The sequence below is a fragment of the Triticum dicoccoides genome, chromosome 6A, assembly GCF_002162155.2.
Source record: "Triticum dicoccoides isolate Atlit2015 ecotype Zavitan chromosome 6A, WEW_v2.0, whole genome shotgun sequence".
Lineage (NCBI taxonomy): Eukaryota > Viridiplantae > Streptophyta > Magnoliopsida > Poales > Poaceae > Triticum > Triticum dicoccoides.
The window spans coordinates 462,028,777-462,093,340 of NC_041390.1; the positions used below are offsets into that span (position 1 = coordinate 462,028,777).

The 64,564-nt window shown below is 42.2% G+C and overlaps 1 long non-coding RNA gene across 2 annotated transcripts; it reads left to right on the forward strand.

Moving 5' to 3' along the window:
* Window positions 1-12,809: 12,809 nt before the first annotated feature.
* On the forward strand, window positions 12,810-15,870 carry LOC119317283. 2 transcript variants are annotated; one of them, XR_005153577.1, is made up of 4 exons: window positions 12,810-13,374; window positions 14,512-15,059; window positions 15,241-15,318; window positions 15,431-15,870. It is a non-coding gene; the product is annotated as an uncharacterized LOC119317283 (long non-coding RNA). The 2 variants fall into 2 exon arrangements; XR_005153576.1 differs by having other exon boundaries at window positions 12,811-15,059.
* The last annotated feature ends 48,694 nt before the right edge of the window (window positions 15,871-64,564 follow it).

A 64,564-nucleotide genomic window follows, 5' to 3' on the forward strand; every position in this document is an offset into this window, starting at 1 on the left:
GGGCGGATCGCAAGGTGTCGTGCGTGGGGGCGGGACGTCGAACACAACTGGCGGCGGGAGAGATATGGGATCAGGGGACTCGGGAGTTAGGGAGAGAGACATGATCGGTGATCGGAGGCGATGGGGTGGGGAGAGTGGGACGTGGGATGTGTGTGCGTCTATGACGATGTTTTCTTTTCTTCTCCAAGCAGGGACAGGAGGACGTGAGTATTAGTGACAAGATCAGGTCATAATCCATACTTATTCCAAGTAAACCACTATAATTGTAATTCCAAAAGCGTTACCATTGATATATGAAACAGCAAGCGCGAATGGCAAATGAGTCTATGGCTCCACGCTAACTACAAACATGTACTTACGTAATAGTATTCAAAATGAATCCTTGTTCATGCCAAAAGTAAAAAATAGAAGAGGCTCAACAATACTGGAATACATTTAGAAAAGGTCCTCTTGCCTTAAGAGTGACAATAAGCAGAGGTGACAGAACATGATTGAACGACTTGCAAAACCATGTTGATGAACAATTTACATAACCGATGCTTGTTCTGAGTGCATTATCCTCCTGCTGTTGTACGCCTGCTTCTCACCCACCAGGATGGTGATGCGTACACTCGGGCTCGCCATCTCAACCACCTTTGCTAGCGAGGGCATCAAGCGCTTTTCATTGCTAGGTAATTTCCATAGTTGTAAGAGGGTGAATTGTAAATATTCTCCAACTCAAAGGATGCACCTCTGTACATTATCTACCTTGAATAATGCTTAATTTCACATAAGAGTCTCCCTATTCACCATTTGCTCTGTCAGAAGGAGAGATAATCTTATGAGTAAATCAACATGCTATGACAAATTAGATGTGAACAGATTCCATATTATTGGAACTTACTAAACATTATGAATGATATAGAAATTTCACCCAAGCACCAAATTTTTTGCCCCCTTCACAAAAATTCATGAGCAGCGCTACTGCCGTGTACGCTTGCTTCTCATCCACTAGGATGGTGATGCGTACACTCAGGCACACCGTCGCAACCACCTCTGCTGGCGATGGCATCAAACCCTTTTCACTTCTAGGCCAAGGCCATACCTACAAGTGGGTGAATTGTAAATATTCTCCAACTCAAAAGGATGCACCTCCGTACATTCTCTACCCTGAATAATGCTTTATTTCAAAAAAAAAAGATTCTCCCTTTTCACCATTAGCTCATTAGGAAGGAGAGATGATCTTATGAGTAAAGCAACCTGCTAAGACAAATTAGATGTGATCGGGTTCTATATTATTCAAACTTACTAAACATTATGGAGTATATAGAAATGCCATCCAATATCAAACACAATTAATTGCACAATCAAACTAAAACTTTGCGGATGGAGACTCTGGCATGCATGGTCAGTATGGAAACAATAACAAATAGGTGAAGATGGCACACAGTAACTTCGCCTAAGTGCTCATGGTGTGCATTATGTGATCCAAAACAATTTAGCAGAAAAATAAAGGTGGGCCAATGTTCACGGAGTACCTTATGAGTTATGTTTCTAAACTGCAATATGATACATGTTGTGAGGCCGATCGGACTGGCGGGAGCAACAAAGTAAGATGGAGGAGTCAATGACCTCGATGGACACCAGTTGTGAGGACGATCAACCAGCTGGCGACGGCTGCCACGAACAGCCAAACAATCCTTCATGTCTACACAATTAGCATTACCATGGAGCACTGATAATCATGAGCTACTCATGTAGAAAATGTATGGCCAGTATGGATGATTTCTTAATATGGTAACAGGTCAATATGAAACAATTTGAATCAAAATGAAACAATTTACTGATTTATAGGAAATTATCTGGACAAAATATTGGTAGAAAAGAATTGCACATAACCTTTAAGAAACAAAGTTCTAGGGACTGGTAGACCCCTGTAAAGCTATTTTAAGTAATCATGTACCGAACCATAATACTAAATGGGAGATGTTGGATATTAAGATAATACCTTCTAATCAAGAACAAGGCACTAATCACTGGAATCATCTATTACAGTACCACCTATGACCATATTTATTGAAATTTCCTTCGACAGACAAAGGAGTTTTGTCACGGCAGAGATGCTGTCCTTATGGCCCCAATGCAACTAAAGGATACACGGTTTCATCAAGTCAAGGTTCTAAACAAAACTCAGTCACAAATCGCATGGAGCACAAACACGACCTCGCTACTCTATTTCTCCGATTTTCATTGACGCAGCAGTAAAAGATTTAAGTCCGATGCTTTCCCTATTTGCCCAAAGTAACTAACTCCTCAAGATAACGTACTAAGCACAACACACTCACCAATCGCATGGACTAAAGAAACTATAGACACTGATTTCCACACGAAAATCACAGGCACTAGTAAACCATTTACCTCTTCATCCATCCCGATGTGTTCTTCCTTGGCCTCGCCTCATCCCTAGTCGATGTCCATCGAAGGAGGCTCTACCCATGATGGTTGGGATGCTAGGCTGCTGGGTAGGTATAGGGTGCAAGGCAGAGCCTTCCAGAGAAGTCCCTCACCATGTCATCCCTACCGACCTTCGTTTTGTCGGGGAAATTGAGGAGAGCGGAGGACAGGGGCGCTAAACTGCATACATCGATGGTGGCCGCGTCCGCTTTTCCTAAGGATTCGGATCCAGTTGAACGGGATCGGCCAACACCGCCGCTGTACTCCGCCTCCTCCCCCTCTCTCTACGGGCGAAAGGCCCCAACACCGCCACTGCGCTCCTGCTCCTCCTCCCTCCCTCCCCCTCTCTCTCTGCGGGCGAAAGGGCCCCAACACTGCTGCTGCTCTCCCTCTCTCTCCCTTTGTGTGTGTGTGCGGGAAGATCGCGAGGTGTCGTGCGTGGGGGCGGGACGTCGAGCACAACCGGCGGTGGGAGAGATATGGGATCGGGGGACTCGGAAGTCAGGGAGAGAGACGTGATCGGTGATCGGGGGCAAGGGGGTGGGGAGAGTGGGACGTGGGATGTGTGTGCGTCTGTGACGATGTTTTTTTCTTCTCCAAGTAGGGATAGGAGGACGTGGCATTTTTTTTCTGTTTCGAGCGGGGACAGGAGCACATGGCGTGGGTGGAAGACATATCGATAGCTTTAGGGGGAGGTTGAACCATCACGACGTTTGATTCTGCTTTAATAGTAGAGATACTTCATGTCGCATCAACTAGGTGACATTCTCACAACCAAGCGTACTCTGTACTATTTGTTGTTTGAGTTGAAAGTTTGGGTAAAAATAAACCGAAGTATCATCCAAAACTTTGATGGACCTTGAACATGCCATTTGATCAATTTCAGATGGGAGAAAGATGAAAACCTGAACGGTGTCTTGGTTAGTCCCTACAAATAGGTGGGTGCCACGCTACGCCCAACTCAGTGAACAAATAGTGTGGTTCACCCCCAAATCGCAGAGCTTGGTGACCTTGTGGAGTTAAAAATTTGTTTAGGATCCCTCTTAGAGTTTCAAAATAGAAATCGGATAACATTGGTTGCGCACACCTTGCTGCTGCATTCCACGGGTAGACGCAATTCTCCAATCTGACCGAGAGGACATTGTGCGAAGACCAATCCACGTAGTTGAGGTAGAAGTCATCCTACAATGCAGGCGCATACAAAACACCCAGGAGGAGAATTCCATTGCCGTGATATTTTTGATTTGAGCATGAATTTGAATATAATAACATATACTCTTGGAATACCAATGGGCATGAAAAACAAACAATAACCATAAGAGATTCACCTGCAGGAATATGCAATTAGCACATCAATGTGTAACAGCAACAACAGAGTATTCATGGCATGGAAACAAGCACAAACACATGTGTGTTTTGCCCCTAAATTCAAAAAACCCTCGTTTCTGCCCGAGCTCGTTTGCTCATCTTATGCTTTTGCCCTTTGACCGTTTGACCGTAACTTTGAAAACTTCATAACGAATTCATACTAACTCAGAAAAATGCATATAAGATATCAAAATGTTCCGAAAACCTTCACCTGTATGTGCATGTCATTTGCATTCATGACAAAAGTGCCAAAAGGTCCTCATCTCAGTTTGAGCTCATATGACGTCGGCATTAATAGTAAAATCCAAAAAATAGAAAACAATTCAAAAAAAAATCTGAATTATTTTTGTGGAAAACATTGACTAATATTTTGATCGCTTATAAAGTTTCACCAGGGAATGACATTCATGGAAGTCATGGCAAAAATAACAAAATTAGCACTCCAAAATGCTTTTTTTGGAGCATCAACTTTCCCTTGTTTCCACGGCTTCCAGGAATGTCATTTCCTCATGAAACTTTGCAATCTCTCAAAACATTTGTCAATGTTTGCCACAGAAAAATTTAGAATTTTTTGAATTTGTTTTCAATTTTTTCATCATTTACTATTCATGCTGACATCATATGAGCTCAAACTGAGATAGGGACTTTTCAGTACTTTTGTCATGAATGCAAATGACATGCACATATAGGTGATGTTTTTTCGATCATTTTGATATCTTATTTGCATTTTTCTGAGTTAGTATGAATTCATTATGAAGTTTTCAAAGTTGCGGTCAAAGGGCAAAAACATAAGAGGAGTAAACGAGCTTGGACAGAAATGAGGGTTTTTTGAATTTAGGGGCAAAACACACGGGTGTGACACAACTAGGGGCTCAAATGTAACCTACTATATATCCCCAAGATTTAGAATGCACAAATCTATTCCCTGAAGAAGCACAACCAGGACACAAGATCCAACTGAAACTAAATCTGGTCTATCATCCATATCTTGTTCAACCATGCATAAGAAATCATTCTCAGCTTGCTCAACAGCAGAAGTGAGGCAATTCAGCACACGAGCTCGAAAACTTTTAGAAAGTTTTACATCTTCATTCTGTGCAATTTCCATGGCTAATGTGAATTAACTTTTAACCCCATTAAGGGAGTCCTTTGATGAGCTATATAGGCCATCTTGTTGCTTGATACGACTCTAACAAGTACAGGTAATATACTATGTTATCATATAGAGTTACTGCCAGAATATCAGCTATATCTCATTCATTAAACCTATCATAAATTCCGCATATCAACCATCCAACTTTCTTAGAGCACACAGCTTGGACTCTGTCCTCTCCAGCTGCTCCACTAGCCATCTTTACCTCGCTACCAGTCAGAAAATTGGATGATACAGTTGTTGGAGCACTGGACCTCTAAAGATTTTTATTGATTTCAAGTATGGAGCTCTCAGTTAATGCAAGGCTGCCTTGTGAGGTGGATAGAAAATCCAACCTTGACATAGATGGAGAAGAGACGATTTGGGGGCTTACCTCGAGTTGATTTCCTTGTCGGTCTATGCAGAAGTGCCCTAGATGTCGCCATATCATGGGTCCTGTCGGTCGTTGGAGGTGGACGCGAATCACGATGGAAGCGATTTGGGCGTGGTCCTCTTCCTCGTCCGCCAATCGACGATCGTACTTGGGGTCGCTACTAGTAGCAGTAGAGGAAGAAGGGGAGGTCCTGAATCACACCCCGATCAACGCCTAAGAGAGCACAAACAAGAGGAGAAGGGTGGGGCTGCGGGGCAAATCGGCGGCGAGGAGCCGAGGATGCAGGCGCCGGTGAAGTCCTCCTCTGGGCGTAGCTGTCGAAGGCGAGGAAGGAGAGAGAGAGAGAGAGAGAGAGAGAGAGAGAGAGAGAGAGAGAGAGAGAGAAGGTTTTGTGAGGGAAGGGGAGAGGAGGTGGCGGCTCGACAGAGGAGTTGCCTTCCTAGGGAAGGAATCGATGGTGTGTTTATCTGCTGTGTTATCTTTTTTTTCTGCTCACAATGTGGAATATGACGTGGCATAGCCCAGCTAGTGCCCTTTGTGCAACGGTTAATGGGTTTGATAGAGTGTGATTTGTACAAAACGTGCACCGCTATCGGTAATGGCCCAGCCTAGTATGATGTTCCTAGCCGTTTTTGAAGGAAATATGCCCTAGAGGAAATAATAAAGTTGTTATTTATATTTCCTTATATCATGATAAATGTTTATTATTCATGCTAGAATTGTATTAAACGGAAACTTGATACATGTGTGGATACATAGACAAAACAAAGTGTCCCTAGTATGCCTCTACTTGACTAGCTTGTTAATCAAAGATGGTTAAGTTTCCTGACCATAGACATGTGTTGTCATTTGATGAACGGGATCACATCATTAGGAGAATGATGTGATGGACAAGACCCATCCATTAGCTTAGCATAATTATCGTGAAGTTTTATTGCTATTGCTTTCTTCATGACTTATACATATTCCTCTAATTATGAGATTATGCAACTCCCGAATACCAGAGGAACACTTTGTGTGCTATCAAACATCACAATGTAACTGGGTGATTATAAAGATTCTCTATAGGTGTCTCCGATGGTGTTTGTTGAGTTGGCATAGATCAAGATTAGGATTTGTCACTCCGAGTATCGGAGAGGTATCTCTGGGCCCTCTCAGTAATGCCCATCACTATAAGCCTTGCAAGCAATGTGACTAATGAGTTAGTTATGGGATGATGCATTAAGGAACGAGTAAAGAGACTTGCCGGTAACGAGATTGAACTAGGTATGATGATACCGATGATCGAATCTCGGGCAAGTAACATATCGATGACAAAGGGAATGACGTATATTGTTATGCGGTTTGACAGATAGATATCTTTGTAGAATATGTAGGAGCCAATATGAGCATCCAGGTTCCGCTATTGGTTATTGACCAGAGATGTGTCTCGGTCATGTCTACATAGTTCTCGAACCAGTAGGGTCCGCACGCTTAACGTTCGATGACGATTTGTATTATGAATTATGTGATTTGATGACCGGAGTTTGTTCGGAGTCCTGGATGAGATCACGGACATGATGAGGAGTCTCGAAATGGTCAAGAGGTAAAGATTCATATATTGGAAGGTTATATTCGGACATCGGAATGGTTTCGAGTGGTTCGGATATTTTACCAGAGTATCGAGGTGTTACCGGAACCCTCCGGGGGAAGTATTGGGCCATATTGGAGGAGAGGAGAAAGGCCACATGAGGAGGCGCGCGCCCCCTTGCCCAAACCTAATTGTACTAGGGGAGGGGGCGGCCCCCCTCTTTCCTTCTCCCTCTCTCTCCCTTCCCCTTTTCCTCTTCGGCGGAAGGAAGGAAGGGGGCCGAATCCTACTTAGACTAGGAGTCCAAGTAGGACTCCTCCCCATGGCGCGCCCCCCTTGGTCGGTGATACGTCTTCGTCGTATCTAATTTTCCAAACACTTTTGTCCTTGTTTTGGACTCTAACTTGCATGATTTGAATGGAACTAACCCAGACTGACGCTGTTTTCAGTAGAATTGCCATGGTGTTATTTTTGTGCGGAAATAAAAATTCTCGGAATAACCTGAAAATCAATGGAGATTGTTTTTGGAATATATAAAAAATACTAGCGAAAAGATCCACGTTAGGGGGCCCACACCCTATCCACGAGGGTGGGGGGCGCGCCTACCCCCTGGGCGCGCCCCTGCCTCGTGGGCCCCCTAATGCTCCACCGACGTCCATCCTGACTCCATATATTCACGTTCGGGGAGAAAAAAATCAGAGAGAATGATTCATTGCGTTTTACGATATGGAGCCGCCGCCAAGCCCTATACTCTCTCGGGAGGGCTGATCTGGAGTCCGTTCGGGGCTCCGGAGAGGGGAATCCGTCGCCATCGTCATCATCAACCTTCCTCCATCACCAATTTCATTATTCTCAACACCATGCATGAGTAATTCCATCATAGGCTTGCTGGACGGTGATGGGTTGGATGAGATTTATCATGTAATCAAGTTAGTTTTGTTAGGGTTTGATCCCTAGTATCCACTATGTTCTGAGATTGATGTTGCTATGACTTTGTTATGCTTAATGCTTGTCACTAGGGCCCGAGTGCCATGATTTCAGATATGAACCTATTATGTTTTCATGAATATATGCGAGTTCTTCATCCTATCTTGCAAGTCTATAGTCACCTATTATGTGTTATGATCCGTTAACCCCGAAGTTACAATAATCGGGATACTTACCGGTGATGAACGTAGTTTGAGGAGTTCATGTATTCACTATGTGTTAATGCTTTGGTCCGGTACTCTATTAAAAGGAGGCCTTAATATCCCTTAGTCTCCAATAGGACCCCGCTGCCACGGGAGGGTAGGACAAAAGATGGCATGCAAGTTCTTTTCCATAAGCACGTATGACTATATTCGGAATACATGCCTACATTACATTGATGAACTGGAGCTAGTTCTGTGTCACCCTATGTTATAACTATTGCACGAGGAATCGCATCCGACGTAATTATCCATCAATGATCCATTGCCTACGAGCTTTTCCTATATTGTTCTTTGCTTATTTACTTTTCCGTGGCTACCGTTACAATCACTATAAAACCGAAAGTATTACTTTTGCTACCGTTACCACCACTATCATATTACTTTTCTATTAAATACCTTGCTGCAGATATTACGTTTCTAGGTGTGGTTGAATTGACAACTCAACTGCTAATACTTGAGAATATTCTTTGGCTCCCCTTGTGTCGAATCAATTAATTTGGGTTGAATACTCTACCCTCGAAAACTATTGCGATCCCCTATACTTGTGGGTTATCAAGACTATTTCCTGGCACCATTGTTAGGGAGCTTAGCTCTATTCTTTGAGTCACTTGGGATTTATATCTGCTTATCACTATGAAGTATGAAGAACTTGAAAGATCAAAGAACCAAGATTTTTTCCTCAACTACGAGGGGAGGTAAGGAACTGCCATCTAGCTCTGCACTTGATTCACCTTCTGTTTTGAGTAAACTTGTGACACCTACACCTGCTATTCATTCTGATATGTCGCATGTTATTGATGATGCCACTTTTGCTTTGCATGATACTTATGATGAAACTACTTCTATGCTTGATAATACTGTGCCATTAGGTGAATTTCTTGATGAACAACTTGTTAGGGTAAGAGAGAATGAGATTATTGAAACTGATAATATTGATGAAAGTGATGATGAAGATTCTCCCCCTAGATATGAATTGCCTGTTGTGCCTGAGGGTTATGTTATGGATGAAGAAACTGCTAGAGATTTCTTAGCTTGCAATGATAGATCTGATCTTAAGAAATTACTAGCTAAGCTTAAAGAAAAGTCTTTGAATGCTAGAATGAAATATGACCCTGCTTTTGCTACTTCACCTATCTTTATTACTGATAAGGATTATGATTTCTCTGTCAATCCTAAGTTAATTACTTTGTTTGAATCTGATCCTTTTTATGGCTATGAATCTGAAACCGTTGTGGCACATCTTACTAAATTAAATGATATAGCCACCATGTTTACTCGTGATGAGAAAACTCGCTATTACTTTATTCTTAAGTTATTTCCGTTCTCATTAAAGGGTGATGCTAAAACATGGTTTAATTTTATTGATCCTGGTTGTGTGTGTAGTCCCCAGGATATGATTTATTACTTCTCTGCTAAATATTTCCCCGCTCATAAGAAATAACCTGCCTTAAGGGAAATATATAATTTTGTGCAAATTGAAGAAGAGAGTCTCCCACAAGCTTGGGGGAGGCTTTTCCGATTGCTTAATGCTTTGTCTGATCATCCTCTCAAGAAAAATGAAATATTTGATATCTTTTATAATGGACTAACCGATGCTTCCAGAGACTACCTGGATAGTTGTGCAGGTTGTGTTTTCAGGGAAAGAACTGTTGATCAAGCTGATTTGCTATTGAATAATATGTTGACTAATGAAAATAATTGGACAGTTCCTGAACCAACTCCTAAGCCAACTCCGAAGAAAGGGGTATTCTATTTCTTAGTCCTGAAGATATGCAAGAGGCAAAGAAATCTATGAAAGAAAAAGGTATTAAAGCTGAAGATGTTAATAATTTACCGCCTATTGAAGAGATACATGGTCTTGATAACCCGACACAGGTAGTAAAGGTAAATTCTCTCTATAGATTTGATGAAGGTGATATTCCTCGTTATAAGTCTGCTAGCCAATGCTTAGATGAGTTTGATAATTTTATTGTTAAGCAAGAAAACTTCAATGCTTATGTTGATAGAAAATTGAAACACAATGCTGGTATGTTTGAACACTTGAGTGATTATATGTCTAGAGTTAGGTGAACTTAAACTTATTAGTAAACATGCTTTTATGGTTACCACTCAAGTAGAACAAGTTCTTAAGGCTCAGAATGATTTGCTCAATGAATTAAATAATAAGAAGAATGATAATGTTGTTAGAGTTATGACTAGAGGAGGTAAAATGACTCAGGAACCTTTGTATCCTGAGGGCCACCCCAAGAGAATTGAGCAAGATTCTCAGAGAACTAATGTCGATGCACCTAGTTCTTCTAAGAAGAAGAAAAAGAAAAATGACAGGACTTTGCATGCTTCTAGTGAACCCGTTGTTGACACACCTAAGAATCCTAATGATATTTCTATTTCTGATGCTGAAACACAATCTGGTAATGAACATGAACCTAGTGATAATGTTAATGATTATGTTCATGTTGATGCTCAACCTTGCAATGATAATGATGTAGAGATTGAACCTGTTGTTGATCTTGATAACCCATAATCAAAGAACCCATGCCTTTTCCTCCTAAACCATCCAAGAAAAAGGATGATGAGGATTTTGAGCGTTTTGCTGAAAGGATTAGACCTATCCTTTTGCGTATGCGTTTAACTGACATGCTTAAAATAAATCCTTATGCTAAGTACATGAAGGATATTGTTACTAATAAAAGAAAGATACCAGAAGCTGAAATTTCCACCATGCTTGCTAATTAAACTTTTAAGGGTGGAATACCAATGAAACTTGGAGATCCAGGAGTACCAACTATACCATGCTCCATTAAAAGAAACTATGTTAAAACTGCTTTATGTGATCTTGGAGCCAGTGTTAGTGTTATGCATCTCTCTTTATATCGTAGACTTGATTTGAATAAGTTGACACCTACTGAAATATCTCTACAAATGGCTGATAAATCAATTGCTATACCTGTCGGTATTTGTGAGCATGTGTCTGTTGTGGTTGCAAACGATATTATTTTAACGGATTTTGTTATTCTTGATATTCCTAAGGACGACAATATGCCAATTATTCTTGGTAGACCCTTTTTGAATACTGCAGGGGCTGTTATTGATTGCGACAAAGGCAATGTCACTTTTCATGTTAATGGTAATGAGTATACGGTACACTTTCCGAGGAAACAATCTCAAGTCCACAGTATCAATTTTATTGGAAAGTTTTCAACAATTACTATTGGAGGTTTTGAATTTCCTCTTCCTACTGTCAAGAAGAAATATGATATTCTTATTGTTGGGGACATGCATATCCCCATTGAGGTAACCTAGTGTTATTCAAAAATTCTCCGGTTTTATGTTATTCGAAAAGAGTTTGTTAACAAGACTTGATCAACCTTGTTAGTGGATTCCTTTTGATGAGTATGAGATGGATGAATTTAGAAAACACAACTTTTTGTACCCTCTTTTTACTTTCTATTATTCGTTTCCCTAATCTATACCTACTAATAAAGCAGATATTGCTTCTGCCCGTACGTCACAAAAATCGCCCCTCGAAGTTGCTAGAAATTACCCGCTATGCCACCCGTAAGTGAAGAAAACGATTCGATTTTTCTTTTCAAAGTCGCCGTCGTTTCCAGAGTTTGTATACAGTTAATATCCAACAAATAGCAGTGACACAGTAGTAGCGCGGTGGCTCGATGCATTGTCTTCTGCCCTGTAGACCAGGGTTCGAACCCCAGCTTCTACCAATATTTTCCTCCACCTTTTTCTCATGACTTATTCCCACCTACATGGGCCAGCCAGCAGACTTAATGCCCTTTTTTTTTTCTTTTTTCTGGTCTTCTCTTTTCTCACTTCTGTTTTTGTTTTCTCCTTCTTTAAATCAATTTGAGATTTTCAAGTATTAAAAAGTTGCGAGTTTGAAAAAGCTGTTTGAGAAATTATAAAATGTGTGTGAATTCAAAAAAGTTCAGGAAATCATAAAATTTTCGTGGTTTCAAAAAATGTTACTGATTTTACAAAAATATTTGCAAATTATAAAAATAATTTGGAAAGAAATGTCGTTAAATAAAATCAAGTTCATGATCTTGATAAAATGATCGTGTATTCAAAACATATTTGTGAATCTGAGTCATCATGAAATCAAAAACTATTCATGCATTTCAATAAATGTTCGTCTAAAAAACAAATGTTTGTGAATTTAAAAAAAATGTCTAAATTTAAAAAGAATGTTTGTCGATTCAAAAAACTCTTCCTATTCAGATGTATTTTATATCTAGGATTTGATTAATTTTGGAAATTCTTTATATGTCTTGGGGTTGGCGAGTAGTCCATGGTCGATGAGATTTGTTTTCAAAGTTCAAAACATTCCCTTGCGCGAGAAAATGACAAGTGTGTCGTACAGTGACAAGCCCATTTTTTACCACGTTGAATGCATTGCGATCACGTGGATATTGCATCCATCATCAACGAGAGTGAGAAGAAAGATAATTGGCAACATGGTGAGCCATCGTGTTAAAATAGAGGACATTCATATGTCGGATATTGACCAACGTGTAATTTTTTCTTCCGTTGCAACGCACGGGCATATTTGCTAGTAATAATAAACCACGGATTGCTTCTGGTCGTACGTCACGGCAGTTTTGCAGAAAAGCCCTTGTGTTTTTAGATATTCAAGCCGCAGTCCTGACGAGAAGTCCCGAACCGGTACGAGCGAGAGAGAAAAAAACGTACCCGCACAACCCACAACCCAACCTCCCAATCCCATCTCCACCTCCAGCGCTCCTCCACCCCCGCCGCCGCCGCCGCCGGCCCCTGCCGCGCGCCGCCGACCCCCTCCTTGCGGCCAACTCCGCCGGGGCGCTACCCCTACCCCAAGTGCCCCACCCCGCGGCCTTCCACCGCCGACGACACACGACGCCGCGCTGTTGCCGGCTCCCCCTCCCCTGCTACCACGGTGCTGCTGGGACTCCTCCCCGTTGCTTCGACCTCGGCGTTGGTTCCCCCAAACCCGCCGGTTTCGCCACCGGCCACAACTTCCTGGCGCACTCCACCAACCGACAGACCAGTTCGCCCGCCTCCCATGGCTAACATCGCTGCTACCCCAGTGTCGCTTCCCACCCCAGGGGCTCATCTCCTCCACCTGCGCGCCACTCCCCGACCTTCCCTTTTCGCGCCGTATGCTTCCTCCCGCTTCACTGCCTGGCATGTGCCAGGTCCAATCTGGACGAACAGGACAACATAGCCAGCCATATGCGCCCCTCCAATCTGAACGGCTTGCTCTGCATGATGCCGCTTGCTTGCTGTGTGTGGGGTATATTTTTGTTGTACTCTTAATTTGCTGTTGATGTCATATGCTACAGATTCATGTTTTTTATGAGATACTTGGAATACGTAAGAGTACTGATATAGTAGAAACAAAGCACGTACAGTTAGCAATACAGAAGCCGCAGAATGTTTAAGGGGAGTTGAATGTCAAAAACCACAACCCTGCTACTCTGATAGTTTTCAGGCTCACATTTTATGGGAAATTATTCAGTTTGTCACTTTGTTATGGGATATAATGTCTAACATATCATAATGTTTTGGTGGAAACGGTGGTAGTTTCTGACCTCTTTCAGAGTTTAAACTATTTTCCTGATGACTGAATGAAGTTGAAACTTTGACAACGGATGTAGCAGGGTTAACAGAAAACATGATGCACGATTGAATTAAACATGCAGGGTTCAATACGCATCTCTAATTATTCTTATGTTTATTATTTTTAATAATCTACCACTTCTGGCATCCTGTCGGTGAGTCTTCTTTTGGCCTGCGAACCATAGTCATTGTAGCTTTGCTCCAGTTTGCCAATGTATAGCTGAATATGAGCCATCTACTTGCTGGAAGTGGTCACATATGGGGTAACTTTTAGTGGCAGGGTGAAGTAATGGTACTGGCATTTGTATTACTGAAAGTACAGTACATACTTTGTGTTATTTTGCATGCTCTCTATGTGTTCTCGTCTTGGCAGGGGATGCGTGGTGATGACTCCTTAAATGCTCTGAGTAATAATTGAGAATACATAGACAATGTCAAATTGAAGTGTGATATTTGTATGTCATATTTACTCCACAATAACTTTTTATGTGTTTTTCTCATTCTTTTTACATAGACGTAATGATTTCTTTATGCCGCAATGTTACTTATGTCATTTGGATTTGGACATGCCGCAGTGTTACTTCGATCTCTGGATGGTTGGTGGCCACCTTAATTAGAATCATTAGGGGTAATGTAGTTGCAATGCAGTATCTATGTGTGGGCTACCGGATGGAGTTGCAACAGCTGTGGTCAAAAGCCGGATGTTTTGGAGATGCCATGTTTGATTAATTAATTAATCATCTTTTGTGGTGCCATTAGTTCTGATCCTGGGCTAGGAGGATTTAATATTCTTAATCATGCTTTCATGCAGATTGACCCAGTTCGTCCGTTGATTGATTACTGGACTCCGAGTTGCATTGCTTATTTTGGTAAGTGAGAACGTATGACTGTAATTCTGCATACATCATCATGCTATTTCCTCCTAATTTATATATGAAGATTAAGTGTCCTTTTTTACCTAAAATTTACTTGAATATTTAACTGAGAATTACTTCATTGTGTGTCATGCCTATCTTATTCCATCCACATGATCTATGGACCACAGATATAGTTCTCAATCCAAGGAGAGTCCGAAAACTAATAATTTGTGCCTTGAATAACGAATGTAATTTTTTTGTTCTAATCTTGAAACTTTGGCTAATGTGATAATATTGGTGTCACGGTGGTCTTCATAGTTGTAGTGAGTACAATCTAACAGAAGCAAAAGTCTCTATTGATTGTTGTAGGAGATCCAGAAAGCGGAGCATTGGGGCACTCTGATTTTTAAGAAGCTCCATGCACGTATTAAGGCCAGTAAATTCAATTTGTTTCTCATCTGCTTCTCTATGGTCTGTTGTCCTTATTCGATCTGTTATTCAGGTATGTGTTGTTAACGCTCCTAATTTTGGGAGAATCAGAAAAAAAATAAGTTTTGCAAGTTACGTCATATTTCCATGTTTTAGTATGAGATTTAGATATATTGTTTCTCCGGTTCCATATTCATTATATGTTTTTCTCCTATAATTGGCCTGCTTGTTTACACAAGTCTGAATTCCTAAAGGTTCAAGAGTATTTCAATGTTGCTAAAGAAAGATACAAGGATCAGTGCCGTAACATTGTTGAAAGACAATCAGACACAGTATGCTTTTAACTTGCCATTTCCTTACTGACTAAACCTGAGTACATGACTATTTTCAGTTTTCTAATTCATTGGAGCTGTGCTAATCTCCTCACTCCTTGCCCTGATGTAGGACACCATGCAGCAGCACTGCACCCTGCAGTTCATGCTCTGCTCACCATGACCTGCCTCCTCATCATCAGACATACTCATGTGTACTAGGATCTCCTCACCATCAAAGTTCATGTGTCCTCTAGATCAAGCCTATGCATGTGAGCTGAAGAATTGTTTGCCTGTTCACAATTGGTGATTGAAGGGTGGCCGGTGACTTCCATAATTTTCTTGTAGTTGTTTGTTGGATAATCTTTAAAATTAGGATTGTAGAGAACTTTACATTACTGTAAAACTTCGTCTTCTTGGTGTTGATGCTTACTATTCCATTATGCTAACTCAGCAACACTTTTAGCAGAAATTGGTTGTTTATGCAGACACGCGGTGTAGTAAAATTGAAGATTTAGCTCCCGCATTGCATACTTATGCTATGTTGTAGTAATGTTCTATCCATGAATTATATACAGCAGACTGTATGTTCAGCCTCCACGTTCATTTCTTTGATCTCCTCAGGTTTCGCAGAGGATTTAGTTGTACATATGTGCCAATATACCTATGTGAGCCTCCCTGAATTATGTCGATATCTATGAAACTTTGTTGTTCTTCCTCGCCAAGATGTCTATTATAATTTTGGTATATACTTCATATATACGGTGTGATCTATGCTTGGAAATAAGGGTAAAAGGTCAACAGATCAAAGCCTAAGTCCAAATTATGCTACTCCCTCTAATCTATATTACTTGTGTTCTCTAATAAAGGAATTCTGCAATGCATTCCGCTGGAGTTAATAAGCTAATAAAAGGCAATCAACCCCATTTAGTACTGATATTTCATGTCGCATGAACTTTTTAGCTTCTCATTATTTTTGTGCAATTTTTCCTTCAAAAAATGTTCGCGATTTTGTACAAAATATTTTCTTACTCAAAAAATGTTCACATTTTTGAAACCAAATGTTTGGGAAATCAAAAAATGTTCATGATTCTTTAAAAAGTTTGTGTATTAAAAAATGTTCATGAAATTGAACAAAAATTTGCCAACTAAAAAAATGTTCATGAATGTAAAAATATCCTACAAATGAAAAAACTGTTCATGACTTACAAAATAGTTTATTCATTCGTAAAATGTTCGCGGATTCAAAAAATAATCATGCATTTAAAAAAATGTTCATTAAATCAAAAAAATGTTCGTAAATTTAAAAAAATCGTCCACCAATTGGGCCAAAAATGTTCGTCGGTTCTAGAAATGTGCGCCGATTCAAGTAAAATCTATAAAAAGATGTTCACCATTTTTTAAAAATGTTTGCAAATAGTATAAACTGTTCATGAATTCAAAAAATGTTCAAAAATTTGAAAAAAAATCATGAATTTAAAAAATGTCCACAATTTCAAATATATGCACAAGTTTTAAAAAAGGTTCATGATTTTGAAAATTGTTCATAATTTCATGAAATTGAGAGTGATAGTATATCACGGTGATGTCGCAAAATGTGGTCACGGCCGTTGAATATTATGATTTTTTTCTTCCCGTTGCAACGCACGGGCCCTTTTGCTAGTTATATTAAATAAAGTAAAAATAGTATTTTTTGCCTGTTTTCTGAATTATCCTTGTAATAAAAAATACCCCGAAAATAAAAGTTCTCCAAATGCCCTGAAAATGAAATATGATTCTTTCCAGAATATTTAAGGATTTTAGGCACTGAGAACAAAGCAGGGGGAGCAGCCACGTGCCCACGAGGGTGGAGGGTGCGCCCACCCCCTGGGCATGCCCCCCTGCCTCGTGAACCCCACGTGGGTCCCCTCCACTTATCATTGCACCCACACACTTCGTCTTGCTCCAGAAAAAATCATCCACCAGCTCAAACCCGAGTTCTTGCTCATCTTACTGCCATTTTTGATCTCCTTACTCAAAGCTCCATTCACAAAACTGCTTTGGGGGATTGTTCTTTGGTATGTGACTCCTCCAATGGTCCATTTAGTTTTTGTTCTAGTGCTTTATTTATTGCAAATTTTTGTTGCTTAGGTGAACCTGTTCTTGAGCTTGCATGTCAAATTTATGTGGTCAAAAGTAGTTTTAATGCATGATATGGCTTCTAGGCACTTGTAGGAGTAGTTGCTATCAATCTTGTTGAGTTTGGTTCACTTTTATTTTTGAGTTACTAAAAATTTCAGAAATTTGCAGAAAAAGATGAAGAGATTTTTGAGGGGCTCATCGAGCCGAAGCTCGAAGGATAAGCAAAGTGAAGAGAATAAGAAGCCCGAGTATAATCTCCCTCGTACTGCGGAGGTTTGGCCGTGTGAATGGCCTTGTGATGAGTTCTTGAGAGAAGCCGGGATTTATGAAGATTTTTATTATTTGGCTGAGAATGCAGGCCTCACCGCCTTCCTCCACGACCAGCGTGAACAATATCTCTTACTCACCAATATTTTTTTTGCAAAACTTTCATTTCCATGCTAGAAGATCGCCACCTTCAGTGGATTTTTATTTATATGATGAGTTTGAGGAGATGTCACTATTTGATTTCTACTGGGTTTGTAAGATACCCTTTGAGGGCAGCATAGAGGAACCACATCGTAATGATGTGGAGGGATTTATTGATATGATTGTTGTAGGGGAAATGAGGAAAGTTTCTGATGCGAGAATCACTAGCATATTTTCCTGTTCTACGTTACTTTGCAATATTTGCTAGTAGATGCTTAATTGGTCGCAGGAACTATGGAAACCTTAGTGTTCCTGATACTGTTATTTTGCGCCATGCCTTGTTTCATGATACTACTTTCAGCTTAGGCGCTATTGTTGCTAAACGGTTAAATCTGAACCATACTAAGGGCCTCGTCCTCGGAGGCATCTTTGCCTCGCGCCTTGCTGCACACTTTAACATACCTATCAGGCATTATGAGAAAGAGGAAAAGTTGCTGCCTCCTATTGTTCTAGGTTATAAGAGTATGGTAGCACATTGATGACCCACAAGTATAGGGGACCTATCGTAGTCCTTTCGATAAGTAAGAGTGTCGAACCCAACGAGGAGCAGAAGGAAATGATAAGCGGTTTTCAGCATGGTATTCTCTGCAAGTACTGAAATAAGTGGTAACAGATAGTTTTGTGATAAGATAAATTGTAACGAGCAACAAGTAACAAAAGTAAATAAAGTGCAGCAAGGTGGCCCAATCCTTTTTGTAGCAAAGGACAAGCCGGAACAAACTTTTATAATAGGAAAAGCGCTCCCGAGGACACATGGGAATATCGTCAAGCTAGTTTTCACCACGTTCATATGATTCACGTTCGATACTTTGATAACTTGATATGTGGGTGGACCGGTGCTTGGGTGCTGTTCTTACTTGAACAAGCATCCCACTTATGATGAACCTCTATTGCAAGCATCCGCAACTACAACAAAAGTATTAAGGTAAACCTAACCATAGCATGAAACATGTGGATCCAAATCAGCCCCTTACGAAGCAACACATAAACTAGGGTTTAAGATTCTGTCACTCTAGCAACCCATCATCTACTTATTACTTCTCAATGCCTTCCTCTAGGCCCAAATAATGGTGAAGTGTTATGTAGTCGACGTTCACATAACACCACTAGAGGCTAGACAACATACATCTTATCAAAATATCAAACGAATACCAAATTCACATGACTACTAATAGCAAGACTTCTCCCTTGTCCTCAGGAACAAACGTAATTACTCACAAAGCATATTCATGTTCATAATCAGAGGGGTAATAACATGCATATAGGATCTGAACATATGATCTTCCACCAAATAAACCAATTAGCATCAACTACAAGGAGTAATCAACACTACTAGCAACCTACTAGCACCAATCCCGGACTTCGAGACAAGAATTGGATACAAGAGATGAACTAGGGTTTGGAGATGAGATGGTGCTGGTGAAGATGTTGATGGAGATTGCCCTCTCTCGATGAGAGGAGCGTTGTTGATGATGATGGTGATGATTTCCCCCTCCTGAAGGGAAGTATCCCCGGCAGAACAGCTCTGCTGGAGCTCTAGATTGGTTCCGCCAAGGTTCCGCCTCGTGGCGGCGGAGTCTTGTCCCGAAAAGTTCCTTCTGATTTTTTTCTCATCGAAAGACTTCATATAGAAGAAGATGGACGTCGGAGAACCACCAGGGGGCCCATGAGGTAGGGGGCGCACCCTAGGGGGGGGGGCGCCCCCACCCTCGTGAGCAGGGTGTGGGCCCCCTGGCCTTCATCTTTGGCGAGGATTTTTCTTTATTTATTTTAAGATGTTCCATGGAGTTTCAGGACTTTTGGAGTTGCGCAGAATAGGTCTCTAATATTTGCTCCTTTTCCAGCCCAGAATTCCAACTCCCGGCATTCTCCCTCCTTATGTAAACCTTGTAAAATAAGAGAGAATATCCATAAGTATTGTGACATAAAGTGAAATAATAGTCCATAATGCAATAAATATCGATATAAAAGCATGATGCAAAATGGACATATCAACTCCCCGAAGCTTAGACCTCGCTTGTCCTCAAGCGAAAAGCCGATAACAATAAATATGTCCTCATGTTTAGAGGTAGAGGCGTCGATAAAAATAAAATACGGACATGAAGGCATCATGATTATTCTCATAATAGCGACATATATAGATTTGTCATATGATTACTTATGTTCAAGTGATGATCTATTCACAATGCAAAAGTATAAATCATAAACCTTATTGGGCTCCGACAAACTATAATCTCAGTCATTGAAGCAATTGCAATTTATCATAACATCGGAAAGAGTCTATGTCAGAGCTAAAAAGCAAGTCCACATACTCAACTATCATTTAGTCCTTCATAATTGCTAACACTCACACAATACTCGTGGTTATGAAGTTTTAATCGGACACAGAGAAAGATAGGGGCTTATAGTTTTGCCCCACAACCTTTTACCTCAAGGGTAATGTCAACAATAATGGTTCATGCTCCCCTACATCCAATTATATATATATATATATATATATATATATATATATATATATATATATATATATATATATATATGTATATATATATATCATGTTCTTTCCAACATGCTGAGCTTGCCAAAGGATAAAATGAAAAAGAAATGGTGAAGATCACCGTGACTCTTGCATAAGGTATAAGATAATAATAAAGGATAGGCCCTTCCCAGAGGGAAGCAGAGGTTGCCATGCGCTTTTATGGTTGGATGCACAAAATCTCAATGCGAAAGAACGCCACTTTATATTGCCCCTTGTGATATGGACCTTTATTATGCAGTCCGTCGCTTTTATTACTTCCATATCACAAGATCGTATAAAGCTTATTTCTCCCACACCAATCAATCATACATATTTAGAGCAATTTTTATTGCTTTGCACCGATGACAACTTACTTGAAGGATCTTACTCAATCCATAGGTAGATATGGTGGACTCTCATGGCAAAACTGGTTTAAGGGTATTTGGAAGCACAAGTAGTATTTCTACTTGGTGCTGAGAATTTGGCTAGCATGAGGGGGAAAGGCAAGCTCAACAAGTTAGAGGATCCATGACAACATACTTCATCTCAGATATAAGAAAGACATAACTCATTACGTTGTCTTCCTTGTCCAACATCAACCCTTTAGCATGTCATATTTTAATGAGTGCTCCCAATCATAAAAGATGTCAATGATAATATATCTATATGTGAAAACCTCTCTTTCCTTATTACTTCCTATTAATTGCAACAATGACCAAAGCTATGTCTGCCAACTCCCAACAACTTTTAATCATCATACTCTTTCTATGTGAAGTCATTACTCTCAATAAGATCAATATGAACTCTTTGTTTCTTTTTATTCTTTTCTCTTTTCTTTTATTCACCCAAGAACATGGCAAAATAATCAAGCCCTTGACTCAACACTAATCTTTATTATATATAGCTCACGGACTCGATTACAAAGAGAGATCATAAAGCAAACTCAAAACTAGATCATGCCATAAACTTTATTCTACTAGATCAAGATACTACTAATAGGATCGAACTAAGAAAAACGGTAAAGATAGGAGTTGTGATTGTGATACGATACCTGGGCACCTCCCCCAAGCTTGGCAGTTGCCAAGGGGAGTGCCCATATCCATGTGATTATGTCTCCTTCTTTGTTGTTGGTGTAATATTCTTGGCGATTATTCCCCTCAGGATGCGGTTCTCCTCCTCGAGCTTATTGACTTGCTGCTTGAGGTCCATTATTTCCTTACGAAGTTTTCCTGTGACAGCTAAAGCTCCTTGCACCCAAGGGTGTTGCATAGCTGCGGGAGAACAAGTGACACTCCTCTTCATATTTTCATAAGAAAGAAATCTAACATTGGAAGGGATAACCGAGTTTGGAATAGCTGAGCTTTGTAGTTCCCCCATCGTGAATCCAGCTCGGAAGCGAGAGGTGACTTCTTGATCCTCCATGGCATCTACCCTCATCAAGTCGGCCTCCATCTCCTCCTCCGTTGCTGGCCCCAAGTGGTCAGCATCGCTATTTGCCCTTGGTTCCGGTGCCGGATTAGATACCTGTCTCCCCCCGATTGACTCTTGAGAAGACATCTTGCTCTAATCTGCAGCAGCAACAGCTCGAAACTAAAACAGAGGATATTTGCGTGATACGGGAGTCAAAACCTTCGGGAGGTTATATAATGAATTTTTACCGACCAAAATACGTATCGTGCAAGAAAACGGAGTCCGGAAGGCACACGAGGTGCTCATGAGGTAGGGGGCGCGCCCAGAGGGGTAGGGCACGCCCACCACCCTCGTGGGGCCCTCGTGTCCTTCCCGGACTGCTACTTATTTTTCTATTTTTTTAAATATTCCAAAATGGAGAAATATTGCCTTAAAATTGTCTTGGAGTCGGTTTACTTACCGTACCACATACATATTCCTTTTCAGAGCCTGAAACGTTCCGGAAAGTGTCCCTTATGTATTCCTCCGGGGTTACGGTTTCGATAATATTGGTTTCAACATTTATGGGATTACCTGAGATATAATGTTTGATTCTTTGACCGTTTACCACCTTAGGATTTGTGCCTTTGAAGTTGTTGATCTTTATGGCACCGGAACGATAGACCTCTTCGATAACATAGGTCCCTTCCCATTTAGAGAGAAGTTTGCCTGCAAAAAATCTTAAACGAGAGTTGTATAGCAATACATAATCACCTACATTAAACTCACGCTTTTGTATCCTTTTGTCATGCCATCTTTTAACTTTTTCTTTAAACAACTTGGCATTTTCATAAGCTTGGGTTCTCCATTCATCAAGTGAGCTAATATCAAATAACCTCTTTTCACCGGCAAGTTTGAAATCATAGATGAGCTCTTTAATAGCCCAATATGCCTTATGTTCTAGTTCGAGATGTAAGTGACATGCTTTTCCATAAACCATTTTATACGGAGACATATCCATAGGATTTTTATATGCAGTTCTATAAGCCCATAATGCATCATCAAGTTTCTTGGACCAATTCTTTCTAGACCTATTAACAGTCTTTTGCAAAATTAATTTGAGCTCTCTATTGCTCAACTCTACTTGACCACTAGACTGTGCGTGATAAGGAGATGCAATTCTATGATTAACATCATATTTAGCAAGCATTTTACGGAAAGCACCATGAATAAAGTGTGAACCACCATCAGTCATTAAATATCTAGGGACTCCAAACCTCGGAAAAATAACTTCTTTAAGCATTTTAATAGAAGTGTTATGATCAGCACTACTAGTTGGAATAGCTTCTACCCACTTAGTAACGTAATCAACAGCAACTAAAATATGTGTATATCCATTAGAGGCAGGAAAAGGTCCCATATAAACAAAGCCCCAAACATCAAATGGTTCAATAACAAGAGAATAATTCATAGGCATTTCTTGACGTCTACTAATATTACCAATTCTTTGACATTCATCACAAGACAAGACAAACTTACGGGCATCCTTGAAGAGAGTAGGCCAATAAAAACCAGATTGCAATACCTTATGTGCAGTTCTATCTCCAGCGTGGTGTCCTCCATAAGCTTCGGAATGACACTTGCGTAGGATCTGTTCCTGTTCATACTCAGGTACACAACGTCTAATAACACCATCTACTCCTTCTTTATAAAGATGTGGGTCATCCCAAAAGTAATGTCTTAAATCATAGAAAAACTTTTTCTTTTGCTGGTATGTGAAGCTAGGTGGTATAAACTTAGCAACAATATAATTAGCATAATCAGCATACCATGGAGTACTACGAGAAGTACTTATAACATTTAATTGTTCATCAGGAAAGCTATCATTAATAGGTAGTGGGCCCTCAAGAACATTATCTAACCTAGACAAGTTGTCTGCAATGGGGTTCTGAGCTCCTTTCCTATCAACAATATGCAAATCAAATTCTTGTAGCAAGAGAACCCATCTAATAAGTCTAGGTTTAGCATATTTCTTTTCCATAAGATATTTAATAGCAGCATGATCAGTATGAATAGTTACTTTAGAATCAACAATATAAGGTCTGAACTTATCACAATCAAATACAACTGCTAAAAGCTCTTTTTCAGTAGTAGCATAATTTCTTTGAGCATTGTCTAGAGTCTTACTAGCATAATAAATAACATTAATTTCTTATCAACTCTTTTCCCTAGAATAGCACCTACAGCATAATCACTAGCATCACACATAATTTCAAAGGGTAAATTCCAATCAGGTGGCTGAACAACAGGTGCAGAGACTAATGCTTTCTTAAGTATTTCAAATATTTCTACACAATCATCATCAAAGACAAATGGTATATCTTTTTGCAATAAATTAGTCAGAGACCAAGAAATTTTTGAGAAGTCCTTAATGAACCTCCTGTAAAATCCGGCGTGACCAAGGAAACTTCTTACACCTTTGATGTCCTTGGGACATGGCATCTTTTCAATAGCATCGACCTTGGCTTTATCAACTTCAATACCTCTTTCAGAAACTTTGTGCCCCAAGACAATACCTTCATTAACCATAAAGTGTCACTTTTCCCAATTCAAGACAAGATTAGTTTCTTTACATCTCTGCAAAACTCGATCAAGATTGCTCAAGCAATCATCAAAAGAGGAGCCATAGACGGAAAAATCGTCCATGAAAACCTCACAAATCTTTTCACAAAAGTCAGAGAATATAGCCATCATGCATCTTTGAAAGGTAGCAGGTGCATTATATAGACCAAAAGGCATACGTCTATAAGCAAAAGTACCAAAAGGGCATGTAAAAGTAGTCTTTGATTGATCTCTAGCCGACACAAGTATTTGAGAGAAATCAGAATAACCATCTAGAAAGCAATAGTGTGTATGTTTGCATAATCTTTGTAGCATTTGATCAATAAAAGGTAAGGGGTAATGATCTTTCTTAGTAGCTTTATTTAATTTGCGGAAATCAATTACCATCCTATAACTTGTGATAATTCTTTGTGTAATCAATTCATCTTTATCATTAGGTACAACAGTAATACCTCCCTTCTTAGGGACACAATGGACAGGACTTACCCACTGACTATCAGCAACGGGATAGATTATACCTTCCTCCAGAAGCTTGAGTATTTCTTTTCTTACCACTTCTTTCATTTTAGGATTCAGACATTGTTGAGGATCACGAACTGGTTTGGCATCTGCTTCCAAATTTATTTTATGTTGACATAGAGTGGGACTAATGCCCTTAAGATCATCAAGGGTATATCCAATAGCAGCACGATGCTTCTTCAGAGTTTTCAATAATCTTTCTTCTTCATGCTCTAAAAGGTTAGCACTAATAATAACATGATATATCTTCTTTTCATCAACATAAGCATATTTAAGATTATCATGCAAAGGTTTAAGCTCAAACAATGGATCACCCTTGGGTGGAGGAGGATCCCCTAAAATTTCAATAGGCAAATTGTGTTGCAGAATAGGTTCCTGTTTAAAGAATACTTCATCTATTTCCCTTCTTTCATTCATGAACATATCATTTTCATGGTCTAGCAAATAGTGTTCTAAAGGATCACTAGGAGGTACGGCAATATAAGCAAGACCAATAATTTCATCCTTACTAGGTAATTCTTCCTCACGGTGTTGTTTACTAAATTTAGAGAAATTAAACTCATGAACCATATCATCCAAGCCAATAGTAACAACATTCTTTTTGCAATCTATCCTAGCATTAACAGTGTTCAAGAAGGGTCTACCAAATATAATGGGACAAAAGCTATCTTGCGGAGAAGTAAGAACAAGAAAATTAGAAGGATATTTAGTTTTCCCACACAAGACTTTAGCATCTCTAACAATTCCCATCGCTGAAATAGTATCTCTATTGGCAAGTTTAATTGTGACATCAATATCTTCTAACTCAGCAGGTGCAATTTCATGCTTGATTTCTTTATACAAGTCATAAGGTATAAAACTAGCACTAGCACCCATATCACATAAGCCATGATAACAACGATCTCCTAGTTTAACAGAAATAACAGGCACACCTACCAAAGGTCTATCTTTATCTTTATCACAAGGTTTAGCAATTCTAGCAGTTTCACCTTCGAACTGAATAACATGCCCATCAATATTATCAGACAAGAGATCTTTAACAATAGCAATATTAGGTTCTACTTTAACTTGCTCAGGAGGTGTATAAGTTCTAATATTGCTTTTACAAACAACAAATGAAGCTTTAGCATGATCCTTTATTCTAACAGGGAAAGGTGGTTTCTCAACATAAGAAGTAGGAACAATAGGATCATTATAAGTGACAGTATTTTCTTCAACTTTAGTAGGTGCAGCTACTTTTACTTCTATGGGAGGATGATATTTAAACCACTTCTCCTTAGGGAGATCAACATAAGTAGCAAAAGATTCATAGAAAGAAGCTACTATCTCAGAGTCAAGTCCATATTTAGTGCTAAACTTACGGAAAATATCGGTGTCCATAAAAGATTTAACACAATCAAACTTAGGTGTCATACCTGACTCTTTACCTTCATCGAGGTCCCAATCTTCAGAGTTGTGTTTAATTCTATCCAATAAATTCCATCTGAATTCAACAGTCTTCATCATAAAAGAGCCAACACGAGAAGTATCGACCATGGTTTGATTATTATGAGAAAGCTGAGCATAAAAACTTTGCATAATGATTTATCTCGAGAGCTCATGATTGGGGCATGAATATAACATTGATTTAAGCCTCCCCCAAGATTGAGCGATGCTTTCTCCTTCGCGAGGCCAGAAATTATATATATAATTGCGATCACGATGAACAAGATGCATCGGGTAATACTTTTGATGAAATTCCAATTTCAATCTTTTATAGTTCCATGATCTCATATCATCACATAGCCTATACCATATCAATGCGTCTCCCTTCAAAGATAAAGGGAAGACCTTCTTCTTAGCAACATCATCGGGTATACCTGCAAGCTTAAATAATCCACAAACTTCATCCACATATATTAAGTGCTCATCAGGATGCTTTGTTCCATCTCCTGTAAAAGGGTTAGCTAGCAGTTTTTCCATCATACCCGAAGGAAATTCAAAAGGAGTTTCATTTTCAATAGGTTCAGTAGGTTGAGGAGCAACTCTTTGCTCTACTGGACGGGGTGAAGATACCCCGAACAAGCCCCTCAGAGAATTACTTTCCATAGTAGCAAGTGACAGTAAATTTCAGCACACCATATAAATTTTTCCTTATCAAATTCCACCTACCAAAGGCGCTACACTCCCCGGCAACGGCGCCAGAAAAGAGTCTTGATGACCCACAAGTATAGGGGATCTATCGTAGTCCTTTCAATAAGTAAGAGTGTCGAACCCAACGAGGAGCAGAAGGAAATGATAAGCGGTTTTCAGCAAGGTATTCTCTACAAGTACTGAAATAAGTGGTAACAGATAGTTTTGTGATAAGATAAATTGTAACGAGCAACAAGTAACAAAAGTAAATAAAGTGCAGCAAGGTGGCCCAATCCTTTTTTAGCAAAGGACAAGCCGTAACAAACTCTTATAATAGGAAGAGCGCTCCCGAGGACACATGGGAATATCGTCAAGCTAGTTTTCATCACGTTCATATGATTCGTGTTCGATACTTTGATAATTTGATATGTGGGTGGACCGGTGCTTGGGTGCTGTTCTTACTTGAACAAGCATCCCACTTATGATTAACCTCTATTGCAAGCATCCGCAACTACAACAAAAGTATTAAGGTAAACCTAACCATAGCATGAAACATGTGGATCCAAATCAGCCCCTTACGAAGCAACGCATAAACTAGGGTTTAAGCTTCTGTCACTCTAGCAACCCATCATCTACTTATTACTTCCCAATGCCTTCCTCTAGGCCCAAATAATGGTGAAGTGTTATGTAGTCGACGTTCACATAACACCACTAGAGGCTAGACAACATACATCTTATCAAAATATCAAACGAATACCAAATTCACATGACTACTAATAGCAAGACTTCTCCCTTGTCCTCAGGAACAAACGTAATTACTCACAAAGCATATTCATGTTCATAATCAGAGGGGTAATAACATGCATATAGGATCTGAACATATGATCTTCCACCAAATAAACCAATTAGCATCAACTACAAGGAGTAATCAACACTACTAGCAACCTACTAGCACCAATCCCGGACTTCGAGACAAGAATTGGATACAAGAGATGAACTAGGGTTTGGAGATGAGATGGTGCCGGTGAAGATGTTGATGGAGATTGCCCTCTCTCGATGAGAGGAGCGTTGTTGATGACGATGGTTATGATTTCCCCCTCCAGGAGGGAAGTATCCCCGGCAGAACAGCTCTGCTGGAGCTCTAGATTGGTTCCGCCAAGGTTCCGCCTCGTGGCGGCAGAGTCTTGTCCCGAAAAGTTCCTTCTGATTTTTTTCTCATCGAAAGACTTCACATAGAAGAAGATGGACATCGGAGAACCACCAGGGGGCCCATGAGGTAGGGGGCGCACCCTAGGGGGGGGCACCCTCGTGAGCAGGGTGTGGGCCCTCTGGCTTCATCTTTGGCGAGGATTTTTCTTTATTTATTTTAAGATGTTCCGTGGAGTTTCAGGACTTTTGGAGTTGCGCAGAATAGGTCTCTAATATTTGCTCCTTTTCCAGCCCAGAATTCCAGCTGCTAGCATTCTCCCTCCTTATGTAAACCTTGTAAAATAAGAGATAATAGCCATAAGTATTGTGACATAAAGTGAAATAATAGTCCATAATGCAATAAATATTGATATAAAAGCATGATGCAAAATGGACGTATCACACATGAGTTTATTGTTAATGATAAGAATAAGATACTTAAGTACAAATTAATATTTGGTAAAAATTATTGTGAGATTATTACCTTGCCTGCGCCCTCTTTGTTTAATATATTTTCAGGCACGCTCCTCATTTTGCCTCAGGCCATTCATGCGTACCGGGGCCAGATGTCAGCTGCAGAGCTGGAGCCACCATCTGATCCTCACCGCTAGTATGTTTATCAGTGGAATCCGGAGGAGATCGCCAACCAGTGGCAACCTGAGTACCCTTCTCAGTATGACCCCAGCTACAGTTTTGATCCATGGGCATAGACCAACTTAGGCCAAAAGCCTAAGCTTGGGGAGTACATATTTCTCACCGACATTACATTCATGTTCACACACTCATGCCAATTGTCAGTGCTCATACTTTTTCATTATATCATCCATGCTAGTTTAATTTATTTTTAAGCATTCTTCTTGTGTGTTTGAAAAACCTTAATAAAAACCAAAAAAATTAGTTGTAGCTTTTAGTTAGTTTACTTTCCATGCTTGTAGTAGTAGTAATTAAAAAGAAAACCCAAAAAAGATTTCTTGTTCTTCTTTGGCTTGTTGGGAGATTTCCCGTGTAAATAGTTTTGTTTCTTTTCTTTGGGGGTCGAGAGGAGAAGACCATGATGAAATTGTTGAGCGGCTCTTATATGCATTATTGTTGATCTAACAAAGAGCCCATATTACCTTGTCTTCTCCCTTGAATTGAATGCTTGCAGATTCCAACTTCCAATGCACGTGCACTATTATTATTATCCACACTATTCGGTCATGCAAGTGAAAGGCAATAATGATGATATATGATGAACTGATTGAGATGAGAAAAGATGGTATGAACTCGACCTCTCTTGTTTCTGTAAATATGATTAGTCCATCGTTCCCGATTCAGCCTATTATGAATGAAACATGTTTGCAATGACAATTAGAGATTATAGTTGCTTATTCCATGCTTAATTAGCTAGGAGTCTATAATCGTTTACCTTGCGTGCCAAAATGCTATTAAAATGGTTGTGATGTGGTATGATGGGGTGGTATCCTATTTTGAACGATTTGAGTGGCTTGACTTGGCACATGTTCACGCATGTAGTTGAAACAAATCAACATAGCCTCTACGATATTTATGTTCATGGTGAATTATATCCTACCCATGCTTGTATTTTAATGCATGTTCATGACTGTTGTCACGCTCTAGCTGGTCGCTTCCCAGTCTCTTTCTAGCCTTCGCTTGTACTAAGCGGGAATACTGCTTGTGCATCCAATTCCATAAACCCCAAAGTTATTCCACATGAGTCCACCATACCTTCCTATATATGGTATCTACCTGCCGTTCCAAGTAAATTTGTATGTGCCAAACTCTAAACCTTCAAATAAACATTATGTTTTGTATGCTCGAATAGCTCATGTATCAACTAGGGCTTTCTATATCCTCCATGCTAGGCGGGTTATTCTCAAGAGGAGTGGACTCCGCTCCTCACTCACGAGAAAATGGCTGGTCACCGGGATGCCCAGTCCCAGTCCCATGCTCAAATCAAATCAAAATAATTGCAAACAAAACTTCCCCAGGATTGTTGTTAGTTGGAGGCACCCGTTGTTTCAAGAAAGCCATGGATTGATGCTTGTTGGCGGTGGGGGGTATAAACTATACCATTCTGCTTGGGAACCGCCTATAATGTGTGTAGCATGGAAGATATCGAGATCTCTCGGTTGTTAAGTTGACAATGAAAGTATACCGCTCAAAATATTATCCATCTCTATTTCAAAATCGAGCTCTGGCACGTCTACAAATCCCTGCTTCCCTCTGTGAAGGGCCTATATATTTACTTTTATGTTGAGTCATCATCCTCTTATTAAAAAGCACCAGTTGGAGAGCACCGCTGTCATTTGCATGTATTATTGTTAGTTTACATTGAGTATGACTTGACTGGATCTCTTTTACCATGAATTACAATGTCTAGTCAGTCCTTGATCTTTAAAGGTGCTCTGCATTTATGTTTTGCGGTCTCAGAAAGGGCTAGCGAGATACCATCTTGTTATGTCATATTATGATTGTTTTGAGGAAGTGTTGTCATTCGAGATTTATTATTATTGCTCGCTAGTTGATTATGCCATTGATATGAGTAAACATGAGACCTAAATGTTATTGTGAATATGGTTAGTTCATAATCTTTGCTGAAAACTTGAATGTTGGCTTTACATATTTGCAACAACAAGAGCAAACAGAGTTTGTAAAAGTTTTTCTTTATCACTTTCAGATTATCAACTGAATTGCTTGAGGACAAGCAAAGGTTTAAGCTTGGGGGAGTTGATACGTCTCCATCATATCTACTTTTCCAAACACTTTTGCCCTTATTTTGGACTCTAACTTGCATGATTTGAATGGAACTAACCCGGACTGACGCTATTTTCAGCAGAATTGCCATGGTGTTATTTTTGTGCAGACATAAAAGTTCTCGGAATGACCTGAAAATCAACGGAGATTATTTTTGGAATATATAAAAAATACTGGCAAAAAGATCCACGTCAGGGGGCCCACACCCTGTCCACGAGGGTGGGGGGCGCGCCCCCTGCCTCGTGGGCCCCCTGATGCTCCATCGACGTCCATCCTGACTCCATATATTCACGTTCGGGGAGAAAAAAAACAGAGAGAAGGATTCATCGCATTTTACGATACGAAGCCGCCGCCAAGCCCTAAACTCTCTCGGGAGGGCTGATTTGGAGTCCGTTCGGGGCTCCGGAGAGGCGAATCCGTCGCCATCGTCATCATCAACCTTCCTCCATCACCAATTTCATTATTCTCAGCACCGTGTGTGAGTAATTCCATCATAGGCTTGCTGGACGGTGATGGGTTGGATGAGATTTATCATGTAATCGAGTTAGTTTTGTTAGGGTTTGATCCCTAGTATCCACTATGTTCTGAGATTGATGTTGCTATGACTTTGTTATGCTTAATGCTTGTCACTAGGGCCCGAGTGCCATGATTTCAGATATGAACCTATTATGTTTTCATGAATATATGTGAGTTCTTCATCCTATCTTGCAAGTCTATAGTCACCTATTATGTGTTATGATCCGTTAACCCCGAAGTGACAATAATCGGGATACTTACCGGTGATGACCGTAGTTTGAGGAGTTCATGTATTCACTATGTGTTAATGCTTTGGTCCGGTACTCTATTAAAAGGAGGCCTTAATATCCCTTAGTCTCCAATAGGACCCCGCTGCCACGGGAGGGTAGGACAAAAGATGTCATGCAAGTTCTTTTCCATAAGCACGTATGACTATATTCGGAAGACATGCCTACATTACATTGATGAAGTGGAGCTAGTTCTGTGTCACCCTATGTTATAACTATTGCATGAGGAATCGCATCCGACGTAATTATCCATCAATGATCCATTGCCTACGAGCTTTTCCTATATTGTTCTTCGCTTATTTACTTTTCCGTTGCTACCGTTACAATCACTATAAAACCGAAAATATTACTTTTGCTACCGTTACCACCACTATCATATTACTTTTCTACTAAATACCTTGCTGCAGATATTAAGTTTCCAGGTGTGGTTGAATTGACAACTCAGCTGCTAATACTTGAGAATATTCTTTGGCTCCCCTTGTGTCGAATCAATAAATTTGGGTTGAATACTCTACCCTCGAAAACTATTGCGATCCCCTATACTTGTGGGTTATCAGTCGGCCACCTCCTCCTCCCCCCTTTATATACGAAGGCCGGGGGCACCCCAAAGGCACAACAAACAATCTCTTAGCCGTGTGCGATGCCCCCCTCCATAGTTCAACACTTCGGTCATATCATCGTAGTGCTTAGGTGAAGCCCTGCGCCGGTAACTTCATCATCACCGTCGCGACGCCATCATGCTGACGGAACTCTCCATCGTCCTCAACTAGATCTAGAGCTCGAGGGGCGTCATCATGCTGAACGTGTGCTGAACACGGAGGTGCCTTATGTTTGGTACTTGGATCGGTTGGATCGTGAAGATGTTCGACTACATCAACCGCGTTACTAAACACTTCCGCTTTCGGCCTATGAGGGTACGTGGACACACTCTCCCCTCCCGTTTATATGCATCTCCTAGTTTGATCTTGCATGATCATAGGAAATTTTTTGAATTACTATGTTCCCCAACAGAGGCATCCGAGCCAGGTCTATGCGTAGATGATATATGCACAAATAGAACACAATGAGTTGTGGGCGATAATAGTCATACTTCTTACCACCAACGTCTTACTTTGATTCGGATGTATTGTTGGATGAAGCGGCCCGGACCGACATTACATGACTGCGTTCATGAGACTGGTTCTACCGACGTGCTTCGCACACAGGTGGCTGGTGGGTGTCTGTTTCTCCAACTTCAGTTGAATCAAGTTTTACTATGCCGGTCCTTGTTGAAGGTTAAAACAGCACACTTGACAAAAAAATGTTGTGGTTTTGATGCGTAGGTAAGAACGGTTCTTGCTAGAAGCCCGTAGCAGCCATGTAAAACTTGCAACAACAAAGTAGAGGACGTCTAACTTGTTTTTGCAAGGCATGTTGTGATGTGATATGGTCAAGACATGAAGAGATATAAATTGTTGTATGAGATGATCATGTTTTGTTAAAGTTATCGGCAATTGGCAGGAGCCTTATGGTTGTCTCTTTATTGCATAAGATGCAAGCGCCATATAATTGCTTTACTTTATCGCTATGCGATAGCAATAGTTGCAAAAGCAATAGTTGGCGAGACGACCATGTGATGACACGTTGATAGGGATCAAGATGATGGAGATCATGGTGTCATGCCGGTGATGATGTAGATCATGACGGTGCTTTGGAGATGGAGATCAAAGGCACAAGATGATGATGGCCGTATCATGTCACATATTTTGATTGCATGTGATGTTTATCATTTATGCATCTTATTTTGCTTAGTACGGCGGTACCATTATAAGATGATCCCTCACAAAATTTCAAGGTATAAGTGTTCTCTCTGAGTATGCACCGTTGCTACAGTTCGTCGTGCCGAGACACCATGTGATGATCGGGTGTGATAAGCTCTACGTTCACATACAACGGTGTTGGGGAACATAGTAATTTTAAAAAAAAAATCCTACGCACACACAGGATCATGGTGATGCATAGCAACGAGAGGGGAGAGTGTGTCCACGTACCCTCATAGACCGAAAGCGGAAGCGTTAGTACAACGCGATTGATGTCGTCGTACGTCTTCACGATCCGACCGATCCAAGTGCCGAACGCACGGCACCTCCGAGTTCAGCACACGTTCAGCTCGATGACGTCCCACGAACTCCGATCCAGCAGAGCTTCACGGGAGAGTTTTGTCAGCACGATGGCGTGATGACGGTGATGATGATGCTTACGACGCAGGGCTTCGCCTAAGCACCGCTACGATATGATCGAGGTGGATTATGGTGAAGGGGGGCACCGCACACGGCTGGGAGAGATCAATAGATCAACTTGTGTGTCTAGAGGTGCCCCCTGCCCCCATATGTAAAGGAGCAAGGGGGGAGGTTGGCCGACCCCTGTAGGCGCGCCAGGAGGAGGAGTCCTCCTACTCCTACTAGGAGGGGGAAAGGAAGGGGGAGAGGGTGAAGGAAAGGGGGGCGCCGCCCCCCTCTCCTAGTCCAATTCGGACTAGAGGGGGAGGGGCGCGCGGCCTACCCTAGGCCAACCCTCTCTCTCTCCACTAAGTCCCATAAGGCCCACTATTTCTCCCGGGGGGTTCCCGTAACCCTCCGGCACTCCGGTTTTCTCCGAAACCACCCGAAACACTTCTGGTGTCCGAATATAGTCGTCCAATATATCGATATTTACGTCTCGACCATTTTGAGACTCCTCGTCATGTTCGTGATCATATCCGGGACTACGAACTACATTCGATACATCAAAACACCAAAACTCATAATACCAATCGTCACTGAACTTTAAGCGTGCGGACCCTACGGGTTTGAGAACTATGTAGACATGACCGAGACACGTCTCCGGTCAATAACCAATAGCGGAACCTGGATGCTCATATTGGCTCCCACATATTCTACGAAGATCTTTATCGGTTAAACCGCATAACAACATACGTTGTTCCCTTTGTCATCTGTATGTTACTTGCCCGAGATTCGATCGTCGGTATCTCAATACCTAGTTCAATCTCATTACGGCGAGTCTCTTTACTCTTTCTGTAATACATCATCTCGCAACTAACTCATTAGTTACAATGCTTGGAAGGCTTATAGTGATGTGCATTACCGAGTGGGCCCAGAGATACCTTTCTGACAATCAGAGTGACAAATCCTAATCTTGATCTATGCCAACTCAACAAGTACCATCGGAGACACCTATAGAGCACCTTTATAATCACCCAGTTATGTTGTGATGTTTGGTAGCACACAAAGTGTTCCTCCGGTAATCGGGAGTTGCATAACCTCATAGTCATAGGAACATGTATGAGTCATGAAGAAAGCAATAGTAGTAAACTAAATGATCAAGTGCTAAGATAACGGAATGGGTCAAGTCAATCACATCATTCTCCTAATGATGTGATCCCGTTAATCAAATGGCAACTCATGTATATGGTTAGGAAACTTAACCATCTTTGATTAATGAGCTAGTCAAGTAGAGGGATACTAGTGACACTCTGTTTGTCTATGTATTCACACATGTACTAAGTTTCCGGTTAATACAATTCTAGCATGAATGATAAACATTTATCATGATATGAGGAAATAAATAATAACTTTATTATTGCCTCTAGGGCATATTTTGTTCAGTCTCCCACTTGCACTAGAGTCAATAATCTACATTACACAGTAATGATTCTAACACCCATGGAGCCTTGGTGATGATCATGTTTTGCTTGTGAGAGAGGCTTAGTCAACGGTTCTGCAACATTCAGATCCATATGTATCTTGCAAATCTCTATGTCTCCCACCTGGACTTGATCGCGGATGGAATTGAAGCATCTCCTGATGTGCTTGGTTCTCTTGTGAAATCTGGATTCCTTTGCCAAGGCAATTGCACCAGTATTGTCACAAAAGATTTTCATTGGACCCGATGCACTGGGTATGACACCTAGATCGGATATGAACTCCTTCATCCAGACTCCTTCATTTTCTGCTTCCGAAGTAGCAAGTGTACTCCGCTTCACACGTAGATCCCACCACGACTCTTTGTTTAGAACTGCTCCAACTGACAGCTCCACCGTTCAATATAAACACGTATCCGGTTTGCGATTTAGAATCGTCCGGATCAGTGTCAAAGCTTGCATCAATGTAACCACTTACGATGAGCTCTTTGTCACCTCCATAAACGAGAAACATATCCTTAGTCCTTTTCAGGTATTTCAGGATGTTCTTGACCGTTGTCCAGTGATCCACTCCAGGATTACTTTGGTACCTCCCTGCAAAACTAATAGAAAGGCACACATCAGGTCTGGTACACAGCATTGCATACATGATAGATCCTATGGCTGAAGCATAGGGAACATCTTTCATTTTCTCTCTATCTTCTGCAGTGGTCGGGCATTGAGTCTTACTCAACTTCACACCTTGTAACACAGGCAAGAACCCTTTCTTTGCCTGATCCATTTTGAACTTCCTCACAACTTTGTCAATGTATGTGCTTTGTGAAAGTCCAATTAAGCGTCTTGATCTATCTCTATAGATCTTGATGCCCAATATGTAAGCAGCTTCACCGAGGTCTTTCATTGAAAAACTCTTATTCAAATATCCTTTTATGCTATCCAGAAATTCTATATCATTTCCAATCAACAATATGTCATCCACATATAATATTAGAAATGCTACAGAGCTCCCACTCACTTTCTTGTAAATACAGGCTTCTCCAAAAGTCTGTATCAAACCATATGCTTTGACACACTATCAAAATGTTTATTCCAACTCCGAGAGGCTTGCACCAGTCCATAAATGGATCACTGGAGCTTGCATACTTTGTTAGCATCCTTTGGATCAATAAAACCTTTAGGTTGCATCATATACAACTCTTCTTCCATAAATCCATTCAGGAATGCAATCTTTACATCCACTTGCCAAATTTCATAATCGTAAAATGTGGCAATAGCTAACATGATTCGGACGGACTTAGGCATCACTACGGGTGAGAAGGTCTCATCATAGTCAACTCCTTGAACTTGTCGAAAACCTGTTGCAACAAGTCAAGCTTTGTAGACAGTAACATTACCATCAGCATATGTCTTCTTCTTGAAGATCCATTTATTCTCGATGGCTTGCCGATCATCGGGCAAGTCAACCAAAGTCCACACTTTGTTCTCATACATGGATCCCATCTCAGATTTCATGGCTTTTAGCCATTTTGCGGAATCTGGGCTCATCATCGCTTCCTCATAGTTCGTAGGTTCGTCACGGTCTAGTAACATGACCTCCAAAACAGGATTACCGTACCACTCTGGTGCGGATCTTACTCTGATTGACCTACGAGGTTTGGTAGTAATTTGATCTAAAGTTTCATGATCATCATCATTAGCTTCCTCACTAATTGGTGTAGGTGTCACAGGAACCGGTTTCTGTGATGAACTACTTTCCAATAAGGGAGTAGGTACATTTACCTCATCAAGTTCTACTTTCCTCCCACTAACTTATTTCGAGAGAAACTCATTCTCTAGAAAGGATCTATTCTTAGCAACATAAGTCTTGCCTTTGGATCTATGATAGAAGGTGTACCCAACTGTTTCTTTTGGGTATCCTATGATGACACATTTCTCCAATTTGGGTTCGAGCTTATCGGGTTGAAGCTTTTTCACATAAGCGTCGCAGCCCCAAACTTTAAGAAATGACAACTTTGGTTTCTTGCCAAACCACAGTTCGTACGAAGTCGTCTCAACAGATTTAGATGGTGCCCTATTTAACGTGAATGCAGCCGTCTCTAAAGCATAACCCCAAAATGATAGTGGTAAATCAGTAAGAGACATCATAGATCGCATCATATCTAGTAAAGTATGATTACGACATTCGGACACACCATTACGCTGTGGTGTTCCGGGTGGCGTGAGTTGCAAAACTATTCCGCATTGTTTCAAATGAAGACTAAACTCGTAACTCAAATATTCTCCTCCACGATGAGGTCATAGAAACTTTATTTTCTTGTTATGATGATTTTCCACTTCACTCTGAAATTCTTTGAACTTTTCAAATGTTTCAGACTTATGTTTCATCAAGTAGATATACCCATATCTGCTCAAATCATTTGTGAAGGTGAGAAAATAACGATATCCGCCACGAGCCTCAACATTCATCGGACAACATACATCAGTATGTATGATTTCCAACAAATCTGTTGCTCGCTCCATTCTTTTGGAGAACGGTGTTTTAGTCATCTTGCCCATGAGGCATGGTTCGCAAGTACCAAGTGATTCATAATCAAGTGATTCCAAAAGTCCATCAGAATGGATTTTCTTCATGCGCTTTACACCAATATGACCCAAACGGCAGTGCCACAAATAAGTTGCACTATCATTATCAACTCTGCATATTTTAGCTTCAATACTATGAATATGTGTATCTTCACTATTGAGATTCAAAAAGAATAGACCACTCTTTAAGGGTGCATGACCATAAAAGATATTACTCATATAAATAGAACAACCATTATTCTCTGATTTAAATGAATAACCATCTCGCATTAAACAAGATCTAGATATAATATTCCTGCTCAATGTTGGCACCAAATAACAATTATTTAGGTCTAAAACTAATCCCAAAGGTAGATGTAGAGGTAGCGTGCTGACCGTGATCACATTGACTTTGGAACCATTTCCCACGCGCATCGTCACCTTGTCCTTTGCTAATCTTTGCTTAATCCGTAGTCCTTGTTTCGAGTTGCAAACATTAGCAACAAAACCAATATCAAATACCCAGGCAGTACTGTGAGAATTAGTAAGGTACACATCAATAACATGTATATCACATATACCTCTGTTCACCTTGCCATCCTTCTTATCCGCCAAATACTTAGGGCAGTTCCGCTTCCACTGACCAGTCTGTTTGTAGTAGAAGCACTCAGTCTCAGGCTTAGGTCCAGACTTGGGTTTCTTCTCCTAAAAACAAAAACTTGTTTGCCGTTCTTCTTGAAGTTCTCCTTCTTCTTCCCTTTGCCCTTTTTCTTGAAACTGGTGGTCTTGTTGACCATCAACACTTGATGCTCCTTCTTGATTTCTACCTCCGCAGCCTTTAGCATTGTGAAGAGCTCAGGAATCGTCTTATCCATCCCTTGCATGTTATAGTTCATCACGAAGCTCATGTAGCTTGGTGGCAGTGATTGAAGAATTCTGTCAATAACACTATCATCCGGAAGATCAACTCCCAGTTGAATCAAGTGATTGTTATACCCAGACATTCTGAGTATATGCTCACTGACAGAACTATTCTCCTCCATCTTGTAGCTGTAGAACTTATTGGAGACTTCATATCTCTAAATCCGGGCATTTGCATGAAATATTAACTTCAACTCCTGGAACATCTCATATGCTCCATGACGTTCAAAATGTCATTGAAGTCCCGGTTCTAAGCTGTAAAGCATGGCACACTAAACTATCGAGTAGTCATCAGCTTTGCTCTGCCAGACATTCATAACATCTGGTGTTGCTCCTGCAGCAGGTTTGGCACCTAGCGGTGCTTCTAGGACGTAATTCTTTTGTGCAGCAATGAGGATAATCCACAAGTTACGGACCCAGTCCGTGTAATTGCTACCATCATCTTTCAACTTTGCTTTCTCAAGGAACGCATTAAAATTCAACGGAACAATAGGAGGGGCCATCTATCTACAACGACATAGACATGCAAAATACTATCAGGTACTAACTTCATGATAAATTATTAAAGAACTCCCACTTAGATAAACATCCCTCTAATCATCGAAGTGATCACGTGATCCATATCAACTAAACCATGTCCATCATCACGCGAGATGGAGTAGTTTTGAATGGTGAACATCACATGTTGATGATATCTTCTATATGATTCACGTTTGACCTTTCGGTCTCTAGTGTTCCGAGGCCATATCTGCATATGCTAGGCTCGTCAAGTTTAACCTGAGTATTCTGCATGTGCAAAACTGGCTTGCACCCGTTGTATGTGAACGTAGAGCTTATCGAACCTGATCATCACGTGGTGTCTCGGCACGACGAACTTTCGCAACGGTGCATACTCAGGGAGAACACTTGTACCTTGAAATTTAGTGAGAGGTAATCTTATAATGCTACCGTTGATCTAAGCAAAATAAGATGCATAAAAGATAAACATCACATGCAATCAATATAAGTGATATGATATGGCCATCATCATCTTGTGCTTGTGATCTCCATCCCCGAAGCACCGTCATGATCACCATCATCACCGGCGCGACACCTTGATCTCCTTCACAACATCGTTGTCGTCTCGCCAAATATTGCTTCCACGACCATCACTATCGCTTAGTGATAAAGTGAAGCCATTACAGGGCGATTGCATTGCATACAATAAAGCGACAACCATATGGCTCCTGCCAGTTGCCGATAACTCGGTTACAAAACATGGTCATCTCATACAATAAAATATAGCATCATGTCTTAACCATATCACATCACAACATGCCCTGCAAAAACAAGTTAGACGTCCTCTACTTTGTTGTTGCAAGTTTTACGTGGCTGCTACGGGCTGAGCAAGAACCGTTCTTACCTACGCATCAAAACCACAACGATAGTTTGTCAAGTTAGTGTTGTTTTAACCTTCTCAAGGACCGGGCGTAGCCACACTCGATTCAACTAAAGTTGGAGAAACCGACACCTGCCAGCCACCTGTGTGCAAAGCACGTCGGTAGAACCAGTCTCGCGTAAGCGTACGTGTAATGTAGGTCCAGGCCGCTTCATCCAACAATACCGCCGAACCAAAGTGTGACATGTTGGTAAGCAGTATGACTTGTATCGTCCACTACTCACTTGTGTTATACTCATGCATATAACATCTACGCATAAACCAGGCTCTGATACCATTGTTGGGGAACGTAGTAATTTCAAAAAATTTCCTCTGCACACACAGGATCATGGTGATGCATAGCAATGAGAGGGGAGAGTGTGTCCATGTACCCTCGTAGACCGAAAGCGGAAGCGTTAGCACAACGCGGTTGATGTAGTGAACGTCTTCACGATCCGACCAATCCAAGTACCGAACGCACAGCACCTCCGAGTTCAGCACACGTTCAGCTCGATGACGTCCCACGAACTCCGATCCAGCAGAGCTTCACGGGAGAGTTTCGTCAGCACGACGGTGTGATGACGGTGATGATGATGCTACTGATGCAGGGCTTCGCCTAAGCACCGCTACGATATGATCGAGGTGGATTATGGTGGAGGGGGGGCACCGCACACAGCTGGGAGAGATCAACCTATCAACTTGTGTGTCTAGAGGTGCCCCCTGCCCCCGTATATAAAGGAGCAAGGGGGAGGCCGGACGGCCCCTGTAGGCGCGCCAGGAGGAGAAGTCCTCCTCCTAGTAGGAGTAGGACTCCCCTCTTTCCTACTCCTACTAGGAGGGGGAAAGGAAGAGGGAGAGGGGGAAGGAAAGGGGGGCGTCGCCCCCCTCTCCTAGTCCAATTCGGACCAGAGGGGGAGGGGCGCGCGGCCTGCCCTAGGCCAGCCCTCTCTCTGTAGCGACCCGACCCGAATGGATCAAGTCTCTGTGCTTAAGTGCCATCCCTGGATCGGTATGCTGACACACACAGTACTCGAGGATTTATAACAGAGGTAAATCACATGTAAAAGTAACGTAAATACTATTACCTCAATCCAAATAGCGGAAGTAACAAGGTTGTGGATTCCCATCAACACCAACGGCAAAGTTGAGTGTAGAAATCGTAACCCTAACGTATCACTTACTCGTCGTAAGATAATCCTGCAACATGAGACGTTGCAGCCACAGAGGGTCAGTACATTGAATGTACTGGCAAATTCACACCATAGAGAATGATGAATAAAGACTATCACTACATGCATATTTGGCTGGTGGAAAAGCTCTATGGTTATAAGGTTTTTGCGTAAAGCCAATTTTTCCCTACTGCAAAGTAATACATTTTAACTAACTATCATGGTGGTTGTTGAACATTGAGAATGGTTGATAGCATTCTCAATCCCAATTAAGCATCATCATTAAAACCCAGCAATATTCATTTAAAGTAACGTGATGAGATCAACAGGATAATCCAAGAACTAGATACTCAAGATGTCCATAACCGGGGACACGGCTAATCATGATTAGTTTGTTACACTCTGCAGAGGTTTGTGCACTTTTCCCCACAAGACTCGATTGCCTCCGTTGGATTTCTCGCACTACATGGTGTTTGAGAAACGGATGACCGAGACACAGTCTTTCAGAAGCGCTAGCACCTTACGATGGATAGACCGGTACACCTACTTTCCCCTACATCTGCTAGTCTACCCTATAAGAGTTCGCACGACTTAATCAACTATGCCAGAGCCCATAATGGCTTGTGGCTGCACACGGAAGTTTCTAGTTTGAAAAATCTCATGATCCCTTTGAGCCTGGGTGGCGGTCCAAAAGAAAACAGGCAAGTCCTGGATTACCCAGGTGCCTAGATAGGCAATCCTAGAATAACCAGGTGCCTCAATCCACCCAAATGTGTGTTTAAGTTGCCACCTTAAGTAAACCATTAATTAACAATCTCACATCTGTCATGGATACTCTCAAAACCCAATCCACGTCTACGAGCATAGCATGGCCATGTAATCATAACGTAAAAGTAACTCCCAAGGTTTGAATGCAGGGCAATAGGTTCCTAACTCATCAACTACTTCCCAATACCCCCAATTTAATTAGATCCTAGTCATGCAATGTGTGAGGATTGATCTAATGCAATAAAACTGGGTTGTAGAAAAGGTATGATCAAAGTGTGAACTTGCCTGCAATGTTGATGAAGATGATTCGCACTCAAAACTCTTGATACCTCTACTCGTCACACTTCGGTCAATCTATCGTAAGCAAGCAATAGTAACCACACATAAGCAATCACTCAAAAGACCAGAAAGATCGAAGAAGTCGATTCGGAAAACATCAAAACCAAGCAAATAACTCCTGCAACATAAAACAATTACTAACAGTACCAAAATTATGTGAATTTGGCCTTATTAGAATGTTTAGGTCAAGAGCTTCGATTTGCAAAAAGAATCAACTCAAACGGAGCTACGAAACTCAAGTTATGATCAAACGAAGTTTGAATTCAGATCTGATCTAATTCAAATAATAAACTTTTCAAAAACATGTTTGAGTTGGATTACTAGATAGAGGAGATCATAACGAAGACGTGGGCGTTGGTTTCGTTGGATTTGGATAAACGAGCAAAGAGTTGTGGTCGTTTGAAAACTAGGGGCCAATCTGTAAATAATTATATTCACGGATAGGTCCTTGACGTAAAATAAGCAGAAAAAGAAAAAAACTTACTGAGCGAACGCTCACTTTCTAACTCTAACCAGCGAACGTTCTCTAAAAAACAAAACAAAACAAAAAAACAGAAAGATCTGGATCGTTGGATCCAGATCCAACGGACGGGAGGCGGCGGTTACCGCGGCGATCGCCGGAGTCGGGGAGGACGACGGCGGCGGCTTCGGTCTCGGCCGGAGCGGCGGCTCCGGGCGTCGCTGAAGGCAGCGAAGAGCACGGGGAGGGGCGGCATGGAGCGGTGGTTGCAGTGGTAGCGTCGGCGGCGGTCGACAGCGACGAGGGCGGCGGCTAGGGCTTCCGGCGGCGGCGGCGCGGCTTCTGGCGGCTCAGGCTCCGAGGGAAACGGGACCGGGCGTGCCCTTTAAGAGGGGGCGCGAGGCGATTCCTTGCACGAGGGGCCGGGGCGGAGCTGCGGACTCCCGCCCGGTCACGGCGGCGCCGGCGAGGCATGCGGGCGGCGGACTCCCGCACAGGAGGGAGATGGGAGCGGTCGGGCGAGCTGGGCTGCTAGGCCGGCCCAGTTACGGCGGGAAGATTTAAAAAAAAACATTTCCAGAAAAATAAAAATAATAAAACGAGATAACTAAAAAAATTATATAGGCATATTATATATCAAAATTTTCAAAAAAAGATTTTCTATGACATGAACATTTTTATAACTTCAAATAAAGTACACACAAATTCAGATAAAACAAAGAGTGCTACTGGTCTATTAAAATCCAACTAAAATCATTTTAAAAATACCAAAATAATTTCAAATTAATTTTTCTCCAATTTTCTAATGTAGGGAATCATGTTACCCTATTTTCCATATATTTTATTTTTGGAGAAAAATAATTTGAATAAAACTCAAATAAATCCAAATTGAAAATTAATTCCAAAAGGACTTGAAATTGATCCTTTGAAACTCCCAACTCATATTTCATAATTTGAAGAAGTCATTTTATCTTCTCTCGTGAAAATCATTGAGTTGCATAAAGTTTCTGAATTGGAAAATATTTCCCAATGGAATTCAAATATTTTTCAAACACCCTTTTCATTTTAAATGGAAGAAGTCATGTCATCTTCTCTCTATGGTTTTGTGTTGAAAAGAATTTGAATTCATCGAGATCAGAAAGCAAATATGAAAGTTTGGGAAAGTCCTTTTATTCCCTCTCATTTAACTTTCAAAAGTTTCGAATTCACTCACTTTCAGACAATCAATCAAACAATCAATCAAATCTATCTATTTATTATAACATTCCAAAATTTAGAATTTTGGGATGTTACACTCTCTCTCTCTCCACTAAGGCCCATAAGGCCCACTATTTCTCCCGGGGTGTCCGGTAACCCTCCGGCACTCCGGTTTTCTCCGAAACCACCCGGAACACTTCCGGTGTCCGAATATAGTCGTCCAATATATAGATCTTTACGTCTCGACCATTTTGAGACTCCTCGTCATGTCCGTGATCATATCCGGGACAACAAACTACCTTCGGTACATGAAAACACAAAAACTCATAATACCGATCGTCACCGAACTTTAAGCGTGCGGACCCCACGGGTTCGAGAACTATGTAGACATGACCGAGACACGTGTCCGGTCAATAACCAATAGCGGAACCTGGATACTCATATTGGCTCCCACATATTCTACAGAGATCTTTATCGGTCAAACCGCATAACAAGATACGTTATTCCCTTTGTCATCGGTATGTTACTTGCCCGAGATTCGATCGTCGGTATCTCAATACCTAGTTCAATCTCGTTACCGGCAAGTCTCTTTACTCATTCCGTAATACATCATCTCGCAACTAAATCATTAGTTACAATGCTTGCAAGGCTTATAGTGATGTGCATTACCGAGTGGGCCTAGAGATACCTCTCCGACAATCGGAGTGACAAATCCTAATCTTGATCTATGCCAACTCAACAAGTACCATCGGAGACACCTGTAGAGCACCTTTATAATCACCCAGTTACATTGTGACGTTTGGTAGCACACAAAGTGTTCCTCCGGTAATCGGGAGTTGCATAACCTCATAGTCATAGGAACATGTATGAGTCATGAAGAAAGCAATAGCAGTAAACTAAACGATCAAGTGCTAAGCTAACAGAATGGGTCAAGTCATTCAAATCATTCTCCTAATGATGTGATCCCGTTAATCAAATGGCAACTCATGTCTATGGTTAGGAAACTTAACCATCTTTGATTAATGAGCTAGTCAAGTAGAGGCATACTAGTGACACTCTGTTTGTCTATGTATTCACACATGTACTAAGTTTCCGGTTAATACAATTCTAGCATGAATAATAAACATTTAGCATGATATGAGGAAATAAATAATAACTTTATTATTGCCTCTAGGGCATATTTCTTTCAAATGGGTGCAAGCCAGTTTTGCACACGTGGAATACTCGGGTTAAACTTGACGAGCCTAGCATATGGAGATATGGCCTCGGAACACTGAGACCAAAAGGTCGAACGTGAATCATATTGTAGATATGATCAACATAGAGATGTTCACCATTAAAAACTACTCCATCTCACGTGATGATCAGACATGGTTTAGTTTATATGGATCACGTGATCATTTAGATGACTAGAGGGATGTCTATCTAAGTGGGAGTTCTTAAGTAATATTATTAATTGAATTTTAAATTATCATGAACTTAGTCCTGCTAGTATTTGCAGATCAATAATTCACGTTATAGCTCCCTGTTTTAATTTTGATATGTTCCTAGAGAAAACTAAGTTGAAAGATGATAGTAGAAATGATGCGGACTGGGTCCGTGATCCGAGGATTATCCTCATTGCTGCACAGAAGAATTATGTCCTTAATGCACCGCTAGGTGACAGATCTATTGCAGGAGCAGATGCAGACGTTGATAACCCACAAGTGTAGGGGATCGCAACAGTTTTCGAGGGTAGAGTATTCAACCCAAATTTATTGATTCGACACAAGGGGAGCCAAAGAATATTCTCAAGTATTAGCAGCTGAGTTGTCAATTCAACCACACGTGGAAACTTAATATCTGCAGCAAAGTGTTTAGTAGCAAAGTAATATGATAGTAGTGATAATGATAACAAAAGGTATCAGTAGTAAAAGTAATGTTTTTGGTATTTGTAGTGATGATAGAAATAGCAATGGAAAAGTAAATAAGCGGAGAACAATATATGGAAAGCTCGTAGGCAATGGATCAGTGATGGAGAATTTTGCCGGATGCGGTTCATCATGTAACAGTCATAACCTAGGGTGACACAGAACTAGCTCCAGTTCATTGATATAATGTAGGCATGTATTCCGAACATAGTCATACGTGCTTATGGAAAATAACTTGCATGACATCTTTTGTCCTACCCTCCCATGGCAGCGGGGTCCTTAAGGAAACTAAGGGATATTAAGGCCTCCTTTTAATAGAGAACCGGAACAAAGCATTAACACATAGTGAATACATGAACTCCTCAAACTACGGTCATCACCGGTAAGTATCCTGATTATTGTCACTTCGGGGTTAACGGATCATAACACATAATAGGTGACTATAGACTTGCAAGATAGGATCAAGAACACTCATATATTGATGAAAACATAATAGGTTCAGATCTGAAATCATGGCACTCGGGCCCTAGTGACAAGCATTAAGCATAGCAAAGTCATAGCAACATCAATCTCAGAACATAATGGATACTAGGGATCAAACCCTAACAAAACTAACTCGATTACATGATAGATCCCATCCAACCCATCACCGTCCAGCAAGCCTACGATGGAATTACTCACGCACGGCGGTGAGCATCATGAAATTGGTGATGGAGAATTGTTGATGATGACGATGGCGACGGATTCCCCTCTCCGGAGCCCCGAACGGACTCCAGATCAGCCCTCCCGAGAGGTTTTAGGGCTTGGTGGCGGCTCCGTATCGTAAAACGCGATGATTTCTTCTCCCTGATTTTTTTCTCCCCAAAACACAATATATGGAGTTGGAGTTGGAGTCGGAGAGGCAACGGGGGGCCCACGAGGTAGGGGGCTCGCCCTAGTGGGGCATGCGCGCCCCCGCCCTCGTGGAGAGGTGGTGGCCCCCCTGGCCTTCATCTTTTGCAGGTATTATTCATATTTTCTAAAAAGTTGCTCCGTGAAGTTTCAGATCATTCCGACAACGTTTGTTCCTGCACATAAATAACACCATGGTAATTCTGCTGAAAACAGTGTCAGTCCGGGTTAGTTCCATTCAAATCATGCAAGTTAGAGTCCAAAACAAGGGCAAAAGTGTTTGGAAAAGTAGATACGTTGGAGACGTATCAACTCCCCCAAGCTTAAACCTTTGCTTGTCCTCAAGCAATTGAGTTGACAAACTGAAAGTGGTAAAGAAAAACTTTTACAAACTCGGTTTGCTCTTGTTGTTGTAAAATGTAAAGCCAGTGTTCAAGTTTTCAGTAAAGATTATAACTAACCACATTTGCAATAATGCATAGGTCTCAAGTTTACTCATATCAATAGCATAATCAACTAGCGAGTAATAATAATAAATCTCGGATGACAACACTTTCTCAAAACAATCATAATGTGATATAACAAGATGGTATCTCGCTAGCCCTTTCTGAGACCGCAAAACATAAATGCAGAGCACCTTTAAAGACCAAGGACTGACTAGACATTGTAATTCATGGTAAAAGAGATCCAGTCAAGTCATACTCAATGTAAACTAACAATAATGAATGCAAATGACAGCGGTGCTCTCCAACTGGCGCTTTTTAATAAGAGGATGATGACTCAGCATAAAAGTAAATAGATAGGCCCATCGCAGAGGGAAGTAGGGATTTGTAGAGGTGCCAGAGCTCGCTTTTGAAATAGAGGTGAATAATATTTTCAGCGGTATACTTTCATTGTCAACATAACAACCAAGAGATGGCGATATCTTGCATGCTACACACATTATAGGCGGTTCCCAAACAGAATGGTAAAGTTTATACTCCCCCTTCCACCAACACTCATCAAACCATGACTTGCTCAAAACAACGAGTGACTCCAACTAACAAGAGTCCCAGGGGGAGTTTTGTTTGCAATTATTTTGATTTTGTTTGCATAAAGCATGGGACTGGGCATCCCGGTGACCAGCCATTTATCTCGTGAGTGAGGAGCGGAGTCCACTCCTCTTGAGAATAACCCGCCTAACATGGAAGATACAGACAACCCTGGTTCATACATGAGCTATTCGAGCATACAAAACAGGATATTTATTTGAAGGTTTAGTGTTTGGCACATACAAATTTACTTGGAACGACAGGTAGATACCGTATATAGGTAGGTATAGTGGACTCATGTGGAATAACTTTGGGGTTTAAGGGATTGGATGCACAAGCAGTATTCCCGCTTAGTACAGGTGAAGGCTAGCAAAAGACTGGGAAGCAACCAGCTAGAGAGCGACAATAATCATGAACATGCATTAAAATTAATCAACACCGAATGCAAGCATGAGTAGGATATAATCCACCATGAACATAAATATCGTGAAGGCTATGTTGATTTTGTTTCAACTACATGCGTGAACATGCGCCATGTCAAGTCACTTAAATCATTTAGAGGAGGATACCACCCTATCATACCACATCATAACTATCTCAATAGCATGTTGGCACGCAAGGTAAACCATTATAACTCATAGCTAATCAAGCATGTCACAAGAAACTATGATCTCTAGTTGTCATTGCAAACATGTTTATTCATAATAGGCTGAATCAGGAATGATGAACTAATCATATCTACAAAAACAAAAGAGGTCGAGTTCATACCAGCTTTTCTCATCTCAGCCAGTCCATCATATATCATCATAATTGCCTTTCACTTGCACGACCGAATAGTGTGAATAATAATAACAATAGTGTGCGTGCATTGGACTAAGCTGGAATCTGCAAGCATTCAATAAACAGGAGAAGACAAGGCAATATGGGCTCTTTTGTTAGATAAATAATAATGCATATAAGAGCCACTTCAACATTTAATCATGGTCTTCTCCTATCTACCCCCAAAGAAAAGAAAAGAAATAAAACTATTTACAGGGGAAAGCTCCTGTCGGTGTCAAAACCGGCGGATCTCGGGTAGGGGGTCCCGAACTGTGCGTCTAGGTCGGATGGTAACAGGGGGCAAGGAACACGATGTTTTACCCAGGTTCGGGCCCTCTTGATGGAGGTAAAACCCTACATCCTGCTTGATTAATATTGATGATATGGGTAGTACAAGAGTAGATCTACCATGAGATCAAGGAGGCTAAACCATAAAAGCTAGCCTATGGTATGATTGTTGTATGATGAAGTTGTCCTACGGACTAAAACCCTCCAGTTTATATAGACACCGGAGAGGGTTAGGGTTACACAAAGTCGGTTACAATGGTAGGAGATCTTGAATATCCGCATCGCCAAGCTTGCCTTCCACACCAAGGAAAGTCCCATCCGGACACGGGACGAAGTCTTCAATCTTGTATCTTCATAGTCCTGGAGTCCGGCTGAAGGTATAGTCCGGCTACCCGAACACCCCCTAATCCAGGACTCCCTCAGTAGCCCCTGAACCAGGCTTCAATGACAACGAGTCCGGCGCGTAGATTGTCTTTGGCATTGTAAGGCGGGTTCCTCCTCTAAATTCTTCATAAAAGTTTGTAAACACCAAGAGTAGTGTCCGGCTCTGCAAAATAAGTTTCCACGTATTGCCACAGAGAGAATAATATTAACACAAATCTAATCCGCTGACGTATTCCGCAGCGTGACATCACACTACGGCCAAGCCTTTATTCGAATCGTTTTCACTTTTCCACCTCAGCATGTTTTGCGAGGCGGTTTCCTTGGCACGTCTTGTCAAAGCAGAGATCGTGTCCCCTTTATTTACAGGATTCTCATCAATACGGACGTGGGTAACCCAATCGTGCCTGTTAGCATGTCTTCTCGATTAAAGGCGAGTCCCAAATGGTTACGTTGAGGGCTCCTGGTATTCAACCTCTTATAAAGAGACCAAGGCCTTACTCCTTTTCTCCAATCTCAAAACAAGTTCACCCGTCGCCTCGAGTTCCAACACCCTAGGCTCCAGATTCGAGGCGCTTCATACCTTCGATGATGTCCGATTCCGACCTTCAAGGCCAATGGATGCCGTGACCGAGGAGGACGTGCTAAAGTTGAGAGAGGCTAAGTTCTTGACCGCCGAAACTTTGCATAGGTTGCCTGCTCAAAGGCAGGCTATTCCCAGTCCCCAGCCCGGTGAGAGCGTAGTGTTCATGTCTCACTTCCTTCGGGGGTTAGGCTTCCCGATGGATCCCTTCATGAGGGGGCTGATGTTCTATTATGGGCTGGAATTTCATGACTTAGCTCCGGAGTCCATCCTCCATATTTCCTCATTCATCATTGTGTGCGAAGTGTTCCTCCGTGTTACTCCTCACTTCGGATTATGGCTCAAGACTTTTGGAGTGGAGCCGAAGATGATCGAGGGACGGCACGCAGAGTGCGGAGGCGCTGTCATAAGTAAGAATGTTGATGCTCCATGGCCCGAGGGCTCCTTTCAAGAGGAGCTCGGCTTGTGGCAACGAGAGTGGTTCTATATCACCGCTCCCAGGAGCACCAAGTGGGTGGCGCCTCCTGCCTTTCGCTCGGGTCCCCCACCACGACTAGCGTCATGGGTCAACAAAGGATTAGATTGGGGGTTATCCAAAGACGTGCCCTTGTTGCAGGGCCGCATTAGGGATCTCTTAGAAAGAGACCTCAACCTGGTCAAGGTGACACAGGTCATGCTGATTCGCCGAACACTGCCCAGCAAACGTCGCCCCCTTCGTCTGTGGGAGTTTAATCTGGAGGGACCATGAGCTCTCCAGCATTTTATGGGCGCAACTCCCGTGGAGATGTATGAAATGTTCTTTGGATCACAAGCAATGTGTCCGGATTTGACCGAGGACGCAGGTTTAAGCTGCAATCACCCGGATACTCAAGTAAGTAACCTTGTGCCCGGACTCGCTATCCGTAAAATTGTCATAAATTCACCCCTAAAAGAGCTGTCCTTTTAAATAGGAGTGGATAGCAAAGGCAAAGCTGATCAGGTGTCCGACTCCCCTTCCTGAGACCAGGCCGGATCCCGTGCTAGTCAGGATGTTGAAGATCGTGCCTTTGGAGGGAAGTGAGGGGGAGGACAAGGAAACTATGGCCTCCTCGAAGGAGGCTGCTCCGAAGGGAAGAACCGACAATTCCTCTCCTAAGGGGAAGAAGAGGGCCGCCTCTGACAACCCGGAGACCATGGCCTCAAAGCGGGGGAAAAATTCCTCATCAGAGGGTCCGACGCCTGGGAGATCCTCGGCCGAACTACGCCCTCAAAGGGATCAGCCCTCCAGCGAGCCGTAAGTAGAGAAAGATTTTCCTTTAGAGGGATGAGAGAAATCCTTGCTTTTTATCTGAGAAGATTAACCGAAATTTTACTTTGTAGCTCGGACCTCAGCCCTTCTCAGCAGAGCTCATCTTTGGGGGATCTTCTTCCGGAGATGATGGAGAGTGGGACGCCTCCCCCTACCGTACTGCCTGGCGAGGCGGGCGACCCTGAGGTGTCGTCGCGGAGGTTTCTCCAAATCCGGCAGGGGTGGAAGGTAGCCATATGTCCCCCCAAGGTTCTCCGCGTCCAGCCTTCGATGGAGGTGATAGGACGAGTCCGGCACCATCCGATTCACGGTCGGAGGAGCTGATGATTCTGCTGGGTGAGCTTCTATCTGAGAGGAGCACCGTGCATTGATGGGTACGGTGATTGGAAGGATTTCGTCCGTAGAAAGCGGATTGCATGAGGCCGTCAGAAGTTTGCTGACGGGTTTTGAGGTACGTTTGATAATGTACTCTTTTGTTAGTTGCGCATAAACAAGATGCGCCCTGTGTAGATAGTAGCCCTCGAGACTCCGTGCGTTGTCAAAATTGACGGCGCGCAGAGGATCATAATCCCAGGTCTAAAATGTCGCCTTTGTATACAGGTGGCGAAGTGTCCGGAATCGAGCCGAACTGATGAGTTTGCCGAACTAAAGCGGCAACTTGACGTGGCAGATGCCGACCTCGCGCTCGTCAACGAGCGGCTTGATGAAGCTCAAGGTATGCAATTCCTCGGGCGGTATCTGGTAAGAGGAGCTTTATGCCAGTATCTTACAATGTGTGTGATTGATGCAGATGGTGCGGCCGCCGTGGAGAGTCTTCGGGCGGAACATGCCCGAGCTAAGGAACAAGCCAGGAAAAGTGATGCGGCTGCCGAGAAGGCCCTTGAAGAGCTGAGAGCCGAACAGGCTGCTCACTACCGAAGCAAGAAGGAGATGGCCGTGATGGTGGTGAAGTTAAAAAGTGCTGCTGACCATTGCAAGTTTCTTGAGAAAGAAGACCGGGCGAGACAGACGGACTTAGAGAAGGCCGTTGCTGATGCCAAGGACGCTCGCTCTGCGATGAGAGCTACGAAGGAGGAGCTGCGTCAGGCCGGACAGATTGCGGCTGGAAAGCCCTTTATGCTGTGGAGGAAGTTTTGTGATCCGAAGTTTGCTCCGTTGGACCGAATGTGGAGTGCGGAGGACACCTATCTGGATTTGGCAGCGAGTGGTGCTGATGCGACCGAATACTTTCGAGATCAAGAAGATCGTGAAGTGGAAAGGCTTTTCTGGTCGCAGTTCCAGAATCTAGAGCGTCCACTGGCAGTGGACGATCGTCTGGCTCAATGGGCCGAACTGAATAGATTGTCCGGACTCGCCATGAAGTACGTCATGGGTCATCTGTGGCTGGGGAGATCGGAGCCGAAGAGTTATTTCAGCTTGGTGCAGCTATTCCTTGATGCGGTGCCATGTATCAATGCGATGAAGAGGTCGGCATGCATAGAGGGCGCACGGATGGCTCTTGCCCGTGTCAAGACATACTGGGCAGAGATGGAGACCACCGTTGTTGCATCCCGAGATTCGGACAAAAGCCGAGTACCTTCCAAGCACTATTTTCAGGAAGTCCTTGAAGGTGCTCGTGTAATAGAGACGCAGTGCTCGAAGGATGCTATGTTCTTATAGCATATGTAATTATAAAGCAATATTTTGATGAATTGTAGTAGCCTTTTATACTTGTGCCTTCAAGTATTTGGAACACCTCCTGTGCGGCCGTTTTAAGATATATATACAAAATCTGAAAGATTGCAGTCGTTGGCTTCAGCCCCCACGCACATAATGCGGGGGTGCTCGCAGAAGGCGCATTTTCACACTTAATCCAACGTCTTGGTCCTACAAAGGAGGTGATAGCGCAGAGAGCTAGGCAACCGGACTATAATGCTTTAACACTTTCACTTAGCCATAGGAGCTTGACAATGGGACTATTTAGGTAGCCCCTGGTGGCGACTGCGCTCGCCCGAATTCGGGGCGCGTATGTGCCTGGCCGGGAAATGGCCCTTCGTTAATGCGGAGGAATCCTACAGATTCCGGAGAGTCATCGAGTGGTTGACCAGTCTCACGCCATATCATGATAGTCGGTTTTCGGCTTTCTCTACTGAGGTGCTCGCCTGGCCGAACCAGGGCACAATCGCAGTAGTTCTCCTGGTGCCGCCTTAGCCGATAGAGCGGAACATAAGGCGGCCAAACACAGGAGCCAGGCAACCCAACATTTGACCAAAATCATGACTCGGAGATGATGCATATAAGGCCAAACTCGCGACACCGAACACTCCCTAAGGTATTCGGTCTTTATGAGAGCAGGCGAGGTAACGCTCTGAGGTATAAGCCCCTAGTGTCCAGGTACGCGCAAGAATTCTGACGTGGCCACATGCCAAGACGCCAGCCTCCTCCTTGGTCATAGAACCAGGGGATGTGTATCAACAAGAGACAGTAAAAAAGGTTTACGCAGGGTCTTAATCTGAAAAGAATCCTTGGAACGGGTCCCTACTGCACGTCTGCGCCTGTGTCTCCGTTGTGCCGTATCCTGGACGGGCGTAGCACGATGTTCATCTGTAAAAAGAGAGCAACTAAGTTGAAAAAGGGGCGTGCCGAACAAAAGTTATATGAAATAAACAAAGTGTAAAGTAAAATATGAAAAATTGAGCTTTATTGTCTCTTATTTTATACGTGTGAAGCCCCTAGTGCAGGGGTATATGGCCACTAAGCCTTTATCAATGATACTTTTGTGCCGGACTCGTCTATCCGTGTCCGTGGTCTTAATGACATGTTCCGATGTTCTGGCTGGTGAAGCCATTGTATTGTGGGGCTGTTAAAGCGGCCGCACAATCCTCCGCTTGGGGGAGGTGTTCTCACTGCTTCCCCTTTAAGGAGATGATGCTGCGTGGACCGGGCATCTTAAGCGTAAGAGATGCATAATGCGGTATTGCGTTAAAGCGGGCGAAAGCTTCGTGTCCCAGTAGTGCTTGATAGCGACTTGAGAATGGGACGATGTGGAAAGTTAGCTTTTCACGACGGAAGTTATCAGCAGAGCCGAAAATAACCTCGAGCCGGAGAAAACCCATGCAATGGGTGTCCGGACCTGGCGTTAGTCCTTGAAAGGAGGTTTTGCTATGGCGAATTCTTTTTGGGTCGATCCCCATGTGGCGGATTGAATCCTGATATATTAGGTTGAGTCCGCTGCCACCGTCCATAAGGACATTTGAAAACTGGAGTTCGCCAATTATTGGATCGAGTACTAGGGCAGTCCAGCCTGGGTTCCTGACACCTCTAGAATAATCCAGATGATCGAAGATGATTGGTTTTGACAACCAGTGGCGGGATTCCTTTGGGATAGGCCGTGGGGCGCGTACCTTTATGGGCGCCGCACATTTTGTTATGTGGAGTAAGTTTACTATTTTTACTTCTTGTGGGAAATTCTTTTGTTTCCTGGTACTCTGCTTTTGGGGTTCGTCCTCGTCTTCGCTTGGTGTGTCGAGCCCCTTGTGTTCGGCGTTGAGTCTGTCGGATTGTTTGAAAACCCAACAATCTCTGTGGATATGGTTAGCAGGCTTTCCGGGAGTGCTGTGTATTTGACATATCCTATCCAAGATTTTTTTAGGTTGGATAGGTCGTCCCTGTTATCTTGGAGGGGCGGCTTTTTCTGATTCTGTCGTGAGCTTTTGAATCTGGCGTTGACTGCCGTGGTCTTCGGACTTTTTTCCTTAGTCCGGCGACGGTCCTTATTGCGTCGCGGTTTTCCGTTTCCATCCCTAGTTTCGGATGTACTTGGGTCACTGGTGCTGCATCTTGCCAACCAGCTGTCCTCTCCTACGCAAAAGCGGTTCATGAGGCTTGTTAGTGCGGCCATTGTTCTTGGCTTTTTTGGCCGAGGTGTCTGGCGAGCCATTCGTCTCGGACATTATGCCTGAAAGCCGCTAAGGCTTCAGCGCCCGGACAGTCGACTATCTGATTCTTTTTAGTAAGAAATCTATTCCAGAATTGCCGAGCTGACTCTCCGGGCTGTTGAGTTATGTGACTAAGATCGTCTGCGTCCGGAGGGCGGACATAGGTCCCTTGAAAATTTGCTCGGAAAGCGTCCTCGAGCTCTTCCCAACTTCCGATTGTGTTTTCAGGAAGGCTTTTGAGCCAATGCCGGGCTGGCCCTTTAAGCTTGAGGGTTAAGTATTTTATGGCGTGGAGGTCATCTCCTCTAGCCATATGTATGTGGAGGATATAATCCTCGATCCAGACTCCACGGTCTGTTGTTCCATCACATGCCTCTATGTTTACGGGTTTGAATCCCGCTGGAAATTTATAATCCAGGACCTCATCGGTGAAACATAGGGGGTGTGCGGCACCCCTATATTTGGGTGTGTCGGATTCTGATAATGGCTTTATTGCATTGCTTACGAGAGCTTGCTTTCTTGGCCCGTAAATGGACCTGGCTGGGCCATGATGTGAATCCTTAAGTGGGTCGCATGCCGGCTTAAGTGCGGCGCTGCTTGCCGCTTTATGCTGGCCATGGGGTCGTCTATCCGACCGTGTGGCTTTCTCACTTTTGGAATGCGAGGGCTCTAAGGCCTCCTCGTCGAATTCAGGCAGTAGCTTTCTCTTCGGATAGCTTTTAGTGCGGCGACTGTCGCCGTATTTGTCTGCGGTATTGATTACTTTACTCCATCTGATCCTGAGTGCATCTTCCGCAGTTTTTAGCTTCCGCTTCTGCTTTTTCAGGCTGCGAGCGGTTGCAACGAGCCATTTGTGGAGGTTCTTCTGCTTCGTGGGCTTGTCCGGCGTAGGGTCGTCCGGAATGCCATTTTCGCCGGGGGAGGGATGTTCGGTTTCTCTATCTGGGTTGTCCTGTTGGGACGGTTGCTCTAAGGCATGCTCGTCGTCTACCGGCTCATCCTGGTCTATGGCTGGGTCTTTATCGAGGCGGGGCTTGGGTCGGCGTTTACGCCGACGCTTTGATTGTTTTTCGAGAGATCGATCCCTCTTTCCATCCCTGTTTTCCTCGTTGTTGCTTCCTTTAGGGGTATCCACCATGTACACATGGTGAGATGAGGTGGTTGTCCAATGCCCTATAGGCGTTGGTTCTTGGTTGTCTCCTGCATCGTCGTCCATACCGTCGATGTCTTTGGAGTCGAAGTCGAGCATGTCGGTTAAGTCGTCGACAGTGGCTACGAAGTGGGTGGTGGGTGGGTTTTGAATTTCTTCATCATTCGAATCCCATCCTTGCTGACCGTAGTCCGGCCAGGGCTCTCCTGATAAAGAGAGAGACTTTAGCGAATTCAGGATGTCGCCGAAGGGTGAGTGCTGAAAGATGTCTGCGGTGGTGAACTCCATTATCGGCGCCCAATCGGATTCGATCGGCAGGGGCGCGGGGGGCTCGGAGTTTGGAAAGGAATCCGGCTCCTCGGAGTCACGGGCCATGCGGAGTGCGCGGCTGGAGTTCGGCTCGATCGCCTCTGAGATCGCAGCCCCTGAGGCAGCGTCCAACCGCTAATCCTCGATCGGCGTAGTAGGCTCCGAATCAATGGTCGGAACCGATGCGTGTGCGGCCTCCAAGGCGCTGTTCGGCGGCAGAGCTATATCATGCCCATCGAGATAGTGCAGCTCGCTTGGCTGTGGCTCGAATCCGTCGAAGATCAAGTCCCCGCGGATATCAGCCGTGTAGTTTAGGCTTCCAAACCTGACCTGATGGCCAGGGGCGTAGCTTTCGATCTGCTCAAGGTGGCCAAGCAACTTGGCCCGCAGTGCGAAGCTGCCGAAGACGAAGATCTGTCCGGGGAGAAAAGTCTCACCCTGGACTGCATCGTTGTTGATGATCGAACGAGCCATCGGGCCTAAAGGCGACGACACGGAGGAACTCTCAATGAAAGCACCAATGTCGGTGTCAAAACCGGCGGATCTCGGGTAGGGGGTCCCGAACTGTGCGTCTAGGCCGGATGGTAACAGGAGGTAAGGAACACGATGTTTTTCCCAGGTTCAGGCCCTCTTGATGGAGGTAAAACCCTACGTCCTGCTTGATTAATATTGATGATATGGGTATTACAAGAGTAGATCTACCACGAGATCAAGGAGGCTAAACCCTAAAAGCTAGCCTATGGTATGATTGTTGTATGATGAAGTTGTCCTACGGACTAAAACCCTCCGGTTTATATAGACACCGGAGAGGGTTAGGGTTACACAAAGTCGGTTACAATGGTAGGAGATCTTGCATATCCGCATCGCCAAGCTTGCCTTCCACGCCAAGGAAAGTCCCATCCAGACACGGGACGAAGTCTTCAATCTTGTATCTTCATAGTCCTGGAGTCCGGCTGAAGGTATAGTCCGGCTACCCAAACACCCCCTAATCCAGGACTCCCTCAGCTCCCAACAAGCAAAAGAAGAACAGGAAATATTTTTGGGTTTTCTTTTTAATTACTACTACAAGCATGGAAATTAAAACTAGCTAAAAGCTACAACTATTTTTTTTGGTTTTTCTTAAGGTTTATTAAACACACAAGAAGAAAGCATAAAAAGGAAAGTAAACTAGCATGGATGATACAATGAAAAAGTATGAGCATCGACATCTAGCAATGAGTGTGTGAACGTAAATGTAATGTCGGTGCGAAATACGTACTCCCCAAAGCTTAGGCTTTTGGCCTAAGTTGGTCTATGGCCACGGCTGGCCTGGCGGATATCCATAATAGTAGTTGGGGTCGTACTGAGATGCAGCGGCTATCACCTGCTGAGCTGCAGCGTGGCAACGAGCGGCCTCCGCTCTCCACTCGTACTCATCTGCCTCCTCTCTGGTAATAGTATATCTTCCTTTTGCCTGATGATCAAAGAAGGCAGGAGCAGGGAGAGTAATATGGACAGCACAACGTCTGTCAAAGATTAGTCGATACTGGAGAGGTGATTCATTCCTCTCAACAAACTGGTGGTGAACCATAGCATTAAAGTCTAGGTAAGCAGGTGGTAATTCAATATCATCTTCGCGTATAGCTATGCCAAGAAAATTAGCTATGCGGGTTGCATAAATTCCTCCAAAGAAATCTCCATTAAAATCTATTAAGGTGCAACCTACGTGCAACAATGGCTCCCAAATTATAAGATTGGTCTCCTAACACAGCACTCCTAAGAATACTGAGATAGGGGACACACATGTTTAACAATGCCTCATCTTTACCATTGATGCATCTACCTATGAAGAGAGCAAAGTAATGTATAGCAGGAAAGTGAATGCTCCCTATGGTAGCTTGTGTAATATCTCTAGATTCTCCCACAGTTATGCTAGCAAGAAAATCTCTAAATTCAGATTTGCGAGGATCCCTTATACTACCCCATTGTGGAAGTTTGCATGCAGTGGTAAAATCATCTAAGTCCATAGTGTAAGAATTATCATAAAGATCAAACAGGACAGTTGGAGAATTACTTAAAGTTCAAAATTCAAACCTCCTCACAAAGGTACTGGTGAGGTTGTGATACTGGCTGCACTTCTCTTCCTCGAAGCTCATGAGATCAGCGTTACGCAAATATGCGTTGAATTCTTCCTTAATTCCTGCTCGATCCACAAAGTTCTCAGAAGGCCATTCACAAGGATGCACTGGAGCGTTTCTTGGTGGCTCATCATCAGCATCACGCATTGCAATCCTGGGTCCTTGCTTCCTTGAAGAACCACCTTTGAACATCTTCCTAAGCATATTTCTTCCTCTAAAAAATTCTGAATTTTTTTAGTAACTTCAAAATAAAAGTAAACCAAACTCAATAATATTGATAGCAACTACTCCTACAAGTGCCTAGGGCCTATATCGTGCATCAAAACTACTTTTGACCATATAAATTTGACATGCAAGCTCAAGAACAGGGTCTCCTAAGCAGCAAAAAATTGCAATGAATAAAGCACTAGAACAAAAACTAATTGGACCAATGGAGGAGTCACATACCAAGGAACAATCTCCCCAAGCAGTTTTGTGAGAGGTGCTTTGAGCAAGGAGATCGAAAATGGCAGCAAAACGAGCTAGAACTCGTGCTTGAGCTGGATATTCGTGTTTGTGGGAGGAAGAAGAAGTGTGTGGGTGCAGGAATAAGTGGAGGAGGGACACCATGGGCCCATGAGGTAGGGGGCGCGCCCTCCACCCTCGTGGGCAGGTGGTTGGCCCCCCTGTTGTGTTCTCAGTGCCAAATATTCTCAAATATTCTAGAAAAAATCATATTTAAATTTCAGGCATTTGGAGAACTTTTATTTTTGAGGTATTTTTATATTGCACGGATAATTAGATAACAGACAGAAAAATATTTATTTTATTTTATTTAATATAAATAACAAAAAGTAAAAGTGGGGTACAGAAGGTTGTGCCTTCTAGTTTCATCCATCTCATGGTCATCAAAAGGAATCCACTAACAAGGTTGATCAAGTCTTGTTAACGAACTCATTCCGAATAACATGGAACCGGAGAAATTTCGAATAACACTATGTTACCTCAATGGGGATATGCACATCCCCAATAATAAGAATATCATATTTCTTCTTGACAGTAGGAAGAGGAAATTCAAAACCTAAAAATATAATCGATGGAATTTTTCCAATAGAGTTGATACTATGAACTTGAGGTTGTTTCCTCAAAAAGTGTACAGTGTGCTCATTACCATTAACATGAAGAGTGACATTGCCTTTAGTGCAATCAATAACAGCCCCTGCAGTATTCAAAAAGGGTCTTCCAAGAATAATAGACATATTATCGTCCTCGGGAATATCAAGAATAACAAAGTCCGTTAAAATATTAACATTTGCAAGTATAACAGGCACATCCTCACAAATACCGATATGTATAGCGGTTGATTTATCAGCCATTTGCAAAGATATTTCAGTAGGTGTCAACTTATTCAAATCAAGTCTACGATATAAAGAGAGAGGCATAACACTAACACCGGCTCCAAGATCACATAAATCAGTTTTAACATAATTTCTTTTAATGGAGCATGGTATAGTTGGTACACCGGGATCTCCAAGTTTCTTTGGTATTCCACCCTTAAAAGTATAATTAGCAAGCATGGTGGAAATTTCAGCTTCCGGTATCTTTCTTTTATTTGTAATGATATCTTTTATGTACTTAGCATAAGGATTGGTTTTGAGCATATCAGTTAATCGCATACGCAAAAAGATAGGTCTAATCATTTCAGCAAAGCGCTCAAAATCCTCATCATCCTTTTTCTTGAATGGCTTGGGAGGAAAAGGCATGGGTTTCTGAACCCAAGGCTCTCTTTCTTTACCAAGTTTCCTAGCAACAAAGTCTTTCTTATCATAACATTCATTCTTTGATTGTGGGTTATCAAGATCAACAGCAGGTTCAATTTCTACATCATTATCATTACTAGGTTGAGCATCATTATGAACATTATCATTAACATTACCACTAGTTTCAGGTTCATTACCAGATTGTGTTTCAGCATCAGAAATAGAAATATCATTTGGATTCTCAGGTGGTTCAACAATAGGATCACTAGAAGCATGCAAAGTCCTATCATTTTTTTTCCTTCCTTTTAGAAGAACTAGGTGCATCTATATTATTTCTCTGAGAATCTTGCTCAATTCTCTTAGGATGGCCTTCAGGATACAAAGGTTCCTGAGTCATTCTACCAGTTCTAGTAGCCACTCTAACAACATTATCATCATCTTTACTATTCAATTCATTGAGCAAATCATTTTGAGCTTTAAGTACTTGTTCTACTTGAGTGGTAACCATAGAAGCATGTTTACTAATAAGTTTAAGTTCACCTTTAACATTAGCCATATAATCACCCAAGTGTTCAAGCATACTTGAATTGTATTTCAATTGTCTACCAAAATAAGCATTAAAATCTTCTTGCTTAGCCATAAATTTATCAAACTCATCTAAGCATGGGCTAGCAAATTTAGTAAATGGGATTTCAACTTTATCATATCTATAGAGAGAATTTACCTTTACTACCTGTGTTGGGTTATCAAGACCATGAGTTTCTTCAATAGGAGAAGGATTTGGATTATATGTTTCTTCAACATGCGGTAAATTAAGACCATGTATTTCTTTAATAGGAGGTAAATACTTAACACCTTCAGCTTTAATACCTTTTTCTTTCATAGATTTCTTTGCCTCTTGCATATCTTCAGGACTGAGAAATAGAATACCCCTCTTCTTCGAAGTTGGTTTAGGAATAGGCTCAGGAATTGGCTCCGGAGGTGTCCAATTATTTTCATTTGTCAACATATTGTTCAATAGAATTTCAGCTTCATCCGGTGTTCTTTCCCTGAAAACAGAACCAGCACAACTATCCAGGTAATCTCTCGAGGCATCGGTTAGTCATTATAAAAGATATCAAGTATTTCATTTTTCTTAAGAGGATGATCAGGCAAAGCATTAAGTAATTGGAGAAGCCTCCCCCAAGCTTGTGGGAGACTCTCTTCTTCAATTTGCACAAAATTATATATATATCCCTTAAAGCAGCTTGTTTCTTATGAGCAGGGAAATATTTAGCAGAGAAGTAATAAATCATATCCTGGGGACTACGCACACAACCAGGATCAAGAGAATTAAATCATGTCTTAGCATCACCCTTTAATGAGAATGGAAATATTTTAAGGATATAAAAGTAGATAGTTCTCTCATCTTTAGTAAACAGGGTAGCTCTATCATTCAATTTAGTAAGATGTGCCACAACAGTTTCAGATTCATAACCATGAAAATGATCAGATTCAACCAAAGTAATTATATCAGGATCAACAGAGAATTCATAATACTTATCAGTAACACAGATAGGTGAAGTAGCAAAAGCAGGGTCAGGTTTCATTCTAGCACTTAGAGATTGCTTACTCCATTTAGCTAATAACCTTTTTAGTTCATTTCTATTTTTGCAAGCTAAAATAGCGAAAGAAGCTTCTTGATCAAAAACATAACCTTTAGGAATAACAAGTGATTCTTCATCATCACTTTCATCAGTATCATCAGATTCAATATTTTCAATCTCTCTAGCCCTAGCAAGTTGTTCATCAAGGAAATAACTAAGTGGCACAGTAGTATCAGTCATAGAGGTAGTTTCATCATAAATATCATGCATAGCAGAAGTGGCATCATCAATAACATGCGACATATCAGAACGAATAGCAGAAGCAGGTGTAGGTGTCGCAAACTTACTCATAACAGAAGGTGAATCAAGTGCAGAGCTAGATGGCAGTTCCTTACCTCCCCTCATAGTTGAGGGATAGATCTTGGTTTTCAGATCTCTCAAGTTCTTCTTAATGATAAGCAGATATATATCCCAAGTGACTCAAAAGAATAGAGCTATGCTCCCCGGCAACGGCGCCAGAAAATAGTCTTGATCACCCACAAGTATAGGGGATCGCAACAGTTTTCGAGGGTAGAGTGTTCAACGCAAATTTATTGATTCGACACAAGGGGAGCCAAAGAATATTCTCAAGTATTAGCAGCTGAGTTGTCAATTCAACCACACCTGGAAACTTAATATCTGCAGCAAAGTGTTTAGTAGCAAAGCAATATGATAGTAGTGATAACGGTAACAAAAGGTAATAGTAGTAAAAGTAATGTTTTTGGTATTTTGTAGTGATGATAGCAATAGCAACGGAAAAGTAAATAAGCGGAGAACAATATATGGAAAGCTCATAGGCAATGGATCAGTGATGGAGAATTATGTCGGATGTGGTTCATCATGTAAGAGTCATAACCTAGGGTGACACAGAACTAGCTCCAGTTCATTGATATAATGTAGGCATGTATTCCGAACATAGTCATACGTGCTTATGGAAAAGAACTTGCATGACATCTTTTGTCCTACCCTCCCGTGGCAGCGGGGTCCTTACGGAAACTAAGGGATATTAAGTCCTCCTTTTAATAGAGAACCGAAACAAAACATTAACACATAGTGAACACATGAACTCCTCAAACTACGGTCATCACCGGTAAGTATCCCGATTATTGTCACTTCGGGGTTAACGGGTCATAACACATAATAGGTGACTATAGACTTGCAAGATAGGATCAAGAACACTCATATATTGATGAAAACATAATAGGTTCAGATCTGAAATCATGGCACTCGGGCCCTAGTGACAAGCATTAAGCATAGCAAAGTCATAGCAACATCAATCTCAGAACATAATGGATACTAGGGATCAAACCCTAACAAAACTAACTCGATTACATGATAGATCCCATCCAACCCATCACCGTCCAACAAGCCTACGATGGAATTACTCACGCACGACGGTGAGCATCATGAAATTGGTGATGGGGGATTGTTGATGATGACGATGGCGACGGATTCCCCTCTCCGGAGCCCCGAACGGGCTCCAGATCAGCCCTCCCGAGAGGTTTTAGGTCTTGGCGGCGGCTCCGTATCGTAAAACGCGACGATTTCTTCTCCCTGATTTTTTTCTCCCCGAAATACAATATATGGAGTTGGAGTTGGAGTCAGAGAGGCAACAAGGGCCCACGAGGTAGGGGGGCGCCCCCCCACCCTCGTGGAGAGGTGGTGGCACTACAAGAAAAAGACACATCCGTGACATTTTGGGCCGAACAAAAAAAAATTCTGTCATACATATGACACTTCTATTAAGATAATTGTGACAAAACCCAGTATCATCATATATGTGGTGGGCTCCTACTTCTATGACAAAAAATCATGACAGAAAATGGGCTTTTTGTCTTGGGCGGGCTGGAGACACAGCTGCATGACATTCTTTGGGCGGTCCATGACGGAAAAAACCATGGTAGAAGCGAGGGCGAGGAAAATTTTGGGGAGTTCCCGGTTACGGTGGGAGGTCGGGGATCGAGCGATGCGCGTTTCTCTCGTACACGTACGCGCGTGTGTGCGAGGCGTTGGCTCTAACTGAACCCGAGCGAGGCGTTGGGCTCTAACTGAACCCGAGCGATTGCACTGCAGGCTAAGCGTTACTGAACCCGAGCGATCGATCGATGGCTGTTAACTGAACCCAATCGAGCGATTCCTTCGCTACTACTGCTAACTGAAGCCGATCGATGCTGCCTCTGGGATGAACAGTGAGTGTTGCAGGGGGGGGG